This window comes from Cuculus canorus, chromosome 36 (genome assembly GCF_017976375.1).
Source record: "Cuculus canorus isolate bCucCan1 chromosome 36, bCucCan1.pri, whole genome shotgun sequence".
Lineage (NCBI taxonomy): Eukaryota > Metazoa > Chordata > Aves > Cuculiformes > Cuculidae > Cuculus > Cuculus canorus.
In genome coordinates this window covers 49,998-105,636 of record NC_071436.1, presented here as the reverse complement: position 1 = coordinate 105,636, position 55,639 = coordinate 49,998, and the positions used below count along the sequence as shown (strand labels likewise).

Here is a 55,639-nt window from a genome sequence, read left to right as displayed (position 1 = left end):
CAATAGGGCGCATACCCCGCCCCTCCCCCGACCACGCCCCCTGCTCTATCACCCCGCCCCTCCCTCCCTGACCACGCCCCCTGCTATCTCACCCCGCCCCTCCCTATATGGCCACGCCCCCTTTCAGCCCCCGCTCCGCTCTCTTCCCCGCCTCTGCGCACGCGCGCTGCTCCCCTCCACCCCTCCTCTCCCTGACCACGCCCCCTTTTTTCCCCAGCCCCGCCCCTCCATGCCCGCAGCCGCCTCCGCGCATGCGCCCTGAGCCCCTCCCGGAAGCGGAAGCGCCCCTCGCGCTGCGGCCGCGGCGCGGGACGAGGCGAAAAGGGGGAAACGGCGGAGGCGGAGGAGCCCCCGGGCCCCAACGGGGACCCGTAGCGGGACCATGGTGAGGGGGTCACGTGAGGGGCGGGGTCACGTGGCGGGAGTCACGTGGTTGGGGTGAGGTGGGGAGTGGGGGGGGCTTTGACCCCATAGAGACCCATAGAGACTTCTCTCTGACCCATAGCGACCCATAGCGACCCCTCTCTGCCCCATAGCGACCCCTCCTGCCCCATAGCGACCTCTCCTGCCCCATAGCGACCCATAGCGACCACTCCCTGCCCCATAGCGACCCCTCTCTGCCCCATAGCGACCCCTCCCTGCCCCATAGCGACCCATAGCGACCCCTCCCTGCCCTATAGCGACCCCTCCCTGCCCTATAGCGACCCCTCCCTGCCCCATAGTGACCTCTCTGACCCATAGTGACCTCTCTCTGACCCATAGCGACCCATAGCGACCCCTCTCTGCCCCTCTCTGCCCCATAGCGACCCCTCTCTGCCCCATAGCGACCCCTCTCTGCCCCATAGTGACCCATAGCGATCCCTCCCTGCCCCATAGCAACCTCGCACTGACCCATAGCAACCTCTCTCTGCCCCATAGCGACCTCGCACTGACCCATAGCAATGCCTCCCTGCCCCATAGCGACCCATAGCGACCCATAGCGACCCCTCCCTGCCTCATAGCGACCCATAGCGACCCCTCCGTGCCCGATAGCGACCCCTCCGTGCCCCATAGCGACCCTTCCCTGCCCCATAGCGACCCATAGCGACCCTTCTCTGCCCCATAGCGACCCCTCCCTGCCCCATAGCAACACATAGCGACCCCTCCGTGCCCCATAGCGACCCCTCCCTGCCCTACAGCGACCCATAGCAACCCCTCTCTGCCCCATAGCGACCCCTCCCTGCCCCATAGCGACCCATAGCGACCCCTCCCTGCCCCATAGTGACCACTCTGTGCTCCATAGCGACCCCTCTCTGCCCCATAGCGACCCATAGCAACCCCTTCCTGCCCCATAGCGACCCCTCTGTGCTCCATAGCGACCCATAGCGACCCCTCCCTGCCCCATAGCGACCCATAGCGACCCCTCCGTACCCCATAGCGACCACTCTGTGCCCCATAGCGACCTCCCACTGACCATTAGCGCCCCTCTGTGCCCCACAGCGATTCATAGCAATGCCTCCCTGCCCCATAGCGACCCATAGCGACTCCTCCGTGCCCCATAGCAACCCCTCTGTGCTCCATAGCGACCCTTCTGTGCCCCATAGGGACCCATAGCGACCCCTCTCTGCCCCATAGCGACCCTTCCCTGCCCCATAGCGACCCCTCTGTGCTCCATAGTGACCCATAGCAACCCTTCCCTGCCCCATAGCGACCCATAGCGACCCCTTCCCTGCCCCATAGCGACCCTTCCCTGCCCCATAGCGACCCCTTCCTGCCCCATAGCGACCCCTCCCTGCCCCATAGTGACCCATAGTGACCCCTCTCTGCCCCATAGCGAACCCTCCCTGCCCCATAGCGACCCATAGCAACTCCTCCGTGCCCCATAGTGACCCCTCCTGCCCCATAGCGACCCATAGCAACGCCTCCCTGCCCCATAGAGACCCATAGCGAGCCCTCTGTGCCCCATAGCGACCCATAGCGACCCCTCCCTGCCCCATAGCGACCCCTCCCTGCCCCATAGCGACCCATAGAGACCCTTCCCTGCCCTATAGCGACCACTCTGTGCTCCATAGCGACCCATAGCAACTCCTCTGTGCCCCATAGCGACCCCTCCTGCCCCATAGAGACCCATAGTGCCATAAGGACCTCTTTCTGCCCCATAAGGACCTCTTTCTGCCCCATAAGGACCTCTCTTTGCCCCATAAGGACCTCTCTCTGCCCCATAAGGACCTCTCTCTGCCCCATAAGGACCTCTCTCTGCCCCATAAGGACCTCTCTCTGCCCCATAAGGACCTCTTTCTGCCCCATAAGGACCTCTTTCTGCCCCATAAGGACCTCTTTTTGCCCCATAAGGACCTCTTTCTGCCCCATAAGGACCTCTCTCTGCCCCATAAGGACCTCTTTCTGCCCCATAAGGACCTCTTTCTGCCCCATAAGGACCTCTCTCTGCCCCATAAGGACCTCTCTTTGCCCCATAAGGACCTCTCTCTGCCCCATAAGGACCTCTCTCTGCCCCATAAGGACCTCTCTGTGCCCCATAAGGACCTCTCTCTGCCCCATAAGGACCTCTCTTTGCCCCATAAGGACCTCTTTCTGCCCCATAAGGACCTCTTTCTGCCCCATAAGGACCTCTCTCTGCCCCATAAGGACCTCTTTGTGCCCCATAAGGACCTCTCTGTGCCCCATAAGGACCTCTCTCTGCCCCATAAGGACCTCTCTCTGCCCCATAAGGACCTCTCTGTGCCCCATAAGGACCTCTCTCTGCCCCATAAGGACCTCTCTTTGCCCCATAAGGACCTCTTTCTGCCCCATAAGGACCTCTTTCTGCCCCATAAGGACCTCTCTCTGCCCCATAAGGACCTCTTTCTGCCCCATAAGGACCTCTTTCTGCCCCATAAGGACCTCTCTCTGCCCCATAAGGACCTCTCTTTGCCCCATAAGGACCTCTCTTTGCCCCATAAGGACCTCTCTCTGCCCCATAAGGACCTCTCTTTGCCCCATAAGGACCTCTTTCTGCCCCATAAGGACCTCTTTCTGCCCCATAAGGACCTCTCTCTGCCCCATAAGGACCTCTCTCTGCCCCATAAGGGCCTCTCTTTGCCCCATAAGGACCTCTCTTTGCCCCATAAGAACCTCTTTGTGCCCCATAAGGACCTCTCTGTGCCCCATAAGGACCTCTCTCTGCCCCATAAGGACCTCTTTCTGCCCCATAAGGACCTCTCTTTGCCCCATAAGGACCTCTTTCTGCCCCATAAGGACCTCTTTCTGCCCCATAAGGACCTCTCTCTGCCCCATAAGGACCTCTCTGTGCCCCATAAGGACCTCTCTGTGCCCCATAAGGACCTCTCTCTGCCCCATAAGGACCTCTCTCTGCCCCATAAGGACCTCTCTGTGCCCCATAAGGACCTCTCTCTGCCCCATAAGGACCTCTCTTTGCCCCATAAGGACCTCTTTCTGCCCCATAAGGACCTCTTTCTGCCCCATAAGGACCTCTCTCTGCCCCATAAGGACCTCTTTCTGCCCCATAAGGACCTCTTTCTGCCCCATAAGGACCTCTCTCTGCCCCATAAGGACCTCTCTTTGCCCCATAAGGACCTCTCTTTGCCCCATAAGGACCTCTCTCTGCCCCATAAGGACCTCTCTTTGCCCCATAAGGACCTCTTTCTGCCCCATAAGGACCTCTTTCTGCCCCATAAGGACCTCTCTCTGCCCCATAAGGACCTCTCTCTGCCCCATAAGGGCCTCTCTTTGCCCCATAAGGACCTCTCTTTGCCCCATAAGAACCTCTTTGTGCCCCATAAGGACCTCTCTGTGCCCCATAAGGACCTCTCTCTGCCCCATAAGGACCTCTTTCTGCCCCATAAGGACCTCTTTCTGCCCCATAAGGACCTCTTTCTGCCCCATAAGGACCTCTCTCTGCCCCATAAGGACCTCTCTGTGCCCCATAAGGACCTCTCTGTGCCCCATAAGGACCTCTCTCTGCCCCATAAGGACCTCTCTCTGCCCCATAAGGACCTCTTTCTGCCCCATAAGGACCTCTCTTTGCCCCATAAGGACCTCTCTCTGCCCCATAAGGACCTCTCTCTGCCCCATAAGGACCTCTTTCTGCCCCATAAGGACCTCTCTCTGCCCCATAAGGACCTCTTTCTGCCCCATAAGGACCTCTCTCTGCCCCATAAGGACCTCTTTCTGCCCCATAAGGACCTCTCTTTGCCCCATAAGGACCTCTCTCTGCCCCATAAGGACCTCTCTCTGCCCCATAAGGACCTCTCTCTGCCCCATAAGGACCTCTTTCTGCCCCATAAGGACCTCTTTCTGCCCCATAGGGACCTCTTTCTGCCCCATAAGGACCTCTCTTTGCCCCATAAGGACCTCCTTCTGCCCCATAAGGACCTCTCTTTGCCCCATAAGGACCTCTTTCTGCCCCATAAGGACCTCTTTTTGCCCCATAAGGACCTCTCTTTGCCCCATAAGGACCTCTCTTTGCCCCATAAGGACCTCTTTGTGCCCCATAAGGACCTCTTTGTGCCCCATAAGGACCTCTCTCTGCCCCATAAGGACCTCTCTCTGCCCCATAAGGACCTCTCTCTGCCCCATAAGGACCTCTCTTTGCCCCATAAGGACCTCTCTCTGCCCCATAAGGACCTCTCTCTGCCCCATAAGGACCTCCTTCTGCCCCATAAGGACCTCTTTCTGCCCCATAAGGACCTCTCTTTGCCCCATAAGGACCTCTCTCTGCCCCATAAGGACCTCTCTCTGCCCCATAAGGACCTCTTTCTGCCCCATAGGGACCTCTTTCTGCCCCATAAGGACCTCTCTTTGCCCCATAAGGACCTCCTTCTGCCCCATAAGGACCTCTCTTTGCCCCATAAGGACCTCTTTCTGCCCCATAAGGACCTCTTTTTGCCCCATAAGGACCTCTTTGTGCCCCATAAGGACCTCTTTGTGCCCCATAAGGACCTCTCTCTGCCCCATAAGGACCTCTCTCTGCCCCATAAGGACCTCTCTCTGCCCCATAAGGACCTCTCTTTGCCCCATAAGGACCTCTCTCTGCCCCATAAGGACCTCTCTCTGCCCCATAAGGACCTCCTTCTGCCCCATAAGGACCTCCTTCTGCCCCATAAGGACCTCCTTCTGCCCCATAAGGACCTCTTTGTGCCCCATAAGGACCTCTCTGTGCCCCATAAGGACCTCTTTCTGCCCCATAAGGACCTCTTTCTGCCCCATAAGGACCTCTCTCTGCCCCATAAGGACCTCTTTCTGCCCCATATGGACCTCTCTTTGCCCCATAAGGACCTCTTTCTGCCCCATAAGGACCTCTTTCTACCCCATAAGGACCACTTTTTGCCCCGTAAGGACCTCTTCGTGGCCCATAAGGACCTCCCCCTGCCCCATAAGGACCTCTTTCTGCCCCATAAGGACCTCTTTCTGCCCCATAAGGACCTCTTTCTGCCCCATAAGGACCTCTTTCTGCCCCATAAGGACCTCTCTCTGCCCCATAAGGACCTCTTTTTGCCCCATAAGGACCTCTCTCTGCCCCATAAGGACCTCTTTCTGCCCCATAAGGACCTCTCTCTGCCCCATAAGGACCTCTTTCTGCCCCATAAGGACCTCTTTCTGCCCCATAAGGACCTCTTTCTGCCCCATAAGGACCTCTTTCTGCCCCATAAGGACCTCTCTCTGCCCCATAAGGACCTCTTTCTGCCCCATAGGGACCTCTTTCTGCCCCATAGGGACCTCTTTCTGCCCCATAAGGACCTCTTTCTGCCCCATAAGGACCTCTTTCTACCCCAGAAGAACCTCTTTCTGCCCCAGAAGAACCTCTTTCTGCCCCAAGAGGACCTCTTTCTACCCCATAAAGACCACTTTTTGCCCCGTAAGGACCTCTTCGTGGCCCATAAGGACCTCCCCCTGCCCCATAGCGCCCCCCATCTGCCCCACATCTCCCCCCAGATGCGGTTCATGCTGCTCTTCAGCCGTCAGGGGAAGCTCCGCCTCCAGAAGTGGTATTTGGCCACCGCCGACCGCGAGAAGAAGAAGATGGTCCGCGAGTTGATGCAGGTGGTCCTCTCTCGGAAGCCCAAGATGTGCAGTTTCCTCGAGTGGAGGGACCTCAAAGTGGTCTACAAGAGGTGAGGAGAACCTCCGAGGAGGTCCTCGGGGGTCAACGAAGCTCCGTTTGGGTCACCGGAAAGAAAGTTATGGGTCAATGGGATGGAGTTAGGGTTGAGTTGTGGTCATCGGGGGTCAAAGTGTGGGGAGGAGAGGACGTTTATGGTCAACTCGTGGCCACCAGAAGCGACTTAAGGTCAATTTATGGTCAATAGAATCAATTTATGGTCAATTTATGGTCAGAAGAACCAATTTATGGTCAATTGGTGGTCAATAGAACCAATTTATGGTCAATTTATGGTCAGAAGAACCAATTTATGGTCAATTGGTGGTCAGAAGAACCAATTTATGGTCAATTGGTGGTCAATAGAAGCAATTTATGGTCAATTTATGGTCAATGGAACCAATTTATGGTCAATTGGTGGTCAACAGAACCAATTTATGGTCCATTCATGGTCAGAAGAACCAATTTATGGTCAATAGAACCAATTTATGGTCAATTGGTGGTCAGAAGAACCAATTTATGGTCAATTCATGGTCAGAAGAACCAATTTATGGTCAATTGGTGGTCAGAAGAACCAATTTATGGTCAATTGGTGGTCAATAGAAGCAATTTATGGTCAATTGGTGGTCAATAGAAGCAATTTATGGTCAATTGGTGGTCAACAGAACCAATTTATGGTCCATTTATGGTCAGAAGAACCAATTTATGGTCAATTGGTGGTCAATAGAACCAATTTATGGTCAATTCATGGTCAGAAGAACCAATTTATGGTCAATTTATGGTCAACAGAAGCAATTTATGGTCAATTTATGGTCAGAAGAACCAATTTATGGTCCATTCATGGTCAGAAGAACCAATTTATGGTCCATTTATGGTCAGAAGAACCAATTTATGGTCCATTTATGGTCAGAAGAACCAATTTATGGTCAATTTATGGTCAGAAGAACCAATTTATGGTCAATTCATGGTCAGAAGAACCAATTTATGGTCAATAGAACCAATTTATGGTCAATTGGTGGTCAATAGAACCAATTTATGGTCAATTTATGGTCAGAAGAACCAATTTATGGTCCATTTATGGTCAGAAGAACCAATTTATGGTCAATTCATGGTCAGAAGAACCAATTTATGGTCAATTTATGGTCAGAAGAACCAATTTATGGTCAATTTATGGTCAGAAGAACCAATTTATGGTCCATTTATGGTCAGAAGAACCAATTTATGGTCAATTCATGGTCAGAAGAACCAATTTATGGTCAATTTATGGTCAATAGAAGCAATTTATGGTCAATTGGTGGTCAGAAGAACCAATTTATGGTCAATTTATGGTCAGAAGAACCAATTTATGGTCAATTTATTGTCAATAGAAGCAATTTATGGTCAATTTATGGTCAGAAGAACCAATTTATGGTCAATTCATGGTCAGAAGAACCAATTTATGGTCAATTGGTGGTCAATAGAAGCCATTTATGGTCAGAAGAACCAATTTATGGTCAATTTATGGTCAGAAGAACCAATTTATGGTCAATTGGTGGTCAATAGAACCAATTTATGGTCAATTTATGGTCAGAAGAACCAATTTATGGTCAATTGGTGGTCAATAGAACCAATTTATGGTCCATTTATGGTCAGAAGAACCAATTTATGGTCCATTCATGGTCAGAAGAACCAATTTATGGTCAATTGGTGGTCAATAGAACCAATTTATGGTCCATTTATGGTCAGAAGAACCAATTTATGGTCCATTCATGGTCAGAAGAACCAATTTATGGTCAATTGGTGGTCAATAGAACCAATTTATGGTCCATTTATGGTCAGAAGAACGAATTTATGGTCAATTGGTGGTCAATAGAACCAATTTATGGTCAATTTATGGTCAGAAGAACCAATTTATGGTCAATTGGTGGTCAATAGAACCAATTTATGGTCCATTTATGGTCAGAAGAACCAATTTATGGTCTATTCATGGTCAGAAGAACCAATTTATGGTCAATTTATGGTCAACAGAACCAATTTATGGTCAATTGGTGGTCAGAAGAACCAATTTATGGTCCATTTATGGTCAGAAGAACCAATTTATGGTCTATTCATGGTCAGAAGAACCAATTTATGGTCAATAGAACCAATTTATGGTCAATTTATGGTCAGAAGAGCCAATTTATGGTCCATTTATGGTCAGAAGAACCAATTTATGGTCAATTGGTGGTCAATAGAACCAATTTATGGTCCATTTATGGTCAGAAGAACCAATTTATGGTCCATTCATGGTCAGAAGAACCAATTTATGGTCAATAGAACCAATTTATGGTCCATTTATGGTCAGAAGAACCAATTTATGGTCAATAGAACCCATTTATGGTCCCTTCATGGGTCCTCGGCTCTTCTGGGGTGGTTTTTGGTGGGACCGAGGTCTTCTCCAACGCCGTTGTCTCCTTCTCCAGGTACGCCAGCCTCTACTTCTGCTGCGCCATCGAAGGGCAGGACAACGAGCTCATCACCTTGGAGCTCATCCATCGCTACGTGGAGCTCCTCGACAAATACTTCGGCAGCGTGAGTGGGGACCTCCGGCCTTGGGGACAACCCCGGGGGCCATCTCGGGCCACCAAAGGACCATCTTGGGGCATCTCAGGGCCATCTTGGGGCATCTCAAGGCCATCAGAACCACCTCAGGGCCACCTTGATGGGTTCTTGGTCCTCTTGGGTCATCTCAGGGCCATCTTGGGGCACCTCAGGGCCATCTTGAAGCATCTCAAGACCATTTTGGGGCACCTCAGGGTCATCTTGGGGCATCTCAAGACCATTTTGGGGTACCTCAGGGCCACCAGAACCACTTCAGGGCCACCTTGATGGGTTCTTGGTCCTCTTGGTGCACCTCAGGAGCATTTTGAGGCACCTCAGGACCATCTTGGGCCACCAAAGGACCATTTTGGGGCATCTCAGGGCCATCTTGGGGCATCTCAAGGCCATCAGAACCATCTCAGGGCCACCTTGATGGGTTCTTGGTCCTTTTGGGGCACCTCAGGACCATTTTGGGGCATCTCAGGGCCATCTTGAGGCATCTCAGGACCATCTTGGGGCACCAAAGGACCATCTTGGGACACCTCAGGGCCATCTTGGGGCATCTCAGGACCATTTTGGGGCACCTCAGGGCCACCAGAAGCACCTCAGGGCCACCTTAATGGGTTCTTGGTCCTCTTGGAGCACCTCAGGAGCATCTTGAGGCACCTCAGGACCATCTTGGGGCACCTCAAGACCATCTTGGGCCACCAAAGGACCATTTTGGGGCATCTCAGGGCCATCTTGGGGTACCTCAAGGCCACCAGAACCACCTCAGGGCCACCTTGATGGGTTCTTGGTCCTCTTGGGCCACCTCAGGGCCATCTTGGGGCATCTCAAGACCATTTTGGGGCACCAAAGGTCCATCTTGGGGCATCTCAGGGCCACCAGAACCACCTCAGGGCCACCTTGATGGGTTCTTGGTCCTCTTGGGGCACCTCAGGACCATCTTGGGCCACCAAAGGACCATCTTGGGTCACCAAAGGGCCATCTTGGGGCATCTCAGGGCCACCAGAAGCACCTCAGGGCCACCTTGATGGGTTCTTGGTCCTCTTGGGACACCTCAGGAGCATTTTGAGGCACCTCAAGATCATCTTGGGACATCTCAGGGCCATTTTGGGGCACCTCAAGGCCACCAGAACCACCTCAGGGCCACCTTGATGGGTTCTTGGTCCTCTTGGGCCACCAAAGGACCATCTTGGGCCACCAAAGGACCATTTTGGGTCATCTCAGGACCATCTTGGGGCACCTCAGGGCCACCAGAAGCACCTCAGGGCCACCTTGGTGGGTTCTTGGTCCTCTTGGGGCACCTCAGGGCCATCTTGGGCCACCAAAGGACCATCTTGGGACACATCAGGGCCATCTTGAAGCATCTCAGGACCATTTTGGGGCACCTCAGGGTCATCTTGGGGCACCTCAAGACCATTTTGGGGTACCTCAAGGCCACCAGAAGCACCTCAGGGCCACCTTGATGGGTTCTTGGTTCTCTTGGGACACCTCAGGGCCATCTGGAGGCATCTCAGGACCATCTTGGGCCACCAAAGGACCATCTTGGGGCATCTCAGGGCCATCTTGGGGCATCTCAAGACCATTTTGGGGCACCTCAGGGCCACCAGAACCACCTCAGGGCCACCTTGATGGGTTCTTGGTCCTCTTGAGGCATCTCAGGACCATCTTGGGCCACCAAAGGACCATCTTGGTCCACCAAAGGACCATTTTGGGGCATCTCAGGGCCATCTTGGGGCACCTCAGGGCCACCAGAACCACCTCAGGGCCACCTTGATGGGTTCTTGGTCCTCTTGGGCATCTCAGGACCATCTTGGGCCACCAAAGGACCATCTTGGGACACATCAGGGCCATCTTGAAGCATCTCAGGACCATTTTGGGGCACCTCAGGGTCATCTTGGGGCACCTCAAGACCATTTTGGGGTACCTCAAGGCCACCAGAACCACCTCAGGGCCACCTTGATGGGTTCTTGGTCATCTTGGGGCACCTCAGGGCCATCTTGAGGCATCTCAAGACCATCTTGGGCCATCTCAGGGCCATTTTGGGGCACCTCAGGGCCATCAGAACCACCTCAGGGCCACCTTGATGGGTTCTTGGTCCTCTTGGGGCATCTCAGGACCATCTTGGGGCATCTCAAGACCATTTTGGGGCACCTCAGGGTCATCTTGGGCCACCAAAGGACCATTTTGGGTCACCAAAGGGCCATCTTGGGGCACCTCAGGGCCACCAGAACCACCTCAGGGCCACCTTGATGGGTTTTTGGTCTTCTTGGGGCACCTCAGGAGCATCTTAAGGCATCTCAGGACCATCTTGGGGCACCTAAAGGCCACCGGAAGCACCTCAGGGCCACCTTGATGGGTTCTTGGTCCTCTTGAGGTCACCTCAAAGCCACCTTGGGGCAATGCTATGGGTTTTTGGCCACCAAAGGGCCATTCTGGGCCACCACCAGGTGGCACAGACACCTTTGAAGGTCCATAACTTGGTCATAGGACCATCTTCAGGTCCTTAAGTTGGTCATGGGACCACCTCCAGGTCCATAATGTGGTCATAGGACCACCATAAGGTCCATAAGTTGGTCATGGGGCCATCTCCAGGTCCATAAGTTGGTCATGGGACCACCTCCAGGTCCATAAGTTGGTCATAGGACCATCTCCAGGTCCATAACTTGGTCAGAGAACCACCATAAGGTCCATAACTTGGTTGTAGATCCATCTCCAGGTCCATAACTTGGTCATAGGACCATCTCCAGGTCCATAACTTGGTCATGGGACCACCATAAGGTCCATAACTTGGTCATGGGACCATCTCCAGGTCCATAACTTGGTCATAGGACCATCTCCAGGTCCATAACTTGGTCATGGGACCACCATGAGGTCCATAACCTGGTGATGAAGCCCCTGGAGAACCTCCAAAGTGACATCTCCTCCTCTTCCTCCTCCTCTCAGGTCTGCGAGTTGGACATCATCTTCAACTTCGAGAAGGCCTATTTCATCCTGGACGAGTTCGTCATGGGCGGAGAGATCCAAGACACCTCCAAGAAGAGCGTCCTCAAGGCCATCGAGCAGGCGGATCTTCTCCAGGAGGTGAGGGACCTCCCGTGGACCTCTCAGGACCCCTCCAGACCCCTATAGACCCCCACAACTTCTTGGTGGCCCCATAATTTCTTGGTGGCCCCAGAAGTTCTTGGTGGCCCCTGAAGTTCTTGGTGGCCCCAGAAGGTCCTGGTGCTCCTCAGGTTCCTCATGGACCTCCAGGACCTCTCAAGGTCCCTATGGACCTCTCCAGACTCCTATAGAGCCCCAGAAGTTCTTGGTGGCCCCATAAGTTCCTGTGGAACCCCATAAGTTCCTGTGGAACCCCATAAGTTCTTGGTGACCCCATAACTTCTTGGTGGCCCCATAAGTTCCTATAGAACCCCATAAGTCCCTATAGAGCCCCATAAGTTCTTGGTGGCCCCCAAACCCCCTTTTCCCCCCCTTTTCCCCCCCTTTCCCCCTTTCCCCACTTTTCCCCTTCCCCCCAATTTCCCCCCCTTTCCCCCCTTTTTCCCCCCTTTTTCCCCTTCCCCCCTCTTCCCCCCCTTTTCCCCCCTTTTCCGCCCCTTTGTCCCCCCTTTTCCCCCCTTTGTCCCCCCTTTTTCCCCCTTTTCCCCCCTTTTCCCCCCCTTTTCCCCCCCAGAACCCCCTTTTCCCCCCCTTTTTCCCCCCTTTTTCCCCCCTTTTCCCCCCCAGAACCCCCTTTTTACCCCCTTTTTCCCCCCTTTTTCCCCCTTTTCCCCCCTTTTCCCCCCCTTTTCCCCCCCAGATCCCCCCGTTTGTCCCCCCTTTGTGCCCCCTTTTTCCCCCCTTTTCCCCCCTTTGTCCCCCCTTTTTCCCCCCTTTTCCCCCCCTTTTCCCCCCCTTTTCCCCCCCTTTTCCCCCCCTTTTCCCCCCCTTTTCCCCCCCTTTTCCCCCCCTTTTCCCCCCCTTTTCCCCCCCTTTTACCCTTTCCCCCCCTTTTCCCCCCCTTTTCCCCCCCTTTTCCCCCCTTTTCCCCCCTTTTCCCCCCCTTTTCCCCCCTTTTCCCCCCTTTTCCCCCCTTTTCCCCCCCTTTCCCCCCCTTTCCCCCCTTTTCCCCTTCCCCCCTTCTCCCTGTTCCTCCCCTTTTCCTCTATTTCCTCCCCTTTTCCCCCATTTCCTCCCCTTTTCCTCCCCTTTTCCTCCCCTTTTCCTCCCCCTTTTCTCCCCTTTTCCTCCCCTTTTCCCCCCCCATTTCCCCCCCTTTTCCCCCTTTTCCTCCCCCATTTCCTCCCCCTTTCCTCCCCTTTTCCCCCTTTTCCCCCCCTTTTCTCCCCTTTTCCTCCCCTTGTCCCCCCCATTTCCCCCCCTTTTCCTCCCCTTTTCCCCCCCTTTTCCCCCCCTTTTCCCCCCCTTTTCCCCCTCTTTTCCCCCTTTCCCCCCCAAACCCCCCCTTTTCCCCCCCTTTTCCCCCCCTTTTCCCCCCTTTTCCCCCCTTTTCCTCCCCTTTTCCTCCCCTTTTCCTCCCCTTTTCCTCCCCTTTTCCTCCCCTTTTCCTCCCCTTTTCCCCCCCTTTTCCCCCCCTTTTCCCCCCCAGAACCCCCTTTTCCTCCCCTTTTCCCCCCCTTTTCCCCCCCTTTTCCCCCCCAAACCCCCCTTTTTACCCCCTTTTCCCCCCCAGAACCCCCTTTTCCCCCCCTTTTTACCCCCCTTTCCCCCCCAAACCCCCCTTTTTCCCCCCCTTTTTCCCCCCCTTTCCCCCCCAACCCCCCTTTTTTCCCCCCCTTTTCCCCCCTTTTCCCCCCCCTTCCCCCCCAAACCCCCTTTTCCCCCCCCTTCCCCCCCAAACCCCCCTTTTCACCCCCTTTTTTACCCCCCCAGGAGGACGAATCCCCCCGCAGTGTCCTGGAAGAAATGGGTCTGGCATAGCCCCCCCCCCCCCATTATTTTTTTGGGGGGGGGTCACTAATTAAGGGGTCCCCCCCCTCCCCTTAATTAAACGAGGGACCAATCAGCGCCCGGAGAAGATAATTTGGGGGGGGGGGGCGGCGGGGCAATGTGTGACCCCCCCATAAAGTGTAAATATATATATATGGGGGGGGGGCAATTATGGGGGGGTTTGGGGGCATTTTGGGGGGGTTTGGGGGTAATTTGGGGGGGTTTGGGGGTAATTATGGGGGGGTTTGGGGGCAATTATGGGGGGGTTTGGGGGCATTTGGGGGGGGTTTGGGGCAATTATGGGGGTTTGGGGCAATTTGGGGGGGTTTGGGGCAATTTTGGGGGGGTTTGGGGCAATTATGGGGGGTTTTGGGGCAATTATGGGTGTTTTTGGGGCAATTTTGGGGGGGTTTGGGGCAATTTTAAGGGGGGGGCGCCACAATTCTGCTGGGTCCTAGTGCCCCCCCTCCCTCTCCTTTATTTGCCCCCCCTATAATTGCCCCCCCCCATATTTGCCCCCCCCTTTCTATTTACCCCCCCTTTGCCCCCCCCTTTATAATTGCCCCCCTTTCTATTTGCCCCCCCCTTTGCCCCCCCCTTAATATTTGCCCCCCCCCTTTTATTTGCCCCCCCCTTTTGCCCCCCCCCCCCCCTTTGGAATTAAACCTCTGGAGAAGCACTTTGTGTTCAGTGATGGTTTTGGGGGGGGGGGGGGGGGGGTTTACCCCCCCCGGGGGGGGGTAATTAACCCTAATGAGGGGTAATTAACCCTAATGAGGGGTAATTAACCCCATGGAGGGGTAATTAACCCCCCCCGGGGGGGGTATTTTTGCCCCCCCCCCCCCCAAATGGGGAGAGTTTAACTCATACTAAAATAGTGGCTTTTATTCGTTATAGCAAAATCGGTGATGGGGGTATTTACAGGAACTGGGGGGGACTGGGAGGGACTGGGAGGGACTGGGAGGGACTGGGGGGGACTGGGAGGGAACTGGGAGGGGACTGGGAGGGTCTGGGAGGGGACTGGGAGGGACTGGAGGGGACTGGGAGGCACTGGGAGGGACTGGGGAGGACTGGGAGGGACTGGGAGGGGACTGGGAGGGGACTGGGAGGGGACTGGGAGGGAGTGGGGGGGACTGGGAGGGACTGGAGGGGACTGGGAGGGACTGGGAGGGGACTGGGAGGGCACTGGGAGGGGACTGGGAGGGAGTGGGGGGGACTGGGAGGGACTGGGAGGGAGTGGGGGGGACTGGGAGGGACTGGGAGGGACTGGAAGGGCACTGGGAGGGACTGGGGGGGCACTGGGGGGCACTAGGAGGGCACTGGGAGGGACTGGGAGGGGACTGGGAGGGGACTGGGGGGGACTGGGAGGGCACTGGGGGGGACTGGAAGGGACTGAGGGTGGAACTGGGAGGACTGGGAGGGACTGGGGAGCACTGGGAGGTGGGAGTGGGAGGGCACTGGGAGGGACTGGGGGGACTGGGAGGGGACTGGGAGGGACTGGGAGGGGACTGGGGAGCAGTAGAAGGTGGAACTGGGAGGACTGGGAGGGACTGGGGGGCACTGGGAGGCACTGGGAGGAGGGACTGGGAGGGACTGGAGGTGGAACTGGGAGGGACTGGAGGTGGAACTGGAAGGACTGGAGGAGACTGGGAGGGACTGGGGAGCACTGGGAGGGACTGAGGGTGGAACTGGGAGGGACTGGGAGGGCACTGGGAGGGACTGGGAGGGCACTGGGAGGGACTTGGGGGCACTGGGAGGGACTGGGAGGGCACTGGGAGGGACTGGGAGGGAGTAGAAGGTGGAACTGGGAGGGACTGGGAGGGACTGGGGGGCACTGGGAGGGACTGGGAGGGCACTGGGAGGGGACTGGGAGGGACTGAGGGTGGAACTGGAAGGACTGGGGGACACTGGGAGGGACTGGGGAGCAGTAGAAGGTGCAACTGGGAGGGACTGGGAGGGCACTGGGAGGGAGTGGGAGGACTGGGGGGGACTGGGAGGGGACTGGGAGGGACTGGGGAGCAGTAGAAGGTGGAACTGGGAGGACTGGGAGGGACTGGGGGGCACTGGGAGGAGGGACTGGGAGGGAGTGGAGGTGGAACTGGAAGGACTGGGGGAGACTGGGAGGGACTGGGGAGCACTGGGAGGGACTGGGGGGGCACTGGGGGGGCACTGGGAGGGCACTGGGAGGGACTGGGGAGCAGTAGAAGGTGGAACTGGGAGGGACTGGGGGGGACTGGGGGGCACTGGGAGGAACTGGAGGTGGAACTGGGAGGGACTGGGAGGGACTGGGAGGCACTGGGAGGAGGGACTGGGAGGCACTGGGAGGAGGGACTGGGAGGCACTGGAGGTGGAACTGGAAGGACTGGGGGGGACTGGGGTGGAACTGGGAGGACTGGAGAAGGGGAGGACGTTAACTGGGTGAACTGGGAGGAACTGGGAATGGTGGAACTGGGGCTGAAGGAGAACTGGGAGAGGGGAGGACGTCAACTGGGTGAACTGGGAGGAACTGGGAATGGTGGAATTGGGGCTGAAGGAGAACTGGGAGAGGGGAGGACGTCAACTGGGTGAACTGGGAGGAACTGGGAGAGGGGAGGACGTCAACTGGGTGAACTGGGAGGAACTGGGAATGGTGGAACCGGGGCTGAAGGAGAACTGGGAGAGGGGAGGACGTCAACTGGGTGAACTGGGAGGAACTGGGAGAGGGGAGGACGTCAACTGGGTGAACTGGGAGGAACTGGGAATGGTGGAACCGGGGCTGAAGGAGAACTGGGAGAGGGGTGGATGTCAACTGGGTGAACTGGGAGGAACTGGGAATGGTGGAACTGGGGCTGAAGGAGGACTGGGAGAGGGGAGGACGTCAACTGGGAGGAACTGGGAGGAACTGGGAATGGTGGAACCGGGGCTGAAGGAGAACTGGGAGAGGGGAGGGCGTCAACTGGGTGAACTGGGAGGAACTGGGAGAGGGGAGGATGTCAACTGGGTGAACTGGGAGGAACTGGGAATGGTGGAACTGGGGCTGAAGGAGGACTGGGAGAGGGGAGGACGTCAACTGGGAGGAACTGGGAGGAACTGGGAATGGTGGAACCGGGGCTGAAGGAGAACTGGGAGAGGGGAGGGCGTCAACTGGGTGAACTGGGAGGAACTGGGAGAGGGGAGGATGTCAACTGGGTGAACTGGGAGGAACTGGGAATGGTGGGATTGGGGCTGAAGGAGAACTGGGAGAGGGGAGGACGTGAACTGGGTGAACTGGGAGGAACTGGGAATGGTGGAACCGGGGCTGAAGGAGAACTGGGAGAGGGGAGGACGTCAACTGGGTGAACTGGGAGGAACTGGGAATGGTGGAACCGGGGCTGAAGGAGAACTGGGAGAGGGGAGGACGTTAACTGGGTGAACTGGGAGGAACTGGGAGAGGGGAGGACGTTAACTGGGTGAACTGGGAGGACTGGGAATGGTGGAACCGGGGCTGAAGGAGGACTGGGAGAGGGGAGGACGTCAACTGGGTGAACTGGGAGGAACTGGGAATGGTGGAACCGGGGCTGAAGGAGAACTGGGAGAGAGGTGGACGTCAACTGGGTGAACTGGGAGGGACTGGGAGAGGGGAGGACGTCAACTGGGTGAACTGGGAGGAACTGGGAGAGGGGAGGACGTCAACTGGGTGAACTGGGAGGAACTGGGAGAGGGGAGGACGTCAACTGGGAGGACTGGGAGGAACTGGGAATGGTGGAATTGGGGCTGAAGGAGAACTGGGAGAGGGGAGGACGTCAACTGGGTGAACTGGGAGGAACTGGGAGAGGGGAGGACGTCAACTGGGTGAACTGGGAGGAACTGGGAGAGGGGAGGACGTCAACTGGGTGAACTGGGAGGACTGGGAATGGTGGAACTGGGAGGAACTGGGGCTGAAGGAGAACTGGGAGAGGGGAGGACGTCAACTGGGTGAACTGGGAGGAACTGGGAATGGTGGAACCGGGGCTGAAGGAGAACTGGGAGGAACTGGGAATGGTGGAACCGGGGCTGAAGGAGAACTGGGAGAGGGGAGGACGTCAACTGGTCCAACTGGGAGGACTGGGATGGACTCCGAGCAGGCGGGAAGGGGTTACGAGGAGGTCACGGAAAGCCCCGTTGAGGTCCTCCCCAAACCCTCTGGAGATATTTCTCCAACTCTCGATCTCGGGGACGATGGCGGCGGAGGTGAAGAGGGGTCGACGCCACCAGGAAAGTCCTTCCCGTTGGGTGCTTGGAGATCGTCGGGGGGTGGTGGCGAAGGACCTTCTTCGGTGGTGGCCCCAGAAGAGCTTCTTCTTTGCGTTTCTGCTCGACGTCGTGGATGATGTCCACCACGTCGTCGGCCGGGAGGTGGAGGCGGCTCGACAGCTCGATCAGTTGGTCGATGGTGCCGGGGTCCAGGTCGTCCACCTCCGATGGGTCTGGAGGAGAAGGCTCCTCCGACCCTTCGGAGACCTCCTGGGATCCTTGGAGGACATCGTTGCCCCTTGGGAGCATCTCATCACCTCTTGGAAACATCTCATTCCTTCTTGGAGACATCTCATTACCTCTTGGAATCATCTCATTACCTCTTGGAATCATCTCATCACCTCTTGGAATCATCTCATTCCTTCTTGGAATCATCTCATTACCTCTTGGAATCATCTCATTCCCTCTTGGAATCATCTCATCACCTCTTGGAATCATCTCATTCCTTCTTGGAATCATCTCATTCCCTCTTGGAATCATCTCATTACCTCTTGGAAACATCTCATCACCTCTTGGAGACATCTCATTACCTCTTGGAATCATCTCATTCCTTCTTGGAATCATCTCATCACCTCTTGGAATCATCTCATCACCTCTTGGAATCATCTCATCACCTCTTGGAATCATCTCATTTCCTCTTGGAATCATCTCATCACCTCTTGGAATCATCTCATTTCCTCTTGGAATCATCTCATCACCTCTTGGAATCATCTCATTCCCTCTTGGAATCTCATTCCGTCCTGGAATCATCTCATTACCTCTTGGAATCATCTCATCACCTCCTGGAAACATCTCATTCCCTCTTGGATTCATCTCATTCCCTCTTGGAATCATCTCATTCCTTCTTGGAATCATCTCATTCCCTCTTGGATTCATCTCATCACCTCTTGGAATCATCTCATTCCGTCTTGGAATCATCTCATTCCTTCTTGGAATCATCTCATTCCTTCTTGGAATCATCTCATCACCTCTTGGAATCATCTCATTCCCTCTTGGAATCATCTCATCACCTCTTGGAATCTCATTTCCTCTTGGAATCATCTCATCACCTCTTGGAATCATCTCATTCCGTCTTGGAATCATCTCATTCCCTCTTGGAATCATCTCATCACCTCTTGGAAACATCTCATTACCTCTTGGAATCATCTCATTCCCTCTCAGAACCTTCTCATTCCCTCTTGGAATCATCTCATCACCTCTCAGAACCTTCTCATTCCCTCTCAGAACCTTCTCATTCCCTCTTGGAATCTCATTCCCTCTTGGAATCATCTCATTCCCTCCTGGTGGGATCTCATTGCCCCTCGGGAAGCCCTCATTGGCCCTCGGGAATCCCTCGTTGACCCTCGGGAATCCCTCATTGCCCCTCGGAAAGATCTCATTGTCTTCCAATCCACCGTTGCCTTCAAAGCCACCGTCACCTTCCAATCCACCGTCGCCCTCAAAGCCACCGTCGCCCTCCAAACCATCGCCCTCAAAGCCCTCATCGCCTTCCACCTCATCGCTGACGTCCGATGGGATCCCATCACCACCTTCTTCCTCTTCAACCTCTTCCGATCGTTTATCTTCAGCCACGGCGGCTCCGGGACCTCGGAGAAGGTACCTTAGAAGAAGATCCGATGCTAAATCGGCCAAACGTTCTTCTTCGGCTGCTGCTTTCCGAGCCGCTTCCGCTTGTCTTCTACTCTCGGCCAACTCCTCGTAACGACGTTCCAAGAGACGGTGTTCCAAGCTCTGCTGTCGGCGGAGCTGCTTGGAACTCGGCCAACCGCGGTCCCGTTGACGGTCCCGTTGACGATCCCGCTTGGCTTCGGCGCGGAGACGGCCAAGTTCTTCCAGGTCCTTCAAGACCTCGTTATGGTCTCCCATGGCCGTTGACCTCTTGGTTAACGCTCGATGGGCTTCCAAGGGTGGTGGGAAAGAGGTGGGACCTCCTGGACCTTCATCGTCCCATTGATGATCCCATTGATGATCCCTCTTGGCTTCCACTCGAAGATCGTTGAGGTCCTTCAAGATGTCGTGGTGGTCTCCCATGGCCGTTGACCTCTTGGTTAACCCTCGATGGGCTTCCATGGGTGGTGGGAAAGAGGTGGGACCTCCTGGACCTTCATCGTCCCATTGATGATCCCTCTTGGCTTCCACTCGAAGATCGTTGAGGTCCTTCAAGACGTCGTGGTGGTGGTTTCCCGTCGCCGTTGACCTCTTGGTTAACCCTCGATGGGCTTCCAAGGGTGGTGGGAAAGGGGTGGGACCTCCCGGTGGTGGATCTCGAGGGGGTTCGGAGGGGGGAAGGGGAGAGCTTTGGGGGCGGCTTTGGACCAAGAGGCTGACGGAGAGGAGGAGGGCGGCGCAACGCAGCGGCCGTGGGGAGAGCGCCATGGGGCCTGGGGGGGAGGGGCAGGGGGAGGAGGAGGTGACCCCCAAACTCTGGGATCGACCCCCACATAGACCCCCACATGGACCCCCATATCCCCATATCCCCCATATCCCCATATCCCCATATCCCCATATCCCCCATATCCCCCATATCCCCATATCCCCCATATCCCCATATCCCCATATCCCCATATCCCCATATCCCCATATCCCCATATCCCCCATATCCCCATATCCCCCATATCCCCCATATCCCCATATCCCCATATCCCCATATCCCCCATATCCCCCATATCCCCATATCCCCCATATCCCCATATCCCCATATCCCCCATATCCCCATATCCCCATATCCCCCATATCCCCCATATCCCCATATCCCCATATCCCCATATCCCCATATCCCCCATATCCCCATATCCCCATATCCCCATATCCCCCATATCCCCATATCCCCATATCCCCATATCCCCATATCCCCCATATCCCCATATCCCCCATATCCCCATATCCCCCATATCCCCCATATCCCCATATCCCCCATATCCCCATATCCCCCATATCCCCATATCCCCATATCCCCCATATCCCCATATCCCCATATCCCCATATCCCCCATATCCCCCATATCCCCCATATCCCCCATATCCCCATATCCCCCATATCCCCCATATCCCCATATCCCCATATCCCCATATCCCCATATCCCCATATCCCCCATATCCCCATATCCCCATATCCCCCATATCCCCATATCCCCCATATCCCCCATATCCCCCATATCCCCCATATCCCCATATCCCCCATATCCCCCATATCCCCATATCCCCCATATCCCCCATATCCCCCATATCCCCCATATCCCCATATCCCCCATATCCCCCATATCCCCATATCCCCATATCCCCCATATCCCCATATCCCCCATATCCCCCATATCCCCATATCCCCCATATCCCCCATATCCCCATATCCCCATATCCCCCATATCCCCCATATCCCCATATCCCCATATCCCCCATATCCCCATATCCCCATATCCCCATATCCCCATATCCCCCATATCCCCATATCCCCCATATCCCCCATATCCCCATATCCCCCATATCCCCATATCCCCATATCCCCCATATCCCCATATCCCCATATCCCCCATATCCCCATATCCCCATATCCCCCATATCCCCATATCCCCCATATCCCCATATCCCCATATCCCCATATCCCCCATATCCCCATATCCCCATATCCCCATATCCCCATATCCCCATATCCCCATATCCCCATATCCCCATATCCCCCATATCCCCATATCCCCATATCCCCATATCCCCATATCCCCCATATCCCCCATATCCCCATATCCCCCATATCCCCATATCCCCCATATCCCCATATCCCCCATATCCCCCATATCCCCCATATCCCCCATATCCCCCATATCCCCCATATCCCCATATCCCCATATCCCCCATATCCCCCATATCCCCCATATCCCCCATATCCCCCATATCCCCCATATCCCCCATATCCCCATATCCCCCATATCCCCCATATCCCCATATCCCCCATATCCCCATATCCCCCATATCCCCCATATCCCCATATCCCCCATATCCCCATATCCCCCATATCCCCCATATCCCCATATCCCCATATCCCCATATCCCCCATATCCCCATATCCCCCATATCCCCATATCCCCCATATCCCCCATATCCCCATATCCCCCTATCCCCATATCCCCCATATCCCCATATCCCCCATATCCCCATATCCCCCATATCCCCCATATCCCCATATCCCCATATCCCCATATCCCCATATCCCCCATATCCCCCATATCCCCATATCCCCATATCCCCATATCCCCATATCCCCATATCCCCATATCCCCATATCCCCCATATCCCCATATCCCCCATATCCCCATATCCCCATATCCCCCATATCCCCATATCCCCCATATCCCCATATCCCCCATATCCCCATATCCCCATATCCCCCATATCCCCATATCCCCATATCCCCCATATCCCCATATCCCCCATATCCCCATATCCCCATATCCCCCATATCCCCATATCCCCATATCCCCATATCCCCCATATCCCCATATCCCCCATATCCCCCATATCCCCATATCCCCATATCCCCATATCCCCATATCCCCCATATCCCCATATCCCCATATCCCCCATATCCCCATATCCCCCATATCCCCATATCCCCCATATCCCCCATATCCCCATATCCCCATATCCCCATATCCCCCATATCCCCCATATCCCCATATCCCCATATCCCCCATATCCCCATATCCCCCATATCCCCATATCCCCCATATCCCCATATCCCCCATATCCCCCATATCCCCATATCCCCCATATCCCCATATCCCCCATATCCCCCATATCCCCATATCCCCCATATCCCCCATATCCCCATATCCCCATATCCCCATATCCCCATATCCCCATATCCCCCATATCCCCCATATCCCCATATCCCCCATATCCCCATATCCCCCATATCCCCCATATCCCCATATCCCCCATATCCCCATATCCCCCATATCCCCCATATCCCCCATATCCCCCATATCCCCATATCCCCATATCCCCCATATCCCCCATATCCCCCATATCCCCCATATCCCCCATATCCCCCATATCCCCCATATCCCCCATATCCCCCATATCCCCCATATCCCCATATCCCCCATATCCCCCATATCCCCCATATCCCCCATATCCCCATATCCCCCATATCCCCCATATCCCCATATCCCCCATATCCCCCATATCCCCATATCCCCCATATCCCCCATATCCCCCATATCCCCATATCCCCATATCCCCCATATCCCCCATATCCCCCATATCCCCCATATCCCCATATCCCCCATATCCCCCATATCCCCATATCCCCATATCCCCATATCCCCCATATCCCCCATATCCCCATATCCCCATATCCCCCATATCCCCATATCCCCCATATCCCCATATCCCCATATCCCCATATCCCCCATATCCCCCATATCCCCATATCCCCATATCCCCCATATCCCCCATATCCCCATATCCCCATATCCCCCATATCCCCATATCCCCATATCCCCCATATCCCCATATCCCCCATATCCCCCATATCCCCATATCCCCCATATCCCCCATATCCCCATATCCCCCATATCCCCCATATCCCCATATCCCCCATATCCCCCATATCCCCATATCCCCATATCCCCCATATCCCCCATATCCCCCATATCCCCATATCCCCATATCCCCCATATCCCCCATATCCCCATATCCCCCATATCCCCATATCCCCATATCCCCCATATCCCCATATCCCCCATATCCCCCATATCCCCATATCCCCATATCCCCCATATCCCCCATATCCCCATATCCCCCATATCCCCATATCCCCCATATCCCCCATATCCCCATATCCCCATATCCCCATATCCCCATATCCCCCATATCCCCATATCCCCATATCCCCATATCCCCATATCCCCATATCCCCATATCCCCATATCCCCATATCCCCATATCCCCATATCCCCATATCCCCCATATCCCCATATCCCCATATCCCCCATATCCCCCATATCCCCATATCCCCCATATCCCCCATATCCCCCATATCCCCATATCCCCCATATCCCCATATCCCCATATCCCCCATATCCCCATATCCCCATATCCCCATATCCCCCATATCCCCATATCCCCATATCCCCATATCCCCCATATCCCCATATCCCCCATATCCCCCATATCCCCATATCCCCCATATCCCCCATATCCCCCATATCCCCCATATCCCCCATATCCCCATATCCCCCATATCCCCATATCCCCATATCCCCATATCCCCATATCCCCCATATCCCCCATATCCCCCATATCCCCCATATCCCCCATATCCCCCATATCCCCCATATCCCCCATATCCCCATATCCCCATATCCCCCATATCCCCATATCCCCATATCCCCATATCCCCATATCCCCCATATCCCCCTATCCCCATATCCCCCATATCCCCATATCCCCCATATCCCCCCATATCCCCCATATCCCCATATCCCCCATATCCCCCATATCCCCCATATCCCCCATATCCCCATATCCCCCATATCCCCCATATCCCCATATCCCCATATCCCCCATATCCCCATATCCCCATATCCCCATATCCCCATATCCCCCATATCCCCATATCCCCATATCCCCCATATCCCCATATCCCCATATCCCCCATATCCCCCATATCCCCCATATCCCCATATCCCCCATATCCCCCATATCCCCCATATCCCCATATCCCCATATCCCCCATATCCCCATATCCCCATATCCCCCATATCCCCCATATCCCCATATCCCCATATCCCCCATATCCCCATATCCCCCATATCCCCCATATCCCCCATATCCCCATATCCCCCATATCCCCATATCCCCCATATCCCCCATATCCCCATATCCCCCATATCCCCCATATCCCCATATCCCCCATATCCCCATATCCCCCATATCCCCATATCCCCCATATCCCCCATATCCCCATATCCCCATATCCCCCATATCCCCCATATCCCCATATCCCCCATATCCCCCATATCCCCCATATCCCCATATCCCCCATATCCCCATATCCCCCATATCCCCATATCCCCCATATCCCCCATATCCCCATATCCCCCATATCCCCATATCCCCATATCCCCCATATCCCCCATATCCCCATATCCCCATATCCCCCATATCCCCCATATCCCCATATCCCCCATATCCCCCATATCCCCATATCCCCATATCCCCATATCCCCCATATCCCCCATATCCCCCATATCCCCATATCCCCATATCCCCATATCCCCATATCCCCCATATCCCCCATATCCCCATATCCCCCATATCCCCATATCCCCCAAATCCCCCATATCCCCATATCCCCCATATCCCCCATATCCCCATATCCCCCATATCCCCCAAATCCCCCATATCCCCATATCCCCCATATCCCCCATATCCCCATATCCCCCAAATCCCCCATATCCCCATATCCCCCATATCCCCATATCCCCATATCCCCCATATCCCCATATCCCCCATATCCCCCATATCCCCATATCCCCATATCCCCATATCCCCCATATCCCCATATCCCCCATATCCCCATATCCCCCATATCCCCATATCCCCATATCCCCCATATCCCCCATATCCCCATATCCCCATATCCCCCATATCCCCCATATCCCCATATCCCCATATCCCCCATATCCCCATATCCCCATATCCCCCATATCCCCCATATCCCCATATCCCCCATATCCCCCATATCCCCCATATCCCCATATCCCCCATATCCCCCATATCCCCATATCCCCCATATCCCCATATCCCCCAAATCCCCATATCCCCCATATCCCCCTATCCCCCATATCCCCTCTTTTGGCCGAGACCCCTCCCATCCCCCTTTACCCCCCCCCCTTTTGGGGGTGGGGGGTCCCCTCCCATCCCTCCCCCCTCCTTTTTGGCTATTTACCGGCTTCGATGTGGGGGTGTCTTTGATTCCGGGGGGGGTCTCCCTTCACTCCCCCCCCCCTTTTTTCGGGCTGGTGCGGGGGTTGAGGGGGGGGCTCCGATGGTGAGGGGGGGTCCTGGTAAAAGGAAAGGGGGGGGTCTTGATTAAAAGGGGGGGTCGTTATAAAAGGAGGCGGTGCTATTAATGGGGGGGTGTTGATAAAAGGGGGGGCCTTGATAAAAGGGGGGGCTTGATAAAAGGGGGGGGTGATAAAAGGGGGGGGTGATAAAAGGGGGGGTTGATAAAAGGGGGAGTGATAAAAGGGGGGGTCGTAGTAAAAGTGGGGGGGCTTATAGGGGGGGTGTCTTGATAAGAGGAAGGGATGGTGATAATAAGGGGGGGGGTGTCTTGATAAAAGGGGGGGGGCGTCCTAAAAAGGGGGGGTCGTCCTAAAAAGGGGGGGGGGGCGTCCTAAAAAGGGGAGGGGGGCGTCCTAAAAAGGGGGTTGTCCTAATAAAAAGGGGGGGGGTGGTCTTCATAAGAGGGGGTGGGGGTGGGGATAAAAGGAGAGGGGGGTGATAAAATGGGGGGGGGGTACCTCTGAAAAGGGGGGGGGGTCCCCGATGTCGGAGTGGCCGTTCGGCGTCTCGCCCTTTCAGCACCCTGGACAGCGCCGCTGCCTTTATAGGCGCGGGAGGGGCCCCACGTGGGGAGGGGTGGGGGGGGTGGGGGGGGAGGGGGTTCTCTCCATTGACGTCAATGCCCCATTCATAAAAATCGGTCCTGGGAGGGGAGGAGGGAGTTGCGCTTCGCGCATGCGCAGAACCATCCGGGCGGGGAGCGGCCGTGGTGTGAATGAATGGGCGGGGGGGGGGGGGGGTGGGGGGGGTGGGGGGAGGGAGTTTGAAGGGCGGGGGGGGGGCTGTTAATGAGTGAAGGGGGGGGTAATTAGTGAGGGGAGGGGTTAATGAGTGAATGGGGGTGATTAATGGGGGGGTAATGAGGGAATGGGGGTTATTAATGGGGGGGTTAATGAGTGAATGGGGGTTATTAATTGGGGGGTTAATGAGTGAATGGGGGTTATTAATGGGGGGTTAATGAGTGAATAGGGGTTATTAATGGGGGTTAATGAGTAAATGGGGGTAATTAATAGGGGGTTAATGAGTGAATGGGGTTATTAATGGGGGGGTTAATGCATTAATGAATGGGGGGATTAATGCATTAATGAATGGGGGGGTAATGAATGTGAGAGGGGTTAAGGAATGAATGGGGGGGTCGATGAGTGAATGGGGGGTTAATTAATTATTTGGAGGGTTAATGAGTGAATGGGGGAGTGGATGGGGGGTAATGGGTCAATGAATGGAGGGGATGAATGGGGGGGTTAATGAATGAATGAGGGGTTTAATGAGTGAGTGGAGGGGTTAATGAGTGGAGGGGTTAATGAGTGAATGGGGGAGGTCATTAAGGAATGGGGGGTAATGAATGAATAGGGGGTTTAATGAATGAATGGGGGGGTTAATGGGGGGGTTTAATGAATGAATGGGGTTTAATGAATGAATGGGGGTTAATGGGGGTTAATGAATAAATGGGGGTTTAATGAATGAATGGGGGGGTTAATGGGGGGTTTAATGAATGAATGGGGGTTAATGGGGGTTTAATGAATGAATGGGGGTCAATGGGGGTTAATGAATGAATGGGGGTTAATGGGGGTTTAATGAATGAATGGGGGTTAATGAATGAATGGGGGTTAATGAATGGGAGGGTTAATGAATTAATGTGAGGGGGGGTATATAACCCCTACAGCCCCTATATACCCCTATAGACCCTCTGCAATCCCCTATAAGAGCCCTATATACCTCCTATGAGCCCTATACACCCCCTACGGCCCCTGTATGACTCCTATACACCCACTATAATCCCCGATACAACCCCTATATAACCCCTATATACCCCCTATAACGTCCCCTACAGCGCCTATACATCCCCTGCAGCCCCTCTATATCCCCTACAACCCCTATATACCTCCTTCAGTCCCCTATACGCTCCCTATATACCCCCTCTACACGCCCTATACATCCCCTACAACCCCTATAGATCCCCTACAAGCCCTATACAGCCCCTACAACCCCTATACGTTCCCCCCTGCACACACAGACACCCCCCCAGACACCCCCATACCCCTATAGACACCCCCTATGGACACCCCCATACCCCTATAGACACCCCTATACCCCTATAGACACCCCCATACCCCTATGGACACCCCCTACACCCCCTATGGACACGCCCATACCCCTATAGACACCCCCTATACCCCTATAGACACCCCCTACACCCCCTATGGACACCCCCATACCCCTATAGACACCCTCTATACCCCCTATAGACACCCCCATACCCCTATAGACACCCCCTACACCCCCTATGGACACGCCCATACCCCTATAGACACCCCTATACCCCTATAGACACCCCCTGTGCACACCCCCATACCCCTACAGACACCCCCTACACCCCCTATGGACACCCCCATATCCCTATAGACACCCTCTATACCCCCTATGGACACCCCTATACCCCCTATGGACACCCCCATACCGCTATAGACACCCCTATACCCCTATAGACATCCTCTATACCCCCTATGGACACCCCCATACCCCCTATGGACACGCCCATACCCCTATAGACACCCCCTACACCCCCTACGGACACGCCCATACCCCTATAGACACTCCTATACCCCTATAGACACCCCCTGAGTGGGCCTATAGGTGCCTAAAGGGATCTGTATGTCACCTATAGGTGTCCGGGTGTACCTATAGGCGTGTATACGTGCCTATATGCCTCCCTGCATCTGTTAATAGGGGCCTATAGCCACCTATACTGATCGAGAGGGTGTGTAGATGGCTCTATAGATCTCTATATGTCTGATTATAGGTGCCTATAGGCCTCTATACACGCCTCGGTGTATCTATAGGGGTGCCCAGAGCCCCTCTATACGTGCCTGGATATCTCTATAGGGGTGCCTATGGCTCTCCAGGTCTCTCTAGGTCTGCCTAGAGCCCTCTATACGTGCCTAGATGTATCTATAGGGGTGCCTATAGGGGCCCACAGCCCTCTATACGTGCCTAGATGTATCTATAGGGGTGCCTATAGGTGCCCATAGCCCTCTATACGTGCCTAGATGTATCTATAGGCGTGCCTATAGGTGCCCATAGCCCTCTATACGTGCCTAGATGTATCTATAGGGGTGCCTATAGGTGCCCACAGCCCTCTATACGTGCCTAGGTGTATCTATAGGGGTGCCTATAGGGCTCTATAGGGCCCTCTAAGCGCATCTATAGGTGCCCCCCCCCCCCAGTTCCAGCACTGCGGGAGGAGGTGAGTCACCAATGCAGCTGTAAAAGGGGGGGGGGGGGGGAGTCTATAGGGGGGGTGATGTGTGGGTGTTGGGGGGGGCCTATAGAGGAGGAGGGGGGGGGGGAATGAGTCATTAATTGCTGCAGCTGCTGCAGCCCTGGCCCCTATGGAGGGGGGTTATGGGCTCTATAGGGGGCTGGGGGGGATCTATAGGGGGGTTATGGGGTTTATAGGGGGCTGGGGGGGATCTATAGAGGGGTTATGGGGTTTATAGGGGGCTGGGGGGGATGTATAGGGGGGTTATGGGGTTTATAGGGGGCTGGGGGGGATGTATAGGGGGGTTATGGGGTTTATAGGGGGCTGGGGGGAACTATAGGGGGCTGGGGGGGGATGTATAGGGGGGTTATGGGGTTTATAGGGGGCTGGGGGGGAATGTATAGGGGGGTTATGGGGTTTATAGGGGGCTGGGGGGGAATGTATAGGGGGGTTATGGGGTTTATAGGGGGCTGGGGGGGGATGTATAGGGGGGTTATGGGGTTTATAGGGGGCTGGGGGGAATGTATAGGGGGGTTATGGGGTTTATAGGGGGCTGGGGGGGGATGTATAGGGGGTTATGGGGTTTATAGGGGGCTGGGGGGGATGTATAGGGGGTTATGGGGTTTATAGGGGGCTGGGGGGGATGTATAGGGGGGTTATGGGGTTTATAGGGGGCTGGGGGGGGATCTATAGGGGGGTTATGGGCTCTATAGGGGGCTGGGGGGCGGGTGTATAGGGGGGTTATGGGGTTTATAGGGGGCTGGGGGGGATGTATAGGGGGGTTATGGGGTTTATAGGGGGCTGGGGGGGATCTATAGGGGGTCTATAGTGGCCGGAGGGGTCTCTAAGATCTGGGGGGGGGTTCTACAGGGGGGGTCTATAGGGTTGGGGGGGCCATAGGGAAGGCCTATGGGGGGGCCTATAGGTACCGGGGGGGGGGTGTAGGATCTGGAGGAGTTCTATAGGGGCCGAGGGGGTCTCTAGAATCTGGGGGGGGGATCTATAGGGGGGTCTATAGGGGCTGGGGGGGCCTATAGAGGGGTCTGTAGAGGCTGGAGGAATTCTATAGGGGGGTCTATAGGGGCTGGGGGGGTCTATGGGGGGGGTCTATAGGGGCTGGGGGGGTCTATGGGGGGGGTCTATAGGGGCTGGGGGGTCTATGGGGGGGTCTATAGGGGCTGGGGGGGGTCTATGGGGGGATATATAAGGGGGGGTCTATAGGGGGCTCTATAAAGGGGGGGTGTGAGAGGTCTGTAGGAGGATCTATAGGGGCTGTGGGGGTCTATAGGGCTGGGGGGGGTCTATGGGGGGGGTCTATAAAGGGGTGGGTCTATAGGGGGCTCTATAGGGGGGGCATGGGGGGGTCTATGGGGGAACTATAGGGGTGGGGGGTCTATAGGGGTGTCTATAGGGGTGGGGGTCTATGGGGTGGGGGGGTCTATGGGGGTGTCTATAGGGGGCCATGGGGGGGTCTATGGGGGGTCTATAGGGGTGGGGGGTCTATGGGGGTGTCTATAGGGGTGGGGGGTCTATGGGGGGGTCTATAGGGGTGGGGGGGTCCATAGGAGTATCTATAGGGGTGGGGGTCTATGGGGGGGGTTTATAGGGGTGGGGGGTCTATAGGGGTGTCTATAGGGGTGGGGGGGTCTATGGGGGGGTCTATAGGGGTGGGGGGGTCCATAGGAGTATCTATAGGGGTGGGGGTCTATGGGGGGGGTTTATAGGGGTGGGGGGTCTATAGGGGTGTCTATAGGGGTGGGGGGTCTATGGGGGGGTCTATAGGGGTGGGGGGGTCCATAGGAGTATCTATAGGGGTGGGGGTCTATGGGGGGGGGTCTATAGGAGTGGGGGTCTATGGGGGTGTCTATAGGGGTGGGGGGGTCTTATAGGGGTCCTATAGGGGGTCTATAGGGGTGTCTATAGGGGTGGGGGTCTATGGGGGTGTCCATAGGGGTGGGGGGGTCCTATAGGGGTCCTATAGGGGTCCTATAGGGGGTCTATAGGGGGTCTATAGGGGTGGGGGTCTATGGGGGTGTCTATAGGGGTGGGGGGGTCCTATAGGGGTCCTATAGGGGTCCTATAGGGGGTCTATAGGGGGTCTATAGGGGGTCTATGGGGTGGGGGGGGTCTATAGGGGGTCTATGGGGGTCTATAGGGGGTCTATAGGGGTCTGTAGGGGGTCTATAGGGTCACGCCGGCCTCTGCCCCCCCCCCCGTGGATGATTCACCCTCTGCGGCACCGGCGGGAGGGGGGGGGGGGGAGGGAGGGGGATGTGACGTCACCGGGGATCACGTGATTTTTTTTTTGGGGGGGGGTGGAGTTCCTCCTACTGCAGCGGCGGGAGAGGACAAAGCCCCTCCCCCCTCGCCGTTGCTATGGCGACCGTTGCTATGGCCACAGCAGCTCCCCCTGTTGCTATGGCGACCGCTGCTATGGACACAGCATCGCTGTTGCTGTGGGCCCAGTGGCTCCCAGTGCTCCCAGTGCCTCCCAGTGCTCCCAGTGCTCCCAGTGCATCCCAGTGCCTCCCAGTGCTCCCAGTGCATCCCAGTGCCTCCCAGTGCTCCCAGTGCTCCCAGTGCTCCCAGTCCCTCCCAGTGCTCCCAGTCCCCCCCAGTGCTCCCAGTGCTCCCAGTGCTCCCAGTGCTCCCAGTCCCTCCCAGTCCCTCCCAGTGCTCCCAGTGCTCCCAGTCCCTCCCAGTCCCTCCCAGTGCTCCCAGTCCTCCCAGTGCTCCCAGTGCCCCCAGTTCCCCCAGTACTCCCACTACTCCCAGTCCCTCCCACTACTCCCAGTCCCTCCCAGTCCCTCCCAGTGCTCCCAGTGCTCCCAGTTCCCCCAGTACTCCCATTACTCCCAGTCCCTCCCAGTGCTCCCAGTGCTCTCCCAATCCCTCCCAGTCACTCCCAGTCCCTCCCAGTCCTCCCAGTACACCCCAGTCCCTCCCAGTTCTCAGTGCTCCCACTCTCCCCCGGTGCTCCCAGTGCTCAATGGTCCCAGTCCCTCCCAGTGCTCCCAGTCCCCACCAGTGCTCCCAGTCCCTCCCAGTGCCTCCCAGTCCCTCCCAGTGCCCACAATGCTCAACACTCCCAGTCTCCCCAGTCCCCCTAATCCCTCCCAGTCCCTCCCAGTCCATCCCAGTCTCTCCCAGTCCCTCCCAGTCCCTCCCAATACCCACACTGCTCAACGCTCCCAGTCTCCCCAGTCCCTCTAATCCCTCCCAGTGCCTCCCAGTCCCTCCCAGTCTCTCCCAGTCCCTCCCAGTGCCCACGGTGTTCAACGCTCCCAGTCTCCCCAGTCCCCCTAATCCCTCCCAGTGCCTCCCAGTCCATCCCAGTGCCTCCCAGCGCTCACAGTGCTCAACGCTCCCAGTCTCCCCAGTCCCCCCCTAATCCCTCCCAGTCCCTCCCAGTGCCTCCCAGTCTCTCCCAGTCTCTCCCAGTCTCACCTAGTGCCTCCCAGTCTCTCCCAGTCTCTCCCAGTCCCTCCCAGTCTCTCCCAGTCTCTCCCAGTCCCTCCCAGTGCCCACAGTGCTCAACCCTCCCAGTCTCCCCAGTCCCCCTAACCCCTCCCAGTCCCTCCCAGTCTCTCCCAGTCCCTCCCAGTGCTCCCAGTGCTCAACACTCCCAGTCTCCCCAGTCCCTCTAATCCCTCCCAGTGCCTCCCAGTGCCTCCCAGTGCCCACAGTGCTGAACACTCCCAGTCTCCCCAGTCCCTCTAATCCCTCCCAGTCCCTCCCAGTGCCTCCCAGTCCCTCCCAGTGCCCACAGTGCTGAACACTCCCAGTCTTCCCAGTCCCTCTAATCCCTCCCAGTCCCTCCCAGTCTCTCCCAGTCCCTCCCAGTGCCCACGGTGCTCAACGCTCCCATTCTCCCCAGTCCCTCTAATCCCTCCCAGTCCCTCCCAGTCCCTCCCAGTGCCCACAATGCTCAACACTCCCAGTCTCCCCAGTCCCCCTAATCCCTCCCAGTCCCTCCCAGTCCCTCCCAGTCCCTCCCAATGCCCACAGTGCTCAACGCTCCCAGTCTGCCCAGTCCCTCTAATCCCTCCCAGTCTCTCCCAGTCCCTCCCAGTCCCTCCCAATGCCCACAGTGCTCAACGCTCCCAGTCTGCCCAGTCCCTCTAATCCCTCCCAGTCCCTCCCAGTCCCTCCCAGTCTCTCCCAGTCCCTCCCAGTGTTCACAGTGCTCAACGCTCCCAGTCTCCCCAGTCCCCCCCAATCCCTCCCAGTCCCTCCCAGTCCCTCCCAGTGCCCACAGTGCTCAACGCTCCCAGTCTCCCCAGTCCCCCCCTAATCCCTCCCAGTCCCTCCCAGTCCCTCCCAGTGCCCACAGTGCTCAACGCTCCCAGTCTCCCCAGTCCCCCCCAATCCCTCCCAGTCCCTCCCAGTCCCTCCCAGTGCCCACAGTGCTCAACGCTCCCAGTCTCCCCAGTCCCCCCCTAATCCCTCCCAGTCCCTCCCAGTCCCTCCCAGTGCCCACAGTGCTCAACCCTCCCAGTCTCCCCAGTCCCCTCAATCCCTCCCAGTCCCTCCCAGTCCCTCCCAGTCTCTCCCAGTCCCTCCCAGTGCCCAAAGTGCTGAACGCTCCCAGTCTCCCCAGTCCCTCTAATCCCTCCCAGTCCCTCCCAGTCCCTCCCAGTGCCTCCCAGTGCCCACGGTGCTCAACACTCCCAGTTTCCCCAGTCCTCCTAATCCCTCCCAGTCCCTCCCAGTCTCTCCCAGTCCCTCCCAGTGCCCACAGTGCTCAACGCTCCCAGTCTCCCCAGTGCCCCTAATCCCTCCCAGTCCCTCCCAGTCTCTCCCAGTCCCTCCCAGTGCCCACAGTGCTCAACGCTCCCAGTCTCCCCAGTCCCCCTAATCCCTCCCAGTCCCTCCCAGTGCCTCCCAGTCCCTCCCAGTCCCTCCCAGTGCCTCCCAGTCCCTCCCAATACCCACGGTGCTCAACGCTCCCAGTCTCCCCAGTCCCCCTCATCCGTCCCAGTCCCTCCCAGTCCCTCCCAGTGCTCCCAGTGCTCAACACTCCCAGTCTCCCCAGTCCCTCTAATCCCTCCCAGTGCCTCCCAGTCCCTCCCAGTGCCTCCCAGTCCCTCCCAGTGCCCACAGTGCTCAACACTCCCAGTCTCCCCAGTCCCTCTAATCCCTCCCAGTCCCTCCCAGTGCCTCCCAGTGCTCACAGTGCTCAATGCTCCCAGTCTCCCCAGTCCCCCTAATCCCTCCCAGTCCCTCCCAGTCCCTCCCAGTGCCCACAGTGCTCAATGCTCCCAGTCTCCCCAGTCCCCCTAATCCCTCCCAGTCCCTCCCAGTCCCTCCCAGTGCCCACAGTGCTCAACGCTCCCAGTCTCCCCAGTCCCCCTAATCCCACCCAGTCCCTCCCAGTCCCTCCCAGTCCCTCCCAGTGCTCCCAGTGCTCAACACTCCCAGTCTCACCAGTCCCCCCCATCCCTCCCAGTCCCTCCCAATACCCACAGTGCTCAACGCTCCCAGTCTCCCCAGTCCCCCTAATCCCACCCAGTCCCTCCCAGTCCCTCCCAGTGCTCCCAGTGCTCAACACTCCCAGTCTCACCAGTCCCCCCCATCCCTCCCAGTCCCTCCCAGTGCCCACACTGCTCAACGCTCCCAGTCTCCACTGTGCCCCTAATCCCTCCCAGTCCTTCCCAGTCCCTCCCAGTCCCTCCCAGTCCCTCCCAGTCCCTCCCATTGCCTCTGCGGGGCGGGTTTGGCGGCGCGGGGCGCGCTGGCGGCGCAGGTGGCGCCGTGGCTTAGTTGGTTAAAGCGCCTGTCTAGTAAACAGGAGATCCTGGGTTCGAATCCCAGCGGTGCCTTTTTGCTCCCGGGATTGGGGGGGGACACCCCAACTTTGGGGGGGACACCCCAACTTTTTTTGGGGGGGTCTGGAAATAGGAGTGAAGGTGCTTTTTATCTTTCGGGGGGTGGAATTCCTATTTATGGGGGGATTTGGGGGGCTGGAAATGGGGGGGCCACCCAGTTTTGGGGGGCTGGGGGAGAATTGGGGGGCTGGAAATGGGGGGGCACCCAGTTTTGGGGGGCTGGGGGAGAATTGGGAGGATGGAAATGGGGGGGCACCCAGTTTGGGGGGTGTGCGGGGAGAATTGGGGGGCTGGAAATGGGGGGGCACCCAGTTTTGGGGGGGCTGGGGGAGAATTGGGGGGCTGGAAATTGGGGGGGCGCCCAGTTTTGGGGGGCTGGGGGAGAATTGGGGGGCTGGAAATGGGGGGGCGCCCAGTTTTGGGGGGGCTGCGGGGAGAATTGGGGGGCTGGAAATGGGGGGGGCACCCAGTTTTGGGGGGCTGGGGGAGAATTGGGAGGCTGGAATTGGGGGGGCACCCAGTTTTGGGGGGCTGGGGGAGAATTGGGGGGCTGGAAATGGGGGGCACCCAGTTTTGGGGGGGCTGCGGGGGAATTGGGGGGCTGGAAATGGGGGGGCGCCCAGTTTTGGGGGGGCTGGGGGAGAATTGGGGGGCTGGAAATGGGGGGGCGCCCAGTTTTGGGGGGCTGGGGGAGAATTGGGAGGCTGGAAATGGGGGGGCGCCCAGTTTTGGGGGGCTGGGGGAGAATTGGGGGGCTGGAAATGGGGGGGCACCCAGTTTTGGGGGGGCTGCGGGGGAATTGGGGGGGGCTGGAAATGGGGGTGAAGGTGCTTTTTACCTTTCCGGAGAGGGGAACCCCAAAATTATTGGGGGGCTCGGGGGGAATTGGGGGCGCTGGAAATGGGGGTGAAAGTGGGTTTTACCTTCGGGGGGGGGCACCCCTGTTTTGGGGGGGGGGATTTGGGGGTCTGGGGGGGATTTGCACCCCGATTTAGGGGGGGGGGAATATTGGGGGGGCATAGAGTGGGGGTGCTGGTGCCCCCCCCCCCCCAATATCTGGGTCCCCCCATGGAGTAAAGAGGCTGAATTGCGGGGGGGGGGGGGAGTTTATTGGGGGGCTGGGGGGGGGAGGATGGTTTTGGGGGGGTCGGGGGGGATTTGGGGGGGTCAAGGGTGGCTTTAGGGGGGGTCAGAGGGACTTGGGGGGGGTCCTGGGGAGTTTTTGGGGGGTCCTGGGGGGGTTTAAGGGGGGGTCCAGGGGAGTTTAGAGGGGTCTGGGGGAGGAAATTGGGGGGCTCGGGGGGTTTTGGGGGGGTCATAGGGACTTAAGGGGGGTCAGGAGGAGGTTTTTGGGGGGGTCAAGGGGGTTTGGGGGTGTCCACGGGGGTTTGGGGGGGGTCAGAGGAACTTGGGGGGGGGGGATGTCCAGGGGGGTTTGGGGAGCGTGGAGGAGGTTTTGGGGTGTCCGGAGGGGATTTTGGGGTTCAGAGTGTCTCGGAAAGGGGTGTACAGGGGGGTTTTGGGGTTCAGAGGGACTCGGGGGGGGGTGTTCAGGGGGGTTTTGGGGTTCAGAGGGAATCGGGGGAGGTATACAGGGGGGTTTTGGGGTTCAGATAGATTCGTAGGGGGGTTTTGGGGTTCGGGGGTTTTGGGGTTCAGATAGACTCGTAGGGGGGTGTACAGGGGGGTTTTGGGGTTCAGGGGGATTTTGAGGTTCAGGTAGGTTCGTAGGTGGGTTTTGGGGTTCAGGGCAGTTTGGGGGTTCAGATAGACTCGTAGGGGAGTGTACAGGGGGTTTTGGGGTTCAGGGGCGTTTTGGGGTTCACATAGATTCGTAGGGGGGTTTTGGGGTTCAGGGGTATTTTGGGGTTCAGATAGACTCGTAGGGGGGTGTACAGGGGAGTTTTGGGGTTCAGGGGGGTTTTGGGGTTCAGGTAGGTTCGTAGGGGGGTTTTGGGGTTCAGGGGTATTTTGGGGTTCAGATAGACTCGTAGGGGGGTGTACAGGGGGGTTTTGGGGTTCAGGGGGGTTTTGGGGTTCAGGTAGGTTCGTAGGGGGTTTTGGGGTTCGGGGGGGTTTTGGGGTTCAGATAGATTCGTACGGGGTGTACAGGGGGGTTTTGGGGTTCAGGGGGGTTTTGGGGTTCAGATAGATTCGTAGGGGGTTTACAGGGGGGTTTTGGGGTTCAGGGGGGTTTTGGGGTTCAGATAGATTCGTAGGGGGTTTTGGGGTTCGGGGGGTTTTGGGGTTCAGATAGACTTGTAGGGGGGTGTACAGGGGGGTTTTGGGGTTCAGGGGGGTTTTGGGGTTCAGGTAGGTTCGTAGGGGGTTTTGGGGTTCAAAGGGGTTTGGGGGTTCAGATAGACTCGTAGGGGGGTGTACAGGGGATTTTGGGGTTCAGGAGGGTTTTGGGGTTCACATAGATTCGTAGGGGGGTTTTGGGGTTCGGGAGGTTTTGGGGTTCAGATAGACTCGTAGGGGGTTGTACAGGGGGGTTTTGGGGTTCAGGGGGGTTTTGGGGTTCAGATAGACTCGTAGGCGGGTTTTGGGGTTCGGGGGATTTTGGGGTTCAGATAGATTCGTACGGGGTGTACAGGGGGTTTTGGGGTTCAGGGGTGTTTTGGGGTTCAGATAGACTCATAGGGGGGTGTACAGGGGGGTTTTGAGGTTCAGGGGTGTTTGGGGTTCAGATGGGGTTTTTGGGGTTCAGTGGATTTGAAGCTCTGTGCCGGGGGGGACCCCACAACGTTCCCGATACTCCCGGAAGAGGTTCCGTAACCGCTCCATATGGAGCGAATGGAACCGCGAGAGCTCCGCGGGGGAGGGGCGGGGCCGGAGCGGCACTTCCAGAGGGGCTCCAACTGCGGGGGGGGGCAACGTCCCAGTACAGCCCAGTATAGACCAGTATAGCCCAGTACAGCCCAGTATAGCCCAGTACAGCCCAGTACAGCCCAGTACAGCCCAGTGCATCCCAGTACAGCCCAGTACAGCCCAGTATATCCCAGTATATCCCAGTACAGCCCAGTGCATCCCAGTGCATCCCAGTACAGCTCAGTACAGCCCAGTACATCCCAGTGCATCCCAGTACAGCCCAGTACAGCCCAGTACATCCCAGTGCATCCCAGTACAGCTCAGTACAGCCCAGTACAGCCCAGTACATTCCAGTACAGCCCAGTACATCCCAGTACAGCCCAGTATATCCCAGTACAGCCCAGTACAGCCCAGTACATCCCAGTGCATCCCAGTACAGCCCAGTACAGCCCAGTATATCCCAGTACAGCCCAGTACAGCCCAGTACAGCCCAGTGCATCCCAGTACAGCCCAGTACATCCCAGTACAGCCCAGTATATCCCAGTACAGCCCAGTGCTCCCAGTGCTCCCAGTACAGCCCAGTACAGCCCAGTGCATCCCAGTACAGCCCAGTACAGCCCAGTACAGCCCAGTGCATCCCAGTGCCTCCCAGTACATCCCAGTACAGCCCAGTGCATCCCAGTGCTCCCAGTACATCCCAGTACATCCCAGTGCTCCCAGTGCTCCCACTGCCCTCCCAGTGCTCCCAGTGCCTCCCAGTGCCCTCCCAGTCCCCTCCCAGTACATCCCAGTGCCTCCCAGTGCCCTCCCAGTCCCCTCCCAGTACATCCCAGTGCCTCCCAGTACATCCCAGTACATCCCAGTACATCCCAGTGCTCCCAGTGCTCCCAGTGCTCCCAGTACATCCCAGTACATCCCAGTACAGCCCAGTACAGCCCAGTGCTCCCAGTGCTCCCAGTACATCCCAGTGCTCCCAGTACAGCCCAGTACATCCCAGTACAGCCCAGTGCTCCCAGTGCTCCCAGAACATCCCAGTACAGCCCAGTGCTCCCAGTGCTCCCAGTACATCCCAGTGCCCTCCCAGTGCTCCCAGTACATCCCAGTGCATCCCAGTGCTCCCAGTACATCCCAGTACATCCCAGTACACCCCAGTACATCCCAGTGCTCCCAGTGCATCCCAGTACATCCCAGTACAGCCCAGTACATCCCAGTGCTCCCAGTGCTCCCAGTGCTCCCAGTGCTCCCAGTACATCCCAGTGCTCCCAGTGCTCCCAGTGCTCCCAGTACATCCCAGTGCTCCCAGTGCTCCCAGTGCCCTCCCAGTGCCTCCCAGTGCCTCCCAGTCCCCCCCAGTGCCCTCCCAGTGCTCTCCCAATACCCTCCCAGTGCCTCCCAGTGCCTCCCAGTGCCCTCCCAGTGCTCTCCCAGTACCCTCCCAGTCCCTCCCAGTGCCCTCCCAGTGCTCCCAGTTGCCTCCCTCAAATACTCCCAAATCCCCCCGAACCCCCTCCCTGTCACCCCAAACCCCCTCCCTGCACCCCCAAACCTCTTCTTGCGCCCCCACATCCCCCCGAACCCCCTCCCTGCACCCCCAAATCCCCTCTCTGTGACCCCAAACCCCCTCCCTGCATCCCCAACCCCCCTCCTTGCACCCCCAAATCCCCTCCCTGCACCCCCAAATCCCCTCCCTGCACCCCCAAACCTCTTCTTGCACCCCAAAATCCCCCCAAACCCCCTCCCTGCACCCCCAAATCCCCTCTCTGTGACCCCAAACCCCCTCCCTGCATCCCCAACCCCCCTCCTTGCACCCCCAAATCCCCTCCCCGCACCCCCAAACCCCCTCCCTGTGACCCCAAAGACCCTCCCTGCATCCCCAACCCCCCTTCTTGCACCCCCAAATCCCCTCCCCGCACCCCCAAATCCCCTCCCTGCACCCCCAAACCTCTCTTGCACCCCCAAATCCCCACCCTGTGCCCCCAAACCTCTTCTTACACCCCAAAATCCCCCCAAACCCCCTCCCTGCACTCCCAAATCCCCTCCCCGCACCCCCATATCCCCTCCCTGAACCCCCAAACCTCTTCTTGCACCCCAAAATCCCCTCCAAACCCCCTCCTGCACCCCCAAATTCCCCCCAAACCCCTCCCGGCACCCCCAAATCCCCTCCCTGAATCCCCAAACCTCTTCTTGCACCCCCAAATCCCCCTCCCTGGGCCCCCAAATCCCCTCCCGGCACCCCCAAACCTCTTCTTGCACCCCCAAATCCCCTCCAAACCCCCTCCTTGTCACCCCAAATCCCCTCTCTGTGACCCCAACCCCCCTCCCTGCACCCCCAAAACCCCTCCCCACACGCCCAAATTCCCTCCCCGCACCCCCAAATCCCTTCCCTGCACCCCCAAACCTCTTCTTGCACCCCAAAACCCCCCAAAACTCCCTCCCTGGACCCCCAAATCCCCTCTCTGCGACCCCAACCCCCCTCCCTGCACCCCCATATCCCCTCCCTGCGCCCCCAAACTCCCTCTCTGCACCCCCAAATCCCCTCCCTGCACCCCCAAATCCCCTCCCTGTCACCCCAAACCCCCTCCCTGCACCCCCAAACCTCTTCTTGCACCCCCAAATCTCCCCAAACCCCCTCCCTGGGCCCCCAAATCCCCTCTCTGTGACCCCAAACCCCCTCTCTGCATTCCCAACCCCTCTTCTTGCACCCCCAAATCCCCTCCCCGCACCCCCAAATCCCCACTCTGTGCCCCCAAACCTCTTCTTACACCCCAAAATCCCCCCCAACCCCCCTCCCTGCAGTTCCAAATCCCCTCCCTGCACCCCCAAACTCCCTCCCTGAACCCCCAAACCTCTTCTTGCACCCCAAAATCCCCTCCAAACCCCCTCCTGCACCCCCAAATTCCCCCCAAACCCCTCCCCGCACCCCCAAATCCCCTCCCTGAACCCCCAAACCTCTTCTTGCACCCCCAAAACCCCCTCCCTGGGCCCCCAAATCCCCTCCCTGAACCCCCAAACCTCTTCTTGCACCCCCAAAACCCCCTCCCTGGGCCCCCAAATCCCCTCTCTGTGACTCCAAACCCCCTCCCTCCACCCCCAAACCTCTTCTTGCGCCCCCAATTCCCCCCGAACCCCCTCCCTGCACCCCCAAATCCCCTCTCTGTGACCCCAAACCCCCTCCCTGCACCCCCAAATCCCCTCTCTGTGACCCCAAACCCTCTCCCTGCATCCCCAAACCTCTTCTTGCACCCCCAAATCCCCCCGAACCCCCTCCCTGCACCCCCAAATTCCCTCCCTGTGACCCCAAACCTCCTCCCTGCATCCCCAACCCCCCTCCTTGCACCCCCAAATCCCCTCTCTGTGACCCCAAACCCCCTCCCTGCACCCCCAAATCCCCTCCCTGTGACCCCAAACCCCCTCCCTGCACCCCCAAACCTCTTCTTGCGCCTCCAAATCCCCCCAACCCCCTCCCTGCACCCCCAAATTCCCCCAAACCCCCTCCCTGCACCCCCAAATCCCATCCCCGCACCCCCAAATCCCTTCCCTGCACCCCCAAACCTCTTCTTGCACCCCAAAACCCCCCAAAACTCCCTCCCTGGGCCCCCAAATCCCCTCTCTGTGACCCCAAACCCCCTCCCTGTCACCCCAAATCCCCTCCCGGCACCCCCAAATCCCTTCCCTGCACCCCCAAACCTCTTCTTGCACCCCCAAATCCCCCCAAATCCCCTCCCTGCACCCCCAAATCCCCTCCCTGAACCCCCAAACCTCTTCTTGCACCCCAAAATCCCCTCCAAATCCACTCCCTGAGCCCCCAAACCCCCTCCCTGCACCCCCAAATCCCCTCCCCGTGACCCCAACCCCCCTCCTTGCACCCCCAAATCCCCTACCTGGGCCCCCAAATCCCCTCCCCGCACCCCCACACCTCTTCTTGCACCCCCAAATCCCCAACTTACCCACCACGGTGAGGGGTACGGGGAAGGGCAGGAAGGGGAGCCCCCACCTCCCCCAGAAGAAGCAGGGGGCGAACCCCAAAACCGCCTTGAGCCGTCGCTGCAGCCGCCGCAGCCACGAGCCCTCGGTCAGGGGGGGCTGCCGGAAGGTCTCCTGCTCCCCAAAAACATAGACGGGCACCAGGGGGGTGCTGACACCCCCCCAGGGGGGGTCAGAAAGGCACCCCAAAAGGTCCTATTGCACCCCAAAGCTTCACCGAACCTTCCCGGCACCCCAAAATGTCCCCTTGAGAGCCCCATTGACGCTCGTTGACCCCCCATTGACCTCCATTGACCCCATTGACCTTCATTGACCCCCATTGAGCACTATTGACCATCATTGACCTCCATTGACCCCCCATTGACCTTCATTGACCCCCATTGACCTTCATTGACCCCCATTGAGCACTATTGACCGTCATTGACCTCCATTGACCCCATTGACCTTCATTGACCCCCATTGAGCACTATTGACCATCATTGACTCAATATGACCCTCATTGACCTCCATTGACGCCCATTGACCCTCATTGACCTCCATTGACCCCCATTGACCCCCATTGACCTCCGTTAACCACTGTTGACCCTCATTGACCTCCATTGACCCCCATTGAACCGCATTGACCTCCATTAACCACTATTGACCCTCATTGACCTCCACCGACCACCCAAAGACCCCCATTGACCTTCATTGACCCCATTGACCACCATTGACCTCAATTGACTCAGAATGACACTCATTGACCTCTGTTGACCCCCACTGACCTCCATTAACCACTGTTGACCCTCATTGCCCTCCATTGACCCCCATTGACTGCTATTGACTCAACTTGACCCTCATTGACCCCCATTGACCTTTATTGACCCCATTGAGCCCCATTGACCCCCACTGACTCAACCTGACCCTCATTGACCCCATTGACCCCCATTGACCCTCATTGACCTCCATTGACACTCATTGACCTCCATCGACCACCCAAAGACCCCTACTGACCTTCATTGACCCCATTGACCCCCATTGACCTTCATTGACCTCCATTGACCTTCATTGAGCCCCATTGACCCCCACTGACTCCCATTGACCCCCATTGACCTCTATTAACCACTATTGACCCTCATTGACCTCCACTGACCACCCAAAGACCCCTATTGACCTCCATTGACCCCATTGACCTTCATTGATCCCCATTGAGCCCCATTGAGCCCATTGACCCCATTGACCTTCATTGACCCCATTGACCCCCATTGACCTCAATTGACTCAGAATGACACTCATTGAACTCTGTTGACCCCCACTGACCTCCATTAACCACTGTTGACCATCATTGCCCTCCATTGACCCCCATTGACTGCTATTGATTCAACTTGACCCTCATTGACCTCCATTGACCTTTATTGACCCCATTGAGCCCCATTGACCCCCACGGACTCAACTTGACCCTCATTGACCACCATTGACCCCATTAACCCCAATTGACCTCCATTAACCACTATTGACCCCCACTGACTCAACTTGACCCTCATTGACCCCCATTGACCCCCATTGACCCCTATTGACCTCCATTAACCACTATTGACCCTCATTGACCTCCACTGACCACCCAAAGACCCCTACTGACCTTCATTGACCCCATTGACCTTCATTGACCCCATTGACCCCCATTGACCTCTATTAACCACTATTGACCTCCATTGAGCCCCATTGACCCCCATTGACCCCCATTAACCACTATTGACCCCCACTGATTCAACTTGACCCTCATTGACCTCCATTGACCCCATTGACCCCCACTGACCTCCATTAACCACTATTGACCCCCACTGACTCAACTTGACCCTCATTGACCTCCATTGACCCCCATTGACCTCCATTAACCACTATTGACCCCCACTGACTCAACTTGACCCTCATTGACCTCCATTGACCCCCCATTGACCCCATTGACCTCCGTTAACCACTATTGACCCTCATTGATCTCCACTGACCACCCAAAGACCCCTATTGACCTCCATTGACCCCATTGACTCCCATTGACCTCAGTTGACTCAGAATGACCCTCATTGACCTCTGTTGACCCCCATTGACTGCTATTGATTCAACTTGACCCTCATTGACCTCCATTGACCTTCATTGACACCATTGAGCCCCATTGACCCCCACTGACTCAACTTGACCCTCATTGACCCCCATTGACCGCCATTGAACCCCATTGACCTCCATTAACCACTATTGACCCTCATTGACCTCCACCGACCACCCAAAGACCCCCATTGACCTTCATTGACCCGATTGACCCCCACTAACCCCAATTGACTCAGAATGACCCTCATTGACCTCTGTTGACCCCATTGACCTCCATTAACCACTGTTGACCATCATTGCCCTCCGTTGACCCCCATTGACTGCTATTGATTCAACTTGACCCTCATTGACCTCCATTGACCCCCATTGACCCCCATTGACCTCCATTGACCACTATTGACCCCCACTGACTCAACTTGACCCTCATTGACCTCCATTGACCCCCATTGACCTCTATTAACCACTATTGACCCTCATTGACCTCCACTGACCACCCAAAGACCCCTATTGACCTTCATTGACCCCATTGACCCCCATTGACCTCAATTGACTCGGAATGACCCTCATTGACCTCCATTGACCTCCATTGACCCCATTGACCTCCGTTAACCACTATTGACCCTCATTGACCTCCACCGACCACCCAAAGACCCCTATTGACCTTCATTGACCCCATTGACCTTCATTGACCCCATTGACCCCCATTGACCTCCATTAACCACCATTGACCCTCATTGACCTCCACTGACCACCCAAAGACCCCTATTGACCTCCATTGACCCCATTGACCTTCATTGACCCCATTGACCCCCATTGACCCCCATTAACCACTATTGACCCTCATTGACCTCCACTGACCACTCAAAGACCCCTATTGACCTCCATTGACTCCTTTGACCTTTATTTACCCCATTGACCCCCATTGACCTCAATTGACTCGGAATAACCCTCATTAAACTCTGTTGACCCCCACTGACCTCCATTAACCACTGTTGACCATCATTGCCCTCCATTGACCCCCATTGACTGCTATTGATTCAACTTGACCCTCATTGACCTCCATTGACCTTCATTGACCCCATTGAGCCCCATTGACCCCCACGGACTCAACTTGACCCTCATTGACGTCCATTGACCCCCATTGACCCCCATTGACCTCCATTAACCACTATTGACCATCACTGACTTCCATCGACCACCCAAAGACCCCTATTGACCTTCATTGACTCCATTGACCTCCATTGACCTTCATTGACCCCATTGACCTTCATTGACACCCATTGAGCCCCATTGACCCCCTTTGACCCCATTGACCACTATTGACCACTATTGACTCCCATTGACTCAACTCGACCCTCACTGACCTCCATTGACCCCCGTTGACCTCCATTAACCACTATTGACCATTATTGCCCTCCATTGACCCCGATTGACTGCTATTGACTCAACTTGACCCTCATTGACCCCATTGACCCCCATTGACCCTCATTGACCCCCACTGACCACTATTGACCCCATTGACTCATTTTGACCCTCACTGACCTCCATTGACCACCCAAAGACCCCCATTGACAGTCATTGACCCCCATTAACCTCCATTGACCCCCATTGACCCCCATTGTCCCCCATTAACCACTATTGACCATCAAAGCCTTCCATTGATCCCCATGGACCACTATTGATTCAACAACACTCATTAATGTCCATTGACCACCCAAAGACCCCCATTGACCTTCATTGACCTCATTGACCTTCATTGACCCCCACTGACCGCTATTGACTCAACTTAACACTCATGGACCCCCATTGACCCCATTGATCTTCATTGATCCCCATTGAGCCCTATTGACCCCTATTGACCACTATTGACCCCCATTAACACAACTTGACCCTCATTGACCTCCATTGATCTTCATTGATCGCCATTGACCACCCATTGAGCCCCATTGACCCCTATTGACCTTCATTGATCGCCATTGAGCCCTATTGAGCCCCATTGACCCCTATTGACCACTATTGACCCCCATTAACTCACTTTGACCCCCATTGACCCTCATTGACCCCACTGCCCACCATTGATCTCCATTGACCGCCATTGACCCCATTGACCCCCACTGACTCCACCTGACACTCATTGACCTCCACTGACCCCCATTGACCCCCATTGACTCAACTTGACCCTCACTGACTTCCATTGACCACCCGAAGACCCCCATTGACACTCATTGACCCCCATTGACCCCATTGACCCTCATTGACCCCCACTGACCACTATTGACCCCATTGACTCATCTTGACCCTCACTGACTTCCATTGACCACCCAAAGACCCCCATTGACACTCATTGACCCCCATTAACCTCCATTGACCCCCATTGACCCCACTTGACCCCCATTGACCCCCATTGTCCCCCATTAACCACTGTTGACCATCAAAGCCTTCCATTGATCCCCATGGACCACTATTGATTCAACAACACTCATTAACGTCCATTGACCACCCAAAGACCCCCATTGACCTTCATTGACCTCATTAACCTTCATTGACCCCATTGACCCCCACTGACCGCTATTGACTCAACTTAACACTCATGGACCCTCATTGACCTCCATTGACCTTCATTGATCGCCATTGAGCCCTATTGAGCCCCATTGACCCCTATTGACCACTATTGACACCCATTAACTCAACTTGACCCTCATTGACCTCCATTGACCACCTAAAGACCCCCATTGACACTCATGGACCCCCATTGACCCCCACTGATCTTCATTGATCGCCATTGACCCCTATTGAGCCCCATTGACCCCTATTGAGCACCATTGACCCCCATTAACTCAACTTGACCCTCATTGACCCCCATTGACCTTCATTGAGCCCCATTGAGCCCTATTGAGCCCCATTGACCCCTATTGACCACTATTGACCCCCATTAACTCACCTTGACCCTCATTGACCTCCATTGACCTTCATTGATCCCCATTGAGCCCTATTGAGCCCCATTGACCCCTATTGACCACTATTGACCCCCATTAACTCAACTTGACCCTCACTGACCCCCATTGACCTTCATTGATCCCTATTGAGCCCTATTGAGCCCCATTGACCCCTATTGACCTCTATTGACCCCCATTAACTCAACTTGACCCTCATTGACCTCCATTGACCTTCATTGATTGCCATTGAGCCCTATTGAGCCCTATTGACCCCTATTGACCACTATTGACCCCATTAACTCACCTTGACCCTCATTGACCTCCATTGACCTTCATTGATTGCCATTGAGCCCTATTGAGCCCTATTGACCACTATTGACCCCTATTGACCCCCATTAACTCAACTTGACCCTCATTGACCCCCATTGACCTTCATTGATTGCCATTGAGCCCTATTGAGCCCCATTGACCCCATTAACTCAACTTGACCCTCATTGACCCCCATTGACCACCCAAAGACCCCCATTGACACTCATTGACCCCCATTGACCCCTATTGAACCCCATTGACTCAACCTGACTCTCATTGACCTCCGTTGAGCCCCATTGACCACTGTTGAGGATCATTGACTCAATAGAACGCTCATTGACCACCCAGTGACCTCCATTGACCACTATTGAACACTATTGACCCCCATTGACCCCCATTGACCCCATTGACTCAATTTGACCCCATTGACCCCCATTGACTCCACTGCCCATCATTGATCTCCATTGACCGCCATTGACCCCATTGACTCCACTGCCCATCATTGATCTCCATTGACCCCCATTGACCCCATTGACCCCCACTGACTCCACCTGACACTCATTGACCTCCATTGATCCCCATTGACCCCCATTGACTCACTTTGACCCCCATTGACCCCATTGACTCAATCTGACACTCATTGACCTCCACTGATCCCCATTGACCCCCATTGACTCAATTTGACCCCCATTGACCCCATTGACCCCATTGACTCCACTGCCCATCATTGATCTCCATTGACCCCCATTGACCCCATTGACCCCCACTGCCCACCATTGGTCTCCATTGACCGCCATTGACCCCATTGACCCCCACTGACCCCACTGCCCACCATTGATCTCCATTGACCTCCATTGACCCCCACTGACCCCCCACTGACCCCCATTGATTCCCACTGCCCTCCATTGATCCCCATTGACCCTCGTTGACCCCATTAATCCCTATTGACTCCAACTGATCCCCATTGACCCCCATTGACCCCCGTTGGCTCCACTGCCCCCATTGACTCAACCTGATACTCATTGACCTCCATTGACCCCCATTGACCCCGTTGACCTCCATTGACTCCCAGTGACCATTATTGCTCCCTATTGACCCCCATTGACCCCCGTTGACCCCAATTGATCCCCATTGACCCCCATTAATCCCTATTGACCCCAATTGAGCCCCATTGCCCCCCGTTGATCCCTATTGACCCCAATTGATTCCAATTGACCCCAATTGATCCCCTGTTGACCCATTGATTCCCACGATCCCCATTGACCCCCATTGACCCCCATTGATCCTTATTGATCCCTATTGATCCTTATTGAACCCCATTGATCCTTATTGACTCCCATTGACCCCTATTGACCTCAATTGACTGCCATTGATCCCTATTGACCTCAATTGACCCCCATTGACCCCCATTGATCCCTATTGACTCCAATTGATCCCCATTGACCCCAATTGATCCCTGTGGACCCCCATTGATCCCTGTTGACCCCGATTGATCCCCATTGACGCCCACTGATCCCTATTGACTGAATTGATCTCCATTAGCCCCCATTGATCCCTATGGACCGCCATTGACGCCCATTGATCTCTATTAACCCCAACCGATCCCTGTTGAACATATTGATCCCCATTGATCCCCATTGACCCCATTGACCCCTATTGACCCCTATTGACCCCCATTGATCCCCATTGATCCCCATTGACCCCTATTGACCCCATTGATCCCTATTGACCCCAACTGATCCCCATTGACCACCATTGATTCCTACTGATCCCCATTGATCCCCATTGATCCTTATTGACCCCAATTGATCCCTATTGCCCCCCACTGATCCCTATTGACTGAATTGATCCCCATCGACCCCCATTGATCCCCATGGACCCCATTGCCCCCCATTGATCCCTATTGACCCCCACTGATCCCTATTGACTGAATTGATCCCCATCGAACCCCATTGACTCCATTGCCCCCCATTGATCCCTATTGACCCCAATTGATCCCCGTTGACCACATTGATTCCCATTGATCCCCTTTGACCTCCATTGATCCCCGTTGACCTCCATTGATCCCTATTGACCCCAAATGATCCCCATTGACCCCCGTTGACCCCGTTACCCCCCTCCCACCTACCCGTGGCGCATCGCCAGCTTCACGAAGCCCATCCGTTGGCTCAGGGTGACGCGGTGACTCCCCGGGGTCCCCTCCAAGGCCTCGGCTGCGCCCCCAACCATGATCACCAGGGCCTGATCCTTCCGCTCCAGCACCCGGTCCAGGCAGCGCTGGCTCACAGGGCACAACCCTGCGGGGGGTCCAGGGGGAACTAGCACCCCAAAAAAGGGACATTGCACCCCAAAAAGGGGGACCCAGAACCCCCAAAAAGGGACTCTGAACCCCCAAAAGTGGGACCCAGCACACCAAAAAGAGACCCTTAGACCCCAAAGAGGGACCCTGCACCCCAAAAAGGGACCCTTAGACCCCAACAATGGACCCTGCACCCCAAAAAGTAGGACCCTGTACCCCAAAAAGGGACCCTGCACCCCAAAAAGGGGGACTATGGACCTCAAAAAGGGACAGTGCACCCCAAAAAGGGGGACTTTGAACCCCAAAGAGGGACCCTGAACCCCAAAAAGGGGCACCCTGCACCCCAAAAAGGGACCCTGAACGCCAAAAAGGGATCCTTAGACCCCAAAGAGGGACCCTGAACCCCAAAAAGGGGGACCCTGCACCCCAAAAAGGGACCCTTAGACCCCAACAATGGACCCTGCACCCCAAAAAGTGGGACCCTACTCCCCAAAAAGGGACCTTGAACCCCAAAAAGGGACTCTGAACCCCCAAAAGTGGGACCCAGCACCCCAAAAAGGGACTCTGAACCCCAAAAAGGGATCCTTAGACCCCAAAGAGGGACCCTGAACCCCAAAAAGAGGATCCAGCCCCCCAAAAGCAGGACACTGCACCCCAAAAAGAGGGACCCTACACCCCAAAAAAGGACCCTGCACCCCAAAAAGAGGGACACAGCACCCCAAAAAGGGCCACAGCACCTCAAATCCCTCCAGCACCCCAAAACCCCCCGGTGCTCCCCAACACCTGGAGCACCTCAACCCCCCCCTGCACCCCAAATTCCTCCCTCACTCTCAGCCAGAGCATCCTGTATCCTGCACCCCAAATCCCCCTTGAACCCCAAAACCTTCCTGAACCCCCAAACCCTCCTGAACCCCCCAAATCTTCCTGAACCCCCAAACCCCTCAGCACCCCAAAACCCCCTCCAGCACCCCCAAACCTCCCCCTGGCACCCCAAATTCCCCCCTCACTTTCAGCCAGAGCACCCTGTATACTGCACCCCAAATCCCCCTTGAACCCCCAAACCCTCCTGAACCCCAAACCCCTCCTGAACCCCCAAAACCTACAACCCTCAAACTCCTCAGCAGCCCAAAACCTCTTCCAACACCCCCAACATCCCCCCGGCACCCCGAATTCCTCCCTCCCTTTCAGCCAGAGCACCTTGTATGCTGCACCCCAACCCCCCTAAACCCTCCCTGGCACCCCCAAACCCCTTCTGAACCCCAAATTCTCCCCCCAGCACCCCAAAACCCCCCCTCACCCGCAGCCAGAGCGTATTCGCGGTAGAAGGGGAGATGGAAGAGCCCGGTGAGAGCTGCCAGAGTGGGGCGAAGGCCAGGACAGGGCCCCCCCATATCCGTGTCCCCCAAGGAAGGTTTTGGGGTGCCCGTGGCCCCCCGACCCCCAGTGATGAAAGCACCGAAGACCCCAATGCAGGCGATGCCGTGAGGGTGAGCGGCAAAGAGGTAACTGCGTCCGGGGGGGAGTGGGGCAGAACGGATAACCTGTAAGGAGAGGGGGGACTTGGGGGGCACTGCGGGGATATGGGGGGACAGGGGGGGTATGGGGATATGGGGGATATGGGGGATATGGGGATATGGGGGATATGGGGGATATGGGGGATATGGGGATATGGGGATATGGGGGGTATGGGGATATGGGGGATATGGGGATATGGGGGATATGGGGGATATGGGGGATATGGGGATATGGGGATATGGGGATATGGGGATATGGGGGATATGGGGATATGGGGGATATGGGGGATATGGGGATATGGGGGATATGGGGGATATGGGGGATATGGGGATATGGGGATATGGGGGGTATGGGGATATGGGGGATATGGGGATATGGGGGATATGGGGGATATGGGGGATATGGGGATATGGGGGATATGGGGATATGGGGATATGGGGGATATGGGGATATGGGGATATGGGGGATATGGGGGATATGGGGGATATGGGGATATGGGGGATATGGGGGTTACTGGGGGGGTACTGGGGGGCACTGGGGGGTACTGGGGGGGTACTGGGGGGTCCGTACCCGGATGGGGAAATAGTCACAGAAATGGTCCCAAATCCGCCAGTTCCGAACCCAATCCCAGTGCCGCGGCCCTGTGGGGTGGGGGGAGAGCCTGACCCACAGCTGCCCCATAGCCCATCGGAGCCCCATAGCGCTCCACAGCGCCCCATAGCCCCTCATAGCCCACCCTTTACCCCATAGCCCCCCATAGCCCCCCATAGCACCCCATAGCCCCCCATTTACCCCATAGCCCCTAATCGCCCCTTATAGCCCCCCATAGCCCCATAGCGCCCCATAGCCCCCCGTTTACCCCATAGCCCCCATAGCGCCCCATAGCCCCCCATTACCCCACAACCCCCATTGCCCCATAGCCCCCCATTACCCCCCGCTCCTCATTGCCCCACATCCCCCTATTGCCCCACACCCCCCTATTGCCCCACATCCCCCCCATTGCCCCATAGCCCCCATTGCCCCCATAGCCCCCCATTACCCCCACAGCCCCCAATTGCCCCACACCCCTAATTGCCCTATAGCCCCCATAGCTCCCCATTGCCCCATAGCCCCCATAACCCCCATAGCCCCCCATTACCCCCCACTCCTCATTGCCCCACATCCCCCTATTGCCCCACACCCCCCTATTACCCCACACCCCATTGACCTCCACCCCCCATTGCCCCACATCCCCCCATTGCCCCATAGCCCCCCATTACCCCCCCACTCCTCATTGCCCCACACCCCCCATTACCCCCACACCCCCCATTGCCCCATAGCCCCCTATTGCCCCACACCACCCCATTGCCCCACATCCCCCCCACTGCCCCACATCCTCCCCCTAGCCTTCATAGGCCCACACCCCCCCATTGCCCCATAGCCCTCATTGCCCCACCCCCCCCATTACCCCCACCCCCCAATTGCCCCACACCCCCCTATTGCCCCATAGCCCCCATAGCACCACACCCCCCCATTTCCCCACACCTCCCCATTGCCCCATAGCCCCTCACTGCCCCATAGCCCCCTATTACCCCCCAACTCCTCATTGCCCCACATCCCCCCCACTGCCCCATAGCCCCCACAACCCCCATATCCCCCCATTACCCCCCACTCCTCATTGCCCCACACCCCCCATTGCCCCACATCCCCCCCATCGCCCCACACCCCCCATTGCCCCACACCCCCCCATTACCCCCACCCCCCATTGCCCCATATCCCCCCTATTGCCCCACATCCCCCTATTGCCCCAAACCCCCCCATTGCCCCATAGCCCCCCATTACCCCCCCACTCCTCATTGCCCCACACCCCCCATTACCCCCACCCCCCCATTGCCCCATAGCCCCCCTATTGCCCCACACCCCTCCATCGCCCCCCACCCCCCATCGCCCCCCACTCCCCCATCGCCCCCACCCCCCCATCAGCCCCCACCCCCCCATTGCCCCACAGCCCCCCATTGCCCCACACCCCCCATTGCCCCATAGCCCCCATCGCCCCACATCTCCCCATTACCCCCACCCCCCCATTGCCCCACACCCCCCCATTGCCCCACATCTCCCCATTGCCCCACACCCCCCCATTACCCCCACACCCCCCTATTACCCCCACCCCCCCATTGCCCCATAGACCCCCTATTGCCCCACACCCCCCTATTGCCCCACATCTCCCTATTACCCCCACACCCCCATTGCCCCATATCCCCCATTGCCCCATAGCCCCCTATTACCCCCACTCCTCATTGCCCCACACCCCCCCATTGCCCCATAACCCCCCATTACCCCCACAGCTCCCCATTACCCCACACCCCCCCATTGCCCCACATCCCCCTATTACCCCCACACCCCCATTGCCCCACACCCCCCCATTACCCCCACACCCCCCCATTGCCCCCCACCCCCCATAGCCCCCCACCCCCCCATTACCCCCACACCCCCCTATTGCCCCACACCCCCCATAGCCCCACACCCTCCCATTACCCCCCACCCCCTATTGCCCCACACCTCCCCATAGCCCCACACCCCCCCATAGCCCCCCACCCCCCCATTGCCCCATAGCCCCCCACCCCCCCATTGCCCCACATCCCCCCATAGCCCCATAGCCCCCATAGCTCCCCATTGCCCCATAGCCCCCATAACCCCCATAGCCCCCCATTACCCCCCCACTCCTCATTGCCCCACACCCCCCCATAGCCCCCCACCCCCCCATTGCCCCACATCCCCCCATTGCCCCATAGCCCCCTATTACCCCCCACTCCTCATTGCCCCCCACCTCCCCATTACCCCCCCCCCCCATCGCCCCCCACCCCCCCGTTGCCCCATAGCCCCCCACCCCTCTCGGCGCCGCCCCAGTCCCACAGCCACCAGGCCCCATAGATGGAGGGCAGCAGCCAGAACCGCGTGCGGAGCAGCAGCAGCAGCAGCAGAATGGAGGCAGGGCCTGGGGGGGGGGGGGGCAATTAACACCCCCCCAGGGGGGAACTGCCCCCCCCAGGGGGTAATTGCCCCACCCAGGGGGTCATTGTTGCCCTCCCATGGGGTAATTGCCCCTCCCATGGGGTTTTTTCCCCCCTCCCATGGGGCAATTTACCCCTCCCATGGGGTAATTACCCCCTCCCATGGGATAATTACCCCCTCCCATGGGATAATTACCCCCTCCCATGGGGCAATTACCCCTCCCGTGGGGTTTTTTCCCCCCTCCCATGGGGCAATTACCCCTCCCATGGGATAATTACCCCCTCCCATGGGATAATTACCCCCTCCCATGGGGTATTTACCCCCCCCATGGGATAAATACCCCCTCCCATGGGATAATTCCCCCCTCCCATGGGATAATTACCCCCTCCCATGGGGCAATTACCCCCTCCCATGGGATAAATACCCCCTCCCATGGGATAATTACCCCTTCCCATGGGGCAATTACCCCTCTCATGGGGCAATAACCCCCTCCCATGGGGCAATTTCCCCCTCCCATGGGATAATTACCCCCTCCCATGGGGTAATTACCCCCTCCCATGGGATAATTACCCCCTCCCATGGGGCAATTACCCCCTCCCATGGGATAATTACCCCCTCCCATGGGATAATTTCCCCCTCCCATGGGGCAATTACCCCCTCCCATGGGGCAATTACCCCCTCCCATGGGATAATTACCCCCTCCCATGGGGTATTTACCCCCCCCATGGGATAATTACCCCCTCCCATGGGGCAATTACCCCCTCCCATGGGATAATTACCCCCTCCCATGGGATAATTTCCCCCTCCCATGGGATAATTTCCCCCTCCCATGGGGCAATTACCCCCTCCCATGGGGCAATTACCCCCTCCCATGGGATAAATACCCCCTCCCATGGGATAATTACCCCCTCCCATGGGGTATTTACCCCCCCCATGGGATAAATACCCCCTCCCATGGGGTAATTACCCCCTCCCATGGGGCAATTACCCCCTCCCATGGGATAATTACCCCCTCCCATGAGATAATTACCCCCTCCCATGGGGCAATTACCCCCTCCCATGGGATAATTACCCCCTCCCATGGGGCAATTACCCCCTCCCATGGGATAATTCCCCCCTCCCATGGGGTAATTCCCCCCTCCCATGGGGTAATTACCCCCTCCCACGGGGCAATTACCCCCTCCCACGTGGCAATCCCCCCCCCATGGTCTCACCCTCCCCCCTTTGCCCTAATTACCCCCTTCCCTATGCTAATTACCCCCCTCCTCACTAATTACCCCCCCCCCCCCGTACCGAGGCAGAGGAAGGTGAACATCCACTGCATCACACACAGCGCTCTCACCCAGTCCTTTGCCCCCATCCCTGCGGAGACAGAAGGGGGGGCCCCCAAATTTGGGGTGATCAGGGGGAAAAGGACACCCCCAAATTTTGGGGGACCCCCCTGTACACCCCTTTTTTTCCCTTCCCCCCCCCCCTATCCTGCCCCACACACCTTCTGCCTTCGCCCGCGACACCCCGACCTTTGCCCTATGGGGCGGGAGGAGGAGCTGAGGGTGGGGAAGGGGAAAGGGGGGGAAAAAAAGGGGGGGGACTCCCCCTTTGAACCCCAAAACTTACCCAGGGAACCCCCTCCCACCTCCCAGAACCCCAACCCCCAAATTTGCACCCCAAAAACTGCCCCATAGCCCCTATAACCCCCTTAGGGTTATGACCCCCC

At 57.0% G+C, this 55,639-nt stretch overlaps 3 protein-coding genes and 1 non-coding gene across 5 annotated transcripts; 2 read left to right on the top strand and 2 right to left on the bottom strand.

Annotated features, from left to right (window-relative positions):
• Positions 1-233: 233 nt before the first annotated feature.
• On the top strand, positions 234-13,691 carry AP1S1 (adaptor related protein complex 1 subunit sigma 1). 2 transcript variants are annotated; one of them, XM_054052774.1, is made up of 5 exons: positions 234-385; positions 5,955-6,110; positions 8,536-8,644; positions 11,603-11,740; positions 13,535-13,691. In XM_054052774.1, the coding sequence occupies exons 1-5, from the start codon at positions 252-254 to the stop codon at positions 13,580-13,582; spliced, it is 585 nt and encodes a 194-aa protein (XP_053908749.1). In that variant the 5' UTR covers positions 234-251; the 3' UTR covers positions 13,583-13,691. The 2 variants fall into 2 exon arrangements, with proteins under 2 accessions (XP_053908749.1, XP_053908752.1); XM_054052777.1 differs by having other exon boundaries at positions 247-385; positions 5,932-6,110.
• A 4,004-nt stretch (positions 13,692-17,695) lies between these two features.
• Positions 17,696-25,825, bottom strand: VGF (VGF nerve growth factor inducible). The gene is made up of 3 exons (XM_054052693.1): positions 25,790-25,825; positions 18,955-20,223; positions 17,696-18,060 (listed from the first exon to the last, which is right to left on the bottom strand). The coding sequence occupies exons 2-3, from the start codon at positions 20,216-20,218 to the stop codon at positions 17,696-17,698; spliced, it is 1,629 nt and encodes a 542-aa protein (XP_053908668.1). The 5' UTR covers positions 20,219-20,223; positions 25,790-25,825.
• A 9,090-nt stretch (positions 25,826-34,915) lies between these two features.
• TRNAT-AGU (transfer RNA threonine (anticodon AGU)) lies at positions 34,916-34,989 on the top strand. Its single transcript has one exon. It is a non-coding gene; the product is annotated as a tRNA-Thr (tRNA).
• A 2,712-nt stretch (positions 34,990-37,701) lies between these two features.
• On the bottom strand, positions 37,702-55,282 carry LOC128849951 (2-acylglycerol O-acyltransferase 3-like). Its single transcript, XM_054052692.1, has 7 exons — positions 55,216-55,282; positions 53,798-53,905; positions 51,502-51,572; positions 50,714-50,957; positions 49,246-49,414; positions 41,754-41,941; positions 37,702-37,856 (listed from the first exon to the last, which is right to left on the bottom strand). Exons 1-7 carry the CDS (start codon positions 55,280-55,282, stop codon positions 37,702-37,704), a joined length of 1,002 nt encoding a protein of 333 aa, XP_053908667.1.
• Positions 55,283-55,639: the final 357 nt, after the last annotated feature.

Coding starts and splice junctions, on each gene's coding strand:
- AP1S1 (XM_054052774.1), top strand. CDS start 252: ATGCGCCCTGAGCCCCTCCCGGAAGCGGAAGCGCCCCTCGCGCTGCGG. Junction 386..5,954: donor GGACCCGTAGCGGGACCATG/GTGAGGGGGTCA, acceptor GCTGCTCTTCAG/CCGTCAGGGGAAGCTCCGCC. Junction 8,645..11,602: donor TCGACAAATACTTCGGCAGC/GTGAGTGGGGAC, acceptor TCCTCCTCTCAG/GTCTGCGAGTTGGACATCAT.
- LOC128849951 (XM_054052692.1), bottom strand. CDS start 55,282: ATGGGGGCAAAGGACTGGGTGAGAGCGCTGTGTGTGATGCAGTGGATG. Junction 50,958..51,501: donor GTGACTATTTCCCCATCCGG/GTACGGACCCCC, acceptor CTCTCCTTACAG/GTTATCCGTTCTGCCCCACT. Junction 49,415..50,713: donor CGAATACGCTCTGGCTGCGG/GTGAGGGGGGGT, acceptor GACCCCCCGCAG/GGTTGTGCCCTGTGAGCCAG.
- VGF (XM_054052693.1), bottom strand. CDS start 20,218: ATGGCGCTCTCCCCACGGCCGCTGCGTTGCGCCGCCCTCCTCCTCTCC. Junction 18,061..18,954: donor TAATGAGATGTTTCCAAGAG/GTGATGAGATGA, acceptor ATGTCCTCCAAG/GATCCCAGGAGGTCTCCGAA.